This window comes from Diadema setosum, chromosome 5, assembly GCF_964275005.1.
Source record: "Diadema setosum chromosome 5, eeDiaSeto1, whole genome shotgun sequence".
Taxonomy (NCBI): domain Eukaryota; kingdom Metazoa; phylum Echinodermata; class Echinoidea; order Diadematoida; family Diadematidae; genus Diadema; species Diadema setosum.
Genome location: NC_092689.1, coordinates 19,108,853 through 19,180,941, shown reverse-complemented (window position 1 = coordinate 19,180,941; position 72,089 = coordinate 19,108,853). Strand labels below are relative to the sequence as shown.

The 72,089-nt window shown below is 39.4% G+C and overlaps 2 protein-coding genes across 2 annotated transcripts; one reads left to right on the top strand and one right to left on the bottom strand.

The window, feature by feature from the left end:
• The first annotated feature begins 6,304 nt into the window (after positions 1-6,304).
• LOC140229179 (uncharacterized) lies at positions 6,305-10,092 on the top strand. Its single transcript, XM_072309445.1, has 3 exons — positions 6,305-6,602; positions 7,076-7,488; positions 8,272-10,092. The coding sequence occupies exons 1-3, from the start codon at positions 6,344-6,346 to the stop codon at positions 9,790-9,792; spliced, it is 2,193 nt and encodes a 730-aa protein (XP_072165546.1). The 5' UTR covers positions 6,305-6,343; the 3' UTR covers positions 9,793-10,092.
• Positions 10,093-17,888: 7,796 nt separating this feature from the next.
• LOC140228621 (nuclear pore complex protein Nup205-like) lies at positions 17,889-63,780 on the bottom strand. Its single transcript, XM_072308868.1, has 37 exons — positions 63,742-63,780; positions 60,959-61,101; positions 59,820-59,991; positions 58,883-59,190; positions 57,903-58,140; positions 57,066-57,236; positions 55,940-56,052; positions 54,206-54,268; positions 53,613-53,729; positions 52,886-53,026; positions 51,972-52,122; positions 50,545-50,756; positions 49,964-50,146; positions 49,336-49,593; positions 47,989-48,171; positions 46,521-46,768; positions 45,579-45,699; positions 41,595-41,688; positions 40,607-40,768; positions 38,742-38,987; positions 38,097-38,255; positions 35,347-35,454; positions 34,551-34,801; positions 33,942-34,133; positions 32,562-32,835; positions 31,848-32,083; positions 30,271-30,462; positions 29,707-29,822; positions 28,311-28,467; positions 27,625-27,757; positions 26,742-27,044; positions 25,783-25,863; positions 24,592-24,758; positions 23,381-23,501; positions 21,994-22,128; positions 21,148-21,251; positions 17,889-20,550 (listed from the first exon to the last, which is right to left on the bottom strand). Exons 1-37 carry the CDS (start codon positions 63,767-63,769, stop codon positions 20,389-20,391), a joined length of 6,243 nt encoding a protein of 2,080 aa, XP_072164969.1. The 5' UTR covers positions 63,770-63,780; the 3' UTR covers positions 17,889-20,388.
• Between the last annotated feature and the right edge of the window lie 8,309 nt (positions 63,781-72,089).

Sequence of the window (72,089 nt, the reverse complement as noted above, 5' to 3'; positions counted from 1 at the left end):
TATGTACAGTGCACTCCTGTTATAGCAAAATTCTGGTTACAAAGAACTAAAAATTCAGGCCGCAACATTATCTGCTCTATGTCTTTTATTGTTTATTTGTTCAGTTCTGACAAAATTTTGATATAACGAAAGAAAACTGCTGGACTGCGAGGACTTTGTTGTTAACGGGAGTCCACTGTACATGCAGCAATGCAGTCAGTTTGATTGACAGCGATGGCAATGACAAGCAAACATCTTGTGGTGAGGTCAGAGCCCTGTTAAGTGGCTTCTTTCTATTCACATTCAGAGTGGGATGACAGGAATTTGCTGTTCCTCTGGGAGGAACTGTGAATGAGAAGAGAAAGAGAGAGAGAGAGAGACAAGGAGAAGTTGAATTCTTTAAGCAGCCTGACCGTACGGTGCTATCAGCAGTAGATTTGAATGTACCCAGCAGATTTAGTCCAAGTGGCAAAGGGATGTCTGTCCCTGCGTTGAAGGCTCCTATTCATCTGTAATATCTAGAACTCTTTGTGGCTGACCCATATAAAAAACTCTTAAAAGCTATTAATGCCCACAGCAAAATGGTCTTCCTACACAATTATTCTTATATATTAATTTTGTACTGATTTTGTTAACAGTTACAGCATATTTGATGAAAGTTTGCTGTTCATTTTTGCTAGATATATAATATGCAAACTATACATAATCTCTGTTCCTCCGCGATTTGCACAGACAACATGTGTCCGTATTTTGAGTCAAATTGCTCAGCCACTTACCCCACTAGCTCACTGTAAACATTGCCGCGTTACTGTTGTTTGCTTTATGAACCGCAAAACCACTCAAAACTGTGGTGATTCACAGGCTTAGAAAACAATAAGATGATAGAAGTATGCTCCTAGAATCCACATTGTCCTGCTCAGTGACCAATAGGATACTGATTGACCAAAGTGATGGAATAAATTTCTGTTGAAATCTGCTTTTTTTTTTTTGCCATCCATGTATGATAATCTTTCTCCTACTCTTTCTCTTTATTTAGTTTTAAATCAAGGGAGATGTAGATTGCTAGTGTTGTTTACATGTTTAGTAGTTCATGAGATATTATGATATTTTTCACCTGATGGACAGATAAATAGATGGATAGATAGATGGATAGACAGATAGATGTGAATAGATGGATAGATATCTGATGGAATAGATAGATAGATAGATAGATAGATAGATAGATAGATGGATGGATAGATAGATAGATACAGCTATAGATAGATAAATATATAGATAGATGGGAAAGACAAGAAGAGACAGATATAAGAGATAGATGGAGAGAGAAAGAAAGAGATAGATGGATAGACAGAGAGAGAGAGAGAGAGAGAGAGAGAGAGAGAGAGAGAGAGAGATGAAATAGGGAGACCGTAGAGAGAGATAATAAGATTAGTGGGTTTTGCCTCTCATCTCCTGACTACTGGGGAACATTACATGGCTTAGTGCAGTTAAGCCGTCCTCCCTGCAGCAATCATTTCAGATTCAGCAAGACTCATAGGAGCACTAATCTCATTTGGCAGGTGTGTGCCTTCTCCAGAAAACTATACATTACTAATTTTTTTTTTTTTTTGCACTGGGCAGAGAAGGGGTGGGGGTGGGGTAGGGAGTTACAAAGTTTTGATCTGTTTGTGAGCAGAAAAGACTGTCAATGACAAGTGAAGAAGTCTGAAACAACAATTGCAATTGCAACAAAAAAAAAGTAACACCTGTCTCCAATACTCACCAATGGTAGTTTAATCGCAACATTGGGCATACCTTTCCTTTAATCCATATGGATGGATCAGACCTGTACCCCTTCCACTTTATGTGTAGGCACTAATCCCATTAGTCTGAATCAGGGTGACTTAGAGTGTAATTATGATAAAGTTGTTTACACCTGTGCAGATATGTATATGCATGTGATTAGATTCATGAATAGTGTTTGATAAAAAAAGAGGTTTTTTTTCAAAATTCATGATTGCCGTCTTTTTCTTTTCTCTCTGTTGTTAACTGCATATTGATAAGAATGAAAACGATGACACAGCTATTGGATTTCAACTCACCAATGGTAGTTTAATCATAACATTGATGTCCCTGGGCATACCTTTCCTTTAATCCATTTGGATGGATCAGACCTGTACCCCTTCCACTTTATGTGTAGGCACTAATCCCATTAGTCTGAATCAGGGTGACTTAGAGTGTAATTATGATAAAGTTGTTTACACCTGTGCAGATATGTATATGCATGTGATTAGATTCATGAATAGTGTTTGATTAAAAAAAAGAGGTTTCTTGCAAAATTCATGATTGCCATCTCTTTCTTTTCTCTCTGTTGTTAACTGCATATTGATAAGAATGAAAACGATGACACAGCTATTGGATTTCAAGTGCGCATTTTAACAGCTTCCCGTGCAATGCTTCCATGCTGATGACAAGAGGAACAGTTATTTCTTCCTTATCAAATGTGTTAATCTCTGTCTCTACTCTACTTGAATGTGCAAGGAACTAAAATGCAGGGCGGGTCAAGACATAGAAAAGGGAAACAAATGAACAGCAAAAAAAAAAAAACAGACAAAAGCAAACAGACCAACAAAACAAAACTAAACAGAAAGACAAAGCTAGGAGCAATGGAAACAGAAAAATCTACTCATTACCAATATTTTTGCATATCGAAATTCAGTGTTTTTCTATGCATTGTACCAGTGCCTCCAATATGTATTTTCATCCCAGCGAGTACATTGTGCGCATAGGGTGAGACACACCTGGTCTGCTATCATACTTCCCTGGACAAATACCTCAGAAGGGGAATAAGAGTAAGCTGGGGGGGGGGGGGGGGGAGGGGGAGAGACAAGGAGAGGGAGATGTAGGAAAGGGAAGAAAGAAAAAATGATTTAGGATTTGGCATATATTATATATCAAAGCCAGAGCATCTGTTGCACGGGGGACCTGGAATCTAAAGATGTCATCAACAAGGAATAGTTGATGACAAGCTCTCACTAGCAGACTCTCAAGAGTGATACTTTTTTTCTTTCTCCTCTTTCCCCCTCCCTTTCCCCTGCACCCTCCCCCCCCCCCCCCCATCTCTCTTGTTCTTTCCCTTACTCTAGAGAGGCTTTAGGAGGCTTAGGATCCAGGCTTTTAGTTTTTCTCCTGTCATCCTCGTTTTCTGCTCCCTGTCATATTCCCTGCATCTCTCAGATGCTCTCGATGCTTCTCGTCCACAACGTAAAAAGATGCGGTGCCTCGATCAATTCTCAGGCACGGTGAACTCATTCTCATCTTTTAGTCCAGGCTTGGCAGAAGCTTGACTAAATTCTCATTCTCATGAGTACAACTTATTTTTAGTACGCATGGAAGTGACATTGCAATGCATTTGAAAGTTTTGCACATCTGGGTGGAAGTGGCGTTACGATATTTCCATCCCAAAAATGCTGTGCGTGGCTCTCTGACATGGCCAAGTGATTGAAGGAGACTAGTTTTCCTGTATCGATAGAATAACTTGATATAGCATACACCAGTAAGCTAGGGTTGAAATGCATCTCGCCCATCAGCCGCTCCGGGCAAAAGGGAGGCGGAGAATTAGTGGCGCACTTCCCTCATCAACTCGAGAAACACGCCCCTTCTTTAGTGATGCAGCAGTGCTTGAAGGGCTGCCCTGGCGAGATATTTGATGTGATAAAGAGGCTAAATTGTATCACTTTTGGTCAGACTGTTGTTTTCAAATGGGGCAAGTCGGCTTTCCACACGGAGATGTAGAACTAGGGTGGCACAGACCCTCTCAATAGCAAAGTGCCTCTTTCCCTCAGAGCAATTTTCATTTTTCCCCTTTTCTTTCTATCCTCATTGAAAAGCTCATGATGCATTGTATATTAAGGTCACAGCGAGTCAAAGTGAGGATATTAAATTTGAACGTTAGGTTGTTAAAGCCTTCTTCTCATGAAGATACCCCACCCTTGTGTGTTATGCAGTAGCCAGATTTACTCGACTGTTTGCCAGGATTTGTAGTGTGTCAGAGATGTGCATGGCAGAGGTAAAAGATGCCAGAGCCATGATTTCTCTCAAATAAGTGAAGGCAGTGGTCTGGACTGATGGATTGATAAAAATGTTGCCTGCAAAATACTTCCACTTGCTCTGCTACAGGTGGCAATATCCTTGACTCGAAAAGTCAGTTACTGCTAACAGCACATATCACAGGACAGGTTAGTCAACAGTTAACTTAACTTGATGATGCCCCCTGTATATATTCAATAATCACTTCACTAATGGTATGTAGGAAGATTTGAAAAAACAAACAAAAACTGTTTTATTTGTTTTATCATATTTTTTGTTAATGTCACGATACAAAGAGATACAAAAGTACATAGCCTATCTTCAGTTTATATCATGACACAATTCTGCTTTCAATGAATTGTTGAGGGTGCTCCCACAATACCTTAATGCCTGTGAGAAAGTGCAACAACAACAACAAGCACTATTCCAAGAACCTTTTGTTTTCAGCGAATTCTTGATATCGTTGGTCTATTTAGAGCTTAGACGTCACTCCGCCGAGAAGTTTGAGTTCATGTTTTTCACCGCCGTTTACGTTGCTGCAAAATTTGAGGAGAGAGGAGAAGAAGAAGGCACAGGAAATGGCGTACTTAGCGGCTTGATTGCAAAACACAAACAAGTTTGCCGTGGCTTGTGGTAAACAGCTCAGCATTTATGTACGCCATCAGTCCCCTGTAGTATTCAATATGCAGCGGTGTGAAGTGTTAGCGGACTCAAGCACAGCTGAGCGTGGAATCTCTACAGGGCAGAGGTACTTAACTGACCCATGCTCGTATGGCCTTCATTGTAGTCTAACTAATACTTCACACACTCACAATAACTACTGCTGCCTGCCCTGGGGAAAGGGCAAACGTGATTGTAGGGGGTTAGGCTTTGCTCGCCGGCCTGTCAGTATGACTCTCCGCAGATTAATTTAGCAGAACCCGAGCCCTGAAAAAACGTCGGGGATATTGAGCGCTGCGAGCTTGTATCCAGGCAATGAGCCACATGGAGGGACGGGGTAGCGGAGCATGAGCAGACTGCACGCAGGTGCTATTTATAGACATTAATACTTGGCTGTACAATTCCATTACCATGGGAAAATGCTGGGTGATTATATGTGCATGCGTGTCTCTGTATGTATGTGTGTAGGTGTGTCTACTGGTGTGTTTAGGTGTGCATGTGTTTGGTTGTTGGTTGTATAATATTGTGTGGGTGCACATACCTGTTTAAATTTGTGCCTGATTACAAATTATCTCTAAAGTGTACTTGTGTTCACCTGTCTGTATGTCAGTATCCCCCCCCAAAAAAAAAAAAATAGTAGGAAGAAAATAAAGTAATGCCTTTACTATTTCTTCTACATGTATTCACTTCTTCATGGTTTTTCGATATTGTTCTTGCCAATAGACAGTTTGTAGTGTGCAGGAAAATATAGATAGGATTGGTGTATTTACATCTACCTAAGATGTAATTTTTTTTTTTTCAAAATGATAGTGTTAAAGCAGTGCAAATCTAAAATGTGTATCACATCAATCAAATTGATTTTTTTTTCTTTTTTTGGTAATGTGTATAGTTCTGTAGTGTGTCAGCTATGGAACACTGCACAGGGCTTTGCTACTGGGGATGACGTGATAAGTCAAGGCAACATTGTGCTAATTGTCATCAGATTGTTTTTAAAAAAATATCTACTGAACACCCTCATGGAAAGCAATTTGGCGAGTACTTTCAAAGGGACACCAGTCCGAGAACCCCTGATTGTGACTCGGGATGACAAGAGAGGAGGCATAGTAGTTCTAAATGTCACTCAGGTTGTGTGTACATCAATTTTCTTTGTACACCTGTATGTAAGTGCACTGAGTCTGTCAGTAAATCTTACAACCAGTGCACTGCATGCATTACCTGTCGCTTTTCATCAGTGTAGTACTCAAATCAAACTTTTCTTTTTACTTCAATTGGTGAGATGTATTGCAATTTTTTTTTTTTATAAAACATTTTTTACTTAAGAAAATCTGTAGGCCCTATGTAGTGGTTCGACCCTGAATAACTGGGCCTATGCAAATTGTATTCTAGTATGATTATGATCTTTTAAGTCTGATCAATATTTGCTTGTGAATACAAGGCAAGTGTTTGTATTTATGTTGTTGTTTTTCATCACTTTTGTGTAGACCTGTTTGCCATTTCAGGATTTTCTTTACAGCATTTTCTAAGTCATGCCAAACTTTATATATCATCTCTTTTGTTCTATTGCACAGATTCACATGAATGATTGACAGCCGTCAGTGACTAAGCCTATGCCCCAGCACCACACCACTCGGTTACCATGGGCAACAAGCTTCAGTGCGTCCGCCCGTCTCCGGAGAAACCCTCCAGGACTCTGCCCAACCGGTTCAAGGTACACAATGTCAACGAGTCGGGGCAAGTGGTCAAGAAGGGTCAGCTGGAGGTGACCAATGTGGACCTCATCCTGCACGTGGTCAATTCTGAGCCGGTCAAGTGGCCACTTCGTTGCCTCCGTCGCTATGGTTATGATGCCAAAATCTTCTCCTTTGAGAGTGGCAGAAGATGTGCCACTGGACCAGGTAAAGATTATGAAATAGATATTATGTATTCCATTGCAAAGTTTGGTGGAATGAGAAAAGGTAGACAGAGTGTAAAAAAATGGGAAAACAACCCATATTATGTGGGCTAGATTTATATTTCTTTAATTTTAGTTAGAGTGCAAATTTTTCTAAGAATTCAGTTGTTTTTTTTAACAGTAGGAATGCTTTGTAAAATGCTATATTTTTGTTGCCAGATCACCATGTCTTGAAAAGGACTTTCTAGATTACCCATTCCAAGCAGAAATTGGAAAACCTTATACTTGGACAAAAATAAAAAAATTCTTGTTGCTGGAATTGATTAGGGGCTGGAAGAAGTTAACCACCAATTTTCATGAATTAATTTCATGTAGTGTTTCTGATATGACGAACTGTTGCCGTGCATATTTTGAACCACTAGCTTGAATAATAATGTATTAATATCCATGCATTCATTTTTGTTGTTGTTTCTCCAGGGATCTATGCCTTCAAGAGCAAACATTCAAGTCAGATCTTCCAACTCGTACAAGAAAATGCCCAGCGCACCCAGGAAAACGGAGCCACAGCCATCAGTGCCAATGGGACTGGCGCAATGAGACAGCGAAGTCTGAGCAGCGATGCCGCCCCGACGTCCTTCTCACCCACCTCGGCCGGTGCAGTGGTCAGCCGGTCAAGCTCCCATGCATCCGGGATCAACGGTAACCTCTCGGCGCACCCGAGCATGTCCTCGAATGTTTCCTACCCACCAACGAGCCCAAGCCCGCTCTACTTCAACCAGAGCAGCGGTAGCCTTGGCAACGGAAGTCTACGTCTTTCTCCTGTCTCACCCACCATTCAGTATGTGAATGCCAGCGCCTTTGGAGACATTCCAGAGTCTCCTTTAGAGGATGTGAGTATTTTCAGTGAAGAACCTGTTGCTGATATTGAAATGACTGCTAGTACAAAGTTTCATTTAGGTTTAAAATATCATGATCTATGTTTGTTTGTTTTTTTCACTGGCCAATGATGAAAAACATTACAGACATTGCTAGATACTGTATCTTTATATCCACATCTCTCAATCTATTCATCCATATAGCTATCTATCTTTATGTCTATATATTAGCCTATCTATCTGTCTGTCTGTCTACAATGTTTGATAAGTCACTTTGCTGTACCTGTTTCAATAGGATGTTGGCATTTGCACTGCAAGCTTCCCTTCTTTGTCCTCTTCATAACATTTCCAATCATTGCCACATTCTACTTTATTCCTCTCCTCAACCAATTACAATGTACAGTTCAGCCAGCGATCAAATTCCCCCTAGATCACGATCACGGGCGATCAGTGATCGCATACGCGATCATTGATTGTATGCAATTCGGCATACAATCAATTGATTGCGACATATCGCGTTTGCGATCACTGATTGCCCGTGATCGCGATCTAGGGGGAACTTGATCGCTGGCTGAACTGTACAAAACACTCAAAATGCACATCAGCTTATTCTTGCTAACTCATCACAATATTACCCCCAGCTTACTTTGCTCTAGCAATTGTAATAGCAGTAAGAAAACTGACTTTCCATCTGTTTCTACAAGGCATTCTTGAAAATGACATAGCATATAGAAGACCAGGTCTTGTGATTTAGAACATGGATATTTGATGGTGTGCATGTCTTCTTCTTTGATTCAGGTTGCATTCTCAGCCGGAGATGTAACAGAGGAAGTTGGCTCTCACGATGCCAGTCGAGACAGCTTTGGCGATCCTGCGCTGAACTACGCCCGCCTCAAACTTCCCTCTGATGAGGACAAGAACACTGAGGAGGAGGAAGGTAGAGGGAATGCTCACGCCTCCACCAGAGATGATGAGGACAGTAACCATGGTGATGAGGGTGATGGAGATGATGATGGTGATGTCAAGGATGATGGACAAATGGATGTGGAAGAAGAGGATGAAGGGGAGGAAGACCACGGAAGAGGGAGTGACAAGGAGAAAGGAAGCTCCGACAATAGTGAGAATGAGTCGAGTGATCGCGGGAAGGTTGATCTGAAAGACAGCGACGATCAAGTGAAGGAAGGAAAAAAGGAAGATGGAGGAAAGGAGGCATGTGAGGAGGACAGCCAGGGGTCAGGTTCTGTTTTAACCGACAAGGAATCTGATGGACTTGAGCAAGATGGGGATACCTCGGATCACAGCGATACAAATGGGTCTGAAAAAACGCTTTCCGAGGAAAGTGACTCCAATCTCGAAGCAGCCAGAAGAGAACTGTTTGAGGATTCACCACTCATCAGCGATAAGGCAGCTCATGATACGGCAGCAGCTGTAGGAGGACAGAGAGAGGTCAAAGTCAAGCCAAAGGACAGCAAGAAGAAAAGAGGTAAAGTGAGCGATGTTGAGCGGACAGCTTTGCTACAGGATGTTGTGAATGGGAACATCAAGCCAGACAAGCTGAAGGAGCGGAACAGTGAGATGGACTCCAAGTACAATATTCTGATGAGTTATGCAAACCTTACTGAACAGCAGGTCCAAGACGTGCTGCAAAAACTGGAGTCCAATCGCAACGACAACATGTCGCCATGCACTGTGTGTTCAACCTCCTCCAGCAATGCTAGCCAGCGTGTGTCGCCGCTCTCATACTATGCAAATCTGGACACAGCGGGGGAACTCCCACCAAACTGGCAAGCCAACGGCTTCCAGTTTTACCCGGAGCTGCGGACACCTCGCAGCACCTCGAGCAAAGGCAGCAGCACCTCGGAGTTCACCTTTGATGTCAACAGAGGGAGCTGTTCCCCCGTCGACCACAATTATGCCAATCTGGACACCCTTCCCGAGGTGCAGCCGCTGCGCCATAGTCTTTCAAGCAGTGCCAACAGTGGGATGAACGGCTGGATGATCCTCCAGCCGCCACCAAAGGGCAAGATGAACTATATCCAGCTGGACTTCGACGAGAATGACCAGCCGGCGGTGAGCAGTGTCAAACCACTGCGGCGCTCGCTGAGTTCGAGCGCCAGCAGCACCCCGCCCAAGACCCCAGTCTCACCACAGCAGGAGTTCTGCCTGGGCACTTCGGCGTCAAAAGGTGATATCTACGCCAGAATTGATATTGAGAAGACGGTTGCCTTGGCAAACTCACACCGTCAGGTAGATGGGGACACTGACATTTCAACTCGCAGGACTCGACATGACGTGTGGACCAGCAACAAGTCCCGGTAATCCTCTCCTCGCTGGTTGCTGAAGTCCCTGCATTCTCATGTCACAATTTTTACAACTTTTTGCACGTATTCTTGTCAAAAAAGAAAATCAGTATGGAATTCGACACTATACATAATGCAACAGTATGGTTACCATTGATGCAGCAGTACATGTAGAATTAACACATTGAAATATGAAATGACTGTAGTGTGTGTGTGTGAAAAATGCTACCAACTTGTCACTGAGTGCTCTTGCTTGGAAACATCAGGATTGGTCTTGCTTGATTAGATGCATAATCTGTGACAAAAAGAAAATCATTAATTTTCTATTTCTTCAATATTTCATTATGAAAGCAACTGTTTGAAAGTGCACAACAAATCAAAATAAAACTTTGAATTTAATTAATATTGATGCATTTGCTGATGTACACAACCTTATCAAATGAGTTTGCCAGCATGTTTAAACATGAGAATTGTAGGATTAAGAAAGTGCAGTCTTGCTGTATTGAAGCATTCTCATCCCGCAGATCAGTGGATCAAGAACAGTAAATCATTATTGGAAAGAAACCCTTGTTATTTTGAGGTGACTTCAGGTCATCATATGAACATTTCTTTTTACAACTCAAATTGTTTTTTTTTACTCCATCAATGTCCACATAGTCACAGACTGTGTGCTCTTTGGATACCTCTGATTTGAAATATACTTTATATCATCCGTTACACTCTTCCTTTAGTATTAAAAGGTATTTGAACTTCATTCTCAACAGAGAGAAAAACAACTCAAAGAAAGGAAAAAGCCATATTTATTTTATCACATTCCATTAAATGCCATTCGTAGGATCTTGGAGAGCTATTAGTTGTAATTTGATGTGGAAAATTTGAGGTGGAAAAGTTTTGAACTACTAAATGTTTTATAAAGTGTCCTCTGCTTTTTGTATGGTTGATTTATAAAATCACATGACCATTGAATTAGAAAAAAAAAACACTGAGTGAAAAAATTGATGTGGAGTTATCAATATAAAAAATCATGATAGATCACATAAACTTGTCATGAATATGCATAGCATGGTGTAGAATGTCTTATGATGCTGCTGTTTACTATTCCTAATCATAAGGGACCACTGCATGGACCATTATTTGTTTGTCAAGTTGCTCTAATATCAAAGTTGAATGTCCTCTCTATGAAATACTGTATGTACAGGCTATTACTCGAAAGAAACAATTCACCGACTTAACACAACAATTGTACATTCACTGACCTCAATGTTAGAGCTGGCAAGTTGCCACCGCATACCAGAAAACATTGTGCATATGAAGGTAGTGAAAACTATTTAGTGACATAATCATTGTCCTGGTGCATTGATTGGGAAGGTCAGTTTGTAGAGAAGGAAAGCAATCTGTGGTATAGGTATTCATGTCACTCACTGTGCAAACGTCTCACTTTGAGCTCACACTTTCTGCCATGTGTCGGACCTTGCATTGTGTAACTGAGACTTGCAATGAAATTTAATTTCCTACCTGTAGTCCTTGACGGGCCATCTGCGTTTTAGCCGAGCCGAGCATTGCTTCAGGAAAGAAATGATATCATGAATATTCAATGAGAATGGAAAGCTCAGTGCAGGGCCGGATAAAGCCGCCTCATTGCGTGAGATGTGACTTGTTTCCAGTCGACATGGGAATGTGTTTGTGCCATTGGAAGTGTACTATGGGACCAACAAGTTGCTGATGTTTACTCGGCAGTGCAAAGAAGAAAGATCAGCAAGGAAATTTTTTTATTTGCGGGGGGGGGGGGGGGGGGTTGGGGCAATCTTTATTATACAATAACCTTCATGAACAATGTAAGGGCACACCTGAATGTGTGTGCATTTGCATTTCTTGTCTGTACAGGTTGATTTGCACTATACAGTATCTATATTTCTCTGGACATATTACAATGATAACATTTTTGATCCAGACCTGGTATTGCCTCTGCAAGAGCAGTGAATGAATATATCGGGTTACCACTTTCTATGAATCTGAATCATGCGATACAATTCTAGTGACTTGATGTCTATTTTGTATATTATGTCATCGTCTTGTCAGTATGTGGCTATATGTAAGTTTGAAACAAATTTTGTAAGAGCTTGTGGACATGCTGTGTGGTGGGCTGGTACCACCAGGACTTTGTGGAATTAACTTTTTTTGTAACTGATACCTCAAATGTGAAGTTAGCATCCAAAATGGAGAGAAGAGTGGTGTGTGTGTGTGTGTGTGTATGTGTGTGTGTCTTGCCAATCACTGGCTTTTTGTACTCCTATATTCCTCACTGTGTCTGGGTATATGTATCTAGCTATCATCTATTTCAATTTTGGGTATACATCATTCTGAGCTCTTGATATGCAGAATTGTGCTATGTAGTGAGTGATATCTTTACCTATGATAGAAATTTGTAGTGATGTCAGGGTGTGTTGTTTTGCTCTGTTTGGATTTTTCTGATGCGTAATCATGCCAGAAACTGGTAGTAGAACAATGTGTGTAATATGCTTGATTACTTCTTGCTTGGGGAAACATACTATACACACAAGGTTGCTATACAACATATTTTGACAGATTTTTGTTGGTTATAACTAACTCTGTGGACTTGTTCCAGATAAGAAGCAGTGGAATGTGCATTGTGATTTGTGTCTGTGTGTCTTAGGGGGTTCCTCAGTGATAATTGTAGATTTCTACCCTTTATAACAACAACAACAACAACAACAACAAAATTTCTTGACTCCCCCCCCCCCCCCCAAACAGCTTTCATGGAATTGCTCTGGTTTTGCTCATGTGTCCTTCTTTTGCAGTTTAACGTCCTATGCAGTTCACTTAAGTTCCCAGATCATATCCTGTATGGATATACACATATTGCTTTCACTATCAAATTCAAAATTTGCAGTGCAATCATGATCAATTTATTTTCATAAAGATGTCAAAGACATAATCCAAACTTCTGTTATTTGTGCACAGATTTTCTTTATGTGTGTATGTGTTTGAATGGATGCTGTTTGTAATGTTGTTGCACAAACACTCAAGATTAACCTGTTAACTCTTTATGTGCCACGTTCGCACGTCCGACTCAGTCGACGGCGTGCCAACTTCGCATATTCTGCTCAATGAACAAAGCCGCCAAAACCGATCGATAAATCGCTAATCACTGCTAATCCTGCGGCACAATGAAAGCGTTTTTCGTGCTGTTGTTCCTCTCATTACACGGCTTGCATTCTATGTGGTGATTGACTATCAAGTGGTGTTTCCAACTGGATTTTCTTGTACATTCTAAGTTTCTGTCACGGTTTTATGTGCAAAAGTCACGCCTTTACAGTAATGTAGCAACTGGTCATTCGAAAGAGAAATTGGAAATAGATTCGTCATACAATTCATATCGAAACAAAGTTTGGCATTCCTCTTTAACTTTGCCTACTATTATGCCCATCTTAACAGAAATTTGTAGAAGTTATACAAATTGGAAAAACAGAATTCTTTCTCAATGCATGACTACCTTCGTGTCTACGAATAACGTGGCACACAGGGGGTTTCCACCATGGCACATAAAGAGTTAAGGACTAGCTAATTTTGCTATAACATACATTTCCCGTGGACACCCGCCCCGCCCAAGTATACTCACAACTACAATAAAATGTAGTCTTCAATTGGTTAAGATTCTGCAGCATCACCTGGAATACTGAAGGGGATTTTGTTACAAAATAGATCACCACTTGTAACTGTACTGTGCCCTCTAAATGACATGCAGGTGCAATGATGTGATATCTGTGAAAGGTAACAGGCTAAATCCAGAGCAGAGTCATATTTTACAGGTTAAGTGTGTGATATCATTTTTAACAACACGTAGTCATGATAACATTTTATTTAAGATTCTGCCCTGAAGATGTTTTGGTGGTAGGAACTCTTTTTTTTTTTGTCCCTATCGCCCATTGTTTGTTAATCTTGCAATGAGGTAATTGTCTAGTGACTAGGATCATTTTTCACGGCACTAAGTGATTCCTACCCCTTTCATGGACGAGAGCTGACATCGGCAGTTGGCGCAGTTGTTCCCTGATCAATTCAGACAGTGGGTGTGGTACACACCGTATAGAGTGAAGGATTAGTTGTAGTCCAACTCGATTCATTTTAGTCCCACTGAAATAAATTTCATTTCAATTGAAGTTAGTTTTAGTAAAATTTTAATTGATACTAGCAAATTTTGATGGTTTTAGTTCATTTTAAATGCATTATCTTAAGTAAATTTGATTTGATGATGGTAAAATTCAACTTGATTTTAGTGCAGTTGCAATTTATGTTTTAGTCAAGCCTTCATTTTTGTCATCCCACATTCAATTTGTTTTAACCCATCAAGGACAAACTGATTTTGCTATAACATGGATTCCTGATCATAGACCCCTGCCCATGTATACTTCGGACTAGCCTTCATCGGGTTGAATGTCAAACTATGGTTCCCATACCTGCTAGATGTGTTGACATATGCTGTATGTCTTTCCCCGATCAAAGGTTGTTTCATTGTGAAAATTGTAATTTTGACATTCAGCCTAATAATTCATTCCAGTTTTTGTTTTAAGATGATGTGTCAAATCAGAAAGGCTTGTAATTCCAGGTCTGTACTATTGCTAAGTACATCAATAGTGATTTAAGTGTTACTTCATAATATCATAATGTATGAATACTTTATGGCATATTAAACTTGTTGTACCCATGAAGCCTACAGGCAGTACTTTAAATTGATTGCTAGGTTATTTTGTTTCAATGCATTTCTTTGTGTGGGTGTATGTGTGCGCGTGCATTTGTGTATCATGTTTATAATGGCCAGGTTACTGATGTCATACAGGGATCTATCACCATTTGATTTTCTATAGAGACTTGTATATAGATATCTGTATTAGATAACTGATTTATTTATTTATTGTAAAAAACAAACAAACAAATATTAATAGTATGATGATATGCAATGAGGGCCAATCCCATAATTCAATGCAAGAAGTGTTTGCAATTTGATATTTTTAGAGTAGAGCTGAATTGTTGAGCGGAAAGTGATAAGAGAAGAAATGATATTGGTCATCAACCCTCTTAAGTTGCCACAAGAAATAGAAACTGAATGTGTAATTGCCAGCTCTGGATGTGTGTATCATGAATATCTCTTGCTTGTATTTCCTTTACAAATACACTTGTACCAGGTCTTTTCAAAATATTTGCGTAGACATTGAGATTCATGCATGCAAGTTGGATGACATTATTACTTATTATAGTGATGCCTTGGAATGGCACTACTGTAAAAGTGGACATTTTTGCGGTGTTGAAATTCTTGTGCATTTGCCCAACCAGAAACTAGCACGAAAATAAAAGTTAACGCGAATGTTTTTGCTTGCCATGTTTTCCAGTAGCTGATGGCTTGATTCTGCAGAATTAAAAACACATGAAACTCTTCTTACTCGGCCGAGCGTGAAAACTTAGTTGCACAAAAATATCCACTTTTACAGTATTCCCTCTCATACTCTGAAATCTCCATAGACTATGTACAGGACTAGCCAGGTTCACATAGTTGTAAAAGGGTTAACCTATTTTTACACTGACAGGTTTAATCTGTTCTGCATTCTCCCATGTCAGATTTAAGAGTGACAAAAATGAAGAGGTGATGCCTGCAATGATATGTTTTCCTTCAGTTTTAATAATCATGTGTGACAGATTTGAGACTTTAATCCAGTTTTGTGTAGATTCATTTTTCATCACAGAGAAAGAGTATTAAAGTGAAGATATTACAATTAAAGTACATTGCCCATTCTGTTACATTCACCATATGGGAAGCCACCTTTTTTAGAGCAGCTGTGTATTTAGTGGTCACAAAAGAAAATGTTCCTTACTTGCTAAAACCAGTGTGATTAACACTTAGTCTGCAGTGGTCTCTTATTGTGTGTGTTTGCTCCAAGTGACCGGTGTGGAAATGAATGAGCACAAATCAACAAAAATTAACTCCTCGTCATACCTGTGTATATTCAAGATGAGTGTTTTATGAAATTGTTCGGGAAAGTCCCTGATTAATGTAAATGATATTGACATATTGACAGATTAGACATATTATTAGAGACATATTTCTCGTACAGTTTTCCTGGGTAGTGTGCAAATGTTGGATTGCCCAACAGTGGATTTACAACTCCTGAAACTTTCGACTGTTTTAATATCCAACTTGATTTTCCATCCGATTATCCGAATGGTGTCCAATGCTGTCCAACAACTTTTTGTACACTTTATCTCCCTTAAGATTTGCAGTCTTTACATTGGGAGATGTTGGGCCATTTGTAAGGGTTAAACATATTTCTTGTACTTGTATTGGGTGTTATCAAAACTGGGTCTGGTGGATTGATCTTGCTCATACCATGGACCTACAGGTCCATGCTCATACTAATGAGGGCATCAAGATGAAGAAAGGTTGAAGATCTCCAACAGCTGCTCCCTTCCACACACCCCAACCTCTGTGAAAAGCAAGATACAAACTAAATTGATGTAGTGCCCTCGCTCGGTGTGAATTAGCACCTTGAGACCTTCGGAGAATGGACCCATCTCCAGACCTGAATTCCTCCCCTTCGAATGTGAAATTCCATGCATGCATTGTCTCTGGCAAGTTTCTCTAATGTAATCAAGTAAGTGTAGGCTGCTTTAGAATATTGTATTGCACTTGCAGCAACAACTGTACTGTTATACACGTACTGGCATTTCTAGTACAATTTGTAAATGCCAATTGTAGTGTTTATTGTTTAATGGTCGTGTTCTTTACTTTCTTGGTATCAAATTGTAACATGCACTGGACCAAATATCCATTTGCTCTTTCCTGTCATACTATACATTCATTACAAAAAATGTTCTATATATTTCATAACATACTAATTATTGCTCTTGTGTCCTGTAAGGGCATGTGCATTTAAATGTTTATTGTGACGAGTTAATGTTTCATGAACACTTTTCATCACATTTTTGTGTCAGTTGGTACAGGTGTAAGTACTTAGACATCAAGTTGCTTGAGTAATGTCATTTTTACATCTCTACACCAAGGGTGCCAGGGGCATTGTGATTTGTCTTGTATTAAAGAATTGTGATTATTTGTGCATAGATTCACAGTGTACCTGTTACGGGACAGTGATGTGTGTGGTTATAAAAAAAAAAAGAAAAGAAAAAAAAAAAGGAACAAAACAGATGAACAGAATTGTAAATTTTTCCTCACGAGAGTGGCACAGTCAACTTATACGGGGTAAATAAATTGTGGAATTTGTACCAAAGCTAATCTATTTCTGTAGTCAGCATGTTTTTTTTTGTCTACTGATCAATGTCTGGAATTCTGTTTTCTGTCTGCAGGGTGAGTTGCTACTGGAGGAAGATGTTGAGTTGCACAAAGGCGGAATGGAGGTGTGTGAAATACGTAGGTGTGCAGTATTTTAGATTGGCCATTGGATTGCAATGGAGAAAAATAAATTGACGAGAGTGAGAGATAACACTGCCACCAACATGCCTGTAAACAATCTAAACGTGATACACACCCCTAGAGTATTGCTGGACCAAACAGCAATCAACGCTCTTTACAATCATATACAGTTAAAGTGAAGTACATGTATTCAAATCAATTGCTTCCCATGAAAGACATTTGGCATTATCATTTCATGACATTCAAAACCCCAAACAGCTTCACAGTCAGGAAATGAAAAATGGTTTTGGTAGATATCTTTATCTATCTACCAATCTATCTATCTATCTATCTATCTATCGATCAATCGATCGATCTATCTATCTATCTATCTATCTATCTATCTATCTATCTATCTATTTATCTATATTTGTATATATACATTACATAGTTAAAACTTTGAGCAAAGAAAATGGGTTTCCATTGGGAAGCTCAAAGTTTTCACTATTTATCATTTGTTTCTGGTCAGTTTTTCCTTTGTTTTCATTAATATATAAGAGAGAGAGAGAGAGAGAGAGAGATGGGGAGAGAGAAAGGGAGGGAGAGTGTGACAGAATTAGAGGTAGAACACAATCAATTTTGCGAGAGAAAACTTAAAAATGCTGAACAAAAACTCGGCTGAATGCAATGCATTTTTTTTTTCTTATAGACAACTGTATGTGACCATACTGGGTCAGTTTTACATTTTATTCAAGGCACATACATGTATAAACATATGGAATCATTTACAACTTCTGTCAAAAAATGGGAAAAGAAATCCAAAATAATCCATCTCCCACGTTAAGATACGAATGACGCATTACCGTGAGTAAAGCTGAAACACGATTCTCAGTCAAACCTTGGCATTAGGGTAATTTTGTCACAAACATGCCAGCACTAGCTAAGCGATGTGACTCGTATCTCGGTATTTGGCTTCATTGCGAGCATATTACATACAACGCAAAAAATTATTCTTCGCCACAAATATATAGAGAGATCTACAGGTGTCATGAAATCTTGCCATTCTCCAACATTTGATTAGTTTTTCTGCTCTAAGAATATGTGACACAGTCACTCAGATATGTTGAAGTTTAATGGCTGAAAAAAAATTATGTGAAAGAAAAAAAACAATGAAAGTGATCAATACTTTTTTTAATGACACTAGGTCTTAACCCAATTGCCACCCATCTCCCACCCCAACACATAACATAACACCTGACAAACAATACATATACACACAACATTTAACCCTGATGAGCAGCTTGAATTCTGCAAACTGCAATTTTAAAATGCATGGAATTAAATGTCACTGCATCATTGTCTCTGTGTCTTAGCTGGTTTTCACACTCCACATGAGCTGAGTTTGAAATGTATCACTAGAGAGATTCAAGTCATAAACACATTTGATCACGATTCCAATGTAAACCTGTGGCATACATCACAAATCCAAGTTCTCACCCCATTAATTCTTGTTACTAGAGCAGGGTTCTTCATGGTGAAAAACTTTTATCCATGGCATGCCTAGAATAAATGGGGTAACTGAGTATCCTGGACTGTACTCTTCAGCAAGGCAATTCCTCCGAGGGTAATCTACATCTAACAAGGAAAGTGTAGCACAGTGACTGTAAAAGTGGATATTTTCGCGCGACTAATTTTTCCTGCTCAGCCGAAAAAGAAAAGTTTTGCGTGTTTCTAATTGCGCCGAATCAAGACATCACCTACTGGAACACATGGCAAGCAAAAATATTTGTGTGCTTTTATTTTCGCGCTAGTTTCTGGTTGCGTGAAATGTGAGAAAATTTCAACCCTGCAAAAATTTTTACTCTTACAGTATCTTGGTTTGACTCTTATGCACTCTACTTTAATACAAGGAAACATCACATGACACCAACTCTAATTCAGAGAGATGGCTAATTGCACACTTTCATTTCCCAGGTTGCTCCAGAATATTTTCCAACAATCGACTGAATGACATTTCATCAGGAAATATTTAAGTTAAAGAAGGGAATATTATAATGTTGGAAGACCAATGTTTGCACCTTTTTAAACCTTGGAAGACTAGTCCCGAGTATACTGGGCAGGTGTCGGTGGCAAATGCATGTTGTAGCAAAATCAGCCCGTCCTCAAGAGGTTATATCTTCACTCAGCAAATAATAAAAGGGAAACAAAAATTGTACATAACTGATTGTTGCAATTTAGTACTTTAGTGTCCATTATAGGTATGTTGGCACTTTATAGCTACATCATTGTGTGATGAATTATAATTTCTATGAATGGTTTGCCATCCTTTCTGGCACCACCATGAACAACTGTGGTTACTGACTTAATGATTCTTTGTAAGATTAAATCTTTGCTGCTGTGAAAAGCATTAGGCCAGACAAGGGTACTGGTAATAAGTTAGATTTTCACATGGACAAGCAATCTATTACAATACTGTTGTACAGGAATTAACATCAAATAAAGGCTTTCAGATATATGAGTCATTATTTTGATCATTTCATTTCAACCATGAAGAAAAACCCAAATAATATTGGCTCAAAATACTTTCTAGTTAGTGGTATGGTCAGTTTTATGTCTGCTGCTGCATTTTCAAAATGGCTAAACATTACAAAGGAATGTTACGGTTGTATATAGGCAGATATTAATCATGGTTTAAATGGATACAAGTGGAATAAATATGAAATGTCAAACATTCAGAATGCCTTGACATCTTTGACATGGTATCAATATTGGGAACTATTATATCCATCAGAGTATTGAGTTACATACTTGCTGATATTTTTCATTAAGTAGTGCAAACACCAGCAATGATTTTTTGCCTAACATTTCACCAACTAGTAATCTCGACGAAGACTGTACAAACATGACACACACATCTGGCTCTGGGCTTCACTTGAGTCTTCTGAAGACTACAGAATGACAACACTGAATCACATTCTCCTCTGGCAAATTATTATCCACAAATTATCTCGATCTAAGCAGTATTCTTGTGCACACATATGTTGACTAACAGACACTGAACTTAACACAAAACAGAACTAAGCAAGCATCAAACTGAGGCAATAATGTCGATTCGCCGACGCTTGTCAATTGATGAGAAAACCTGCATTAAAGGCAGTCATTTACTGTCTTTGTTTGAGATGCGCACACATCGTCTGATCATCTTGGTGCATCCAGCGTTATCAGGCGCCTGACGCGGCGGGCCAGGGCAGCCACAAACGAGTGTCGAGTCGAGCGCCGCTGGGCCCCAAACAGCGACTCGATCTCCTGAGCCTTCTTCAGTAGGGATTCACTCAGGCACTTGGTGGCGTCCACACGTAACTTTTGGGCAAAAAGACAGTTAAAGCAGAGGAGAAAATATTGGTTTAGCTAGATATGATGTCAACATGTTTTTCCACGAAGCTTTGATATTCCCCTTTTGTTTGTTGTTGTTTTAATCATATTGTGAACAAAGCAGAAAGAAAAGGTCATGTTCTGCTGTTAGAAGGATGCATGCAATTTAGTGAAGGGACTCATATGTCAAACATGCAAATAACTATGTGCTGAAAGCAAACCAATTATGTGCCTCTATAATATAAGCAAGTTTTTAACTTGAAATCATGCCTTGAGCAGCTTTCTTCAGCCTTTCATCAATTTCCTCCAATCAAACAATGATGATGCTGCTGCTTAATATCTTATATGATTAAATTTATTTCAAAATTTTTCCAACATGTGTGGAAATACCTTGGAACAACTACAAAATGTTTCACTGTTTTGTTTTGTTTTTTGTTTTTTAAACCTGATGAAAATTACGTGGAAACTTCAATGGCTTGAGAAAAAGGCTTCAAGCATTGAGTGGTACATACATGTAGTCTAACTCTGACAAAGTTTACCAATAAAGTTAGATGGTAATTGAGTAAGAGAAGAGAGAGTTTTTACCTGCTTGAGATCCTCCTGGGTGATGCCCAGTGCCTCTGGGCTGGTGGCAGGAAAGAGGGACTGCCGGTATAGATCTGACTCATTCAGAGCTGGGCTTGACATGTCTGAATGGAATTATCAAGAATGACCAAATAAGACATATTAGAGTCAACCTACGAACATCAACTTACACAATAAAGGCAAGTGGGAATGTGACTGTGGTGTACCCATCAATAGAGTTACCCTCACAATAACACATGCTATATTTTAGCACATAAATGATATAGTATAACTGTAAGGCATATGGCAGTCCTATGCAAAACTTATTACTAATACCAACATATGGATAATACCAACACGTCTACTGTATGACTCCAAAAGCAGTGGACAATTGAACACCATGACCTTGTTGTTTATGCTATGAAAATATTGTATCTTTGGTAACTTTTGTGCTGCTTTAAAACAAGATTGTTTGTCTCATTCATTCAAAACCCACACTGTGATGAGAAGTATGTTGTCTTAACCTTTTAATAAGCAATCCATAAAAATAACATGGTCTGAATTCATGATGCTGGTTTAAATCTAGACCGTCTTGTATGCAAATTTTTTCTAAGTAAATACATGTTGATGTCAAAGGTACACCTATTTCATGCTTCTTCTTTTTGAAGTCCATGGACTAAATTTAAACCATGGCCTTAATTTAAACAATCTCTGTGAATTTGGGTACCTGTGTTTACATGACAGATTTCTTTGACCTCCCTTGAAACCTGAAGAGCAAAATGAGCAGTCATCCTAGTATTCAGTCCGTAAAATGTGACTAATCTGCATTTATACTACAACATCCCATCAACGGATGTAGAGGCTCACCTGCTAGGTTTCTGGGAGGTTGGCGGAGTGCAAAGGAGGCTGAAAAGGGGGTAGAGCCACCTCTACTTGGCCGACAGTGCAAGAAGTAGTACTCCAGATGACGCCAGACTAAAAACATGTCACACTCGATTGCATCTGATGAACGACTAATTCAGGAATACAACACATTGACAAGATATCCTTTATTTCCCTTTTGTGTCTCATTCAAAAGAGGACCATCAAGACAAAAATGCACAATGCCATTAAGTTCCTTCCAGAAACTGCTGCAAAATACTCTTCCCATGAAGCATTTGCTATGTGCACCAAACATAAATAAATAGCGGGCACTCTAAAGAACTGATACTCTTTCTGGCATACTGATTTGCAATAACATGATTCATAAGCATATCAAATTGACCTATTGATTTACAATCTTATCAACTCTGTCTAATAGAATTAATACAATATTACACACCCCTCATACTCTGTATTCGCAGAAAATTCATCATGTTGATATAAAATTAAATGAAAAAGCTATTTGAAATTCAATTTGTATATTATGAGTAATGGAAGGTTACAGAACTCAACCACTGGCTGCACAAAGCCATTGGCTAAATTTGTGTAATATGAGACGCTGTTCGCATGCAATCGGCATATTTGAAAACTGATGACAACTGTGGGGAAAGTACCACCGAGATAGAATAATAATTTAACACTATTATGAGTAGGGGAGGGAGTGCAGAGTGCTGAATTCTCTAACCTGCCATTACTCTTATTATATTAAATTTCAACTATCTTTCATTTGATTTTCTATTCCATCTCGTAATGTACAGTATGGAAATTCAGCCATTGGCTGCACTTGGCCATCGGCCGACAATAGTCATAATTCATAAAGGAACAGAACAAAAAGTGTTTTCCGTGTTGTAAGGCTGAAGGTAACTGATGATTTAGAATTCACTATCCCATCACTGTCTGTCGGAATGAAGCCCTTTGGACAGTGGGTTTTTCCACCCTGGCATGGTGGAGTATGTCTGCAAAGGGGAGTTTATTCCTCATGTCAGAGGATGTGACCGCTGATCTAGCCATGAAAATCAAAGCTCTGCCCTGATACCAGATGCTTTTGCAATCAGATATGCACTAGAATGAAGATGGCAATAGTGCACAGAATGATCTCTCACATAATGCAAATTCAGCCAAAGGTTAAGTGCTAATTTTTCATACAATGCACTAAAAAATGGAACCATACGGTGTGCTAAAATCCAAATCTGTTCAAACACATCTGGTCTAAAGACACAAGTGTATGGAGAAGAGAAATTAGTTTTGAAATGAAATTCCCAGCATTCACATATTCGCTACAGCCTAGGCATAGTGGCTAATTCAGTGGTGGGCTGGCGATTGTCAAGGATACAAAAGAGAAGAGACAGCTCCTGCACTCTGTTCCTGACCTCATGTGTGAGCTGTCTGGTTGCTAGGTGGAGCCGCTGCTGTGAGGAGAGCTTGGTGCCCGGTCCCGCCCAAAGCTTGGAGAGCTGAGCCAGACAGTGTTAAACACCACAAACCAAGAGTGTCATTTTGCATGTTTGCCCATTCCATGCAGACTGCTTTCATCACAGGAATAACAGGTTTAAGGGTAACTCGAATGAAAACTTCTAACAAACAAGACAGATCTTTTCAGATCCCACAAACTTTGCCTCCGCCTTTTGCTCTTCTTCTTGGACACGTGCTTATCATCAATCGTGTGCAATACATGCCAAACAGTCGAAAGAAACCCCTTATAAAGTAGGACGAACTTCTCAATTTCATGAGAAAATATGTGAGAGATTCAGAACAAACTCTGCCTAGTTTCTTCCCAAGAAATACATTTCTATCAAAAATTGCAATTGTGCAATAAGCTGAAGAATACTTCAGCTCTAGGATACCCCCCCCCCCCCACACACACACACTTACGCCACAAGGAACTATGTACAGAAATATTGAGGAATCTAAATCACCAAAAGTCAATATATCGATTCAGAAGGACCTCCTAATTCCAAGTGAAAAAATATGTGAGAGATTCAGAGCAAAATCTGCCTGGTTTCTTCTCAAGAAATACATGTCTATCAAAGAGTATGCATTAGCTTTAAGAATGCTACAGCTCTAGGATACGGTAAAAGTGGATATTTACATGCTCAGCTGGGTAAGAAGAGTTTCACATGTTTTAATTCCAGGGAATCAAGACACCAACTTCTGGAATGTATGGCAAGCAAAAATATTTGTGTACTTTTATTTTCTCGCTAGTTTCTGGTTGCACAAAATGCACGAAAATTTCAACACTGCAAAAATTTCCACTTTTACAGCAGCTATTTTTCCCCCCACTTAAGCCACATGAAATTATGTACAGAAACATTGAAGAATAAAAATCACAAGTCAATATCAATTGAAATAAAGCAGTGTGTGTCCTTAAGTGCTGGTGATTACAGTAATACATGTATATCCTCACAGTTGCTGTAAACACACCACACACAGAGACGTCACCAAATAAGGTCACTAATAGACACCATCAACAACAACAAAAGACATTCAAGATAACTTTTTATGACTATATCTCAAAAAATATGTATATATTTTTTCCCAACTGACCTCTTTCAGTTCCTCTGCTGGGAGATCTGCCACATTCTGGAGTTTGTGGAGGGACTGCTGATGAGTCTCCATGGCAACAAGGAATTCAGCCGAAGCCTGGCGGAGATGGCGTACAATCAGCCCTAAGCTCGGGGGCCTTGAAAGGTCCCGGGAAGCCATGGAGGAAGCTGGGAAGATAGAAGAGAAGTGGACGAGAACCCTGAAGCTGTGACGAGTATCAGCTTTGATAACAACAATCAGACCTTCTATGGACGAGATTCCAATGACATCAGCAAGCCATGCTGAGGGGCAAAAACTGCGTATGGAGGCCCTCGTACACATGGGCAAGTGTGTAAATGTCACAAAGTACGTCCAGTAACAGGCAGACGGGTATGCGGTGCACATACTGCTCACTAGAGCTATGCACTTATTATACACATGATTTGTTTTTGCCAGACGTCACAGAAACTCGTCTATAGGCAACCCTACTCATTAGCGCTCAGATTAGTAAGAGGACATGATAGCAACAGCAATGCATTTCTGTTTTTTCTCCTGTCCTACGAAGTCACAGCAAGTTTGCATGGTCTCTGTTGCTGATGCCACAACCATGAGGAATATGATCAGAATGGAAGTTAAAGTAAAACAAGGAATATTCGTGTGCAAGACTCGCGAAATCAAAATGCACACGAAAGTTCTGGTCATCACTATATGCATTGAATGCCAGTGGCAGTTCGCGAAAATTTCATGCCGCAAAAAAGGCTGTCGGCTCCAATTCGCGTAAAAAATTCATGCCTCGAATATATCATGTTTTACAGTACATGGATAAAAAATTGTGTTGTCACATGTATAACACAAATGCCACACGATGTCACATCCCATCACTTTGGGTTTGAACATAGGGTACAGACAGCGTGAACTAAGAGGATGAGTTTGAAATATCTTCATCGGATGCCATATTAGACGAGTCCTATTTCGTGCCTGACCAACAGTGCTGACATTACGACTGATAAAGCAGTCTAATTTCGCTATCCCCACTTGATATATTGTTCAGGTTATATTTTCCATAGGAGCAACAAAATGAACTAAACTTAAAAGTAAAGCAATGTCAGGCATGTTAAACTTATCTTGGCCTAACCCACAGTAAAAAGAGCAAAACCAAACCACACAAACACAGACAGAAACACTAAAAACCTTCGAGCGCTGGCTTCCTACCTTCTAATCTTTGATAGTCTCGTGCAACAGCCTCCTGGAGAGATGGTGTGAAGAGAATCTGGCATTCATCAGCAGTGTTTCCTAAAGTGTGAAAAACCAATATTTCGGGAAACATAGATATTGCAATACAACATAGCCTTGGCTAATCATTGTCCATACAAAGTCTGTTCGAACAAAGACTCATGTATACATATTCCCCCCCCCCCCCCCCAAGCGAACAAACTCAGCTAATCACACATAAACTCAGGTTTATAAACTGCTAACTGTATGACACTCCTGACACCACAAATATTTCTTAATCACCCATCCAAAGTATGCCACAGATGCAAAATGTTTTTTGCTCATGCATGTAAGCATTACTGAAGTGGTTATACTGAATAATAATAATAATAATAATAATAAATCATTTATTAAGCGCAGAAACTATGTCTATATATTCTACTGCGCTTCAAGAGCTCTTAAATTCCTATGTTGCACAATGCTGCATGGGAAGTAAAAAAAAAAAAAATAGGCCCATGCTAAAACAAAAAAGTTTTCACTTTTGATTTAAAACTGTCTAAAGTCTGACATTTCCGAATGTCTAGTGGTAATCTATTCCACAACCTACGGGCTGCACAAGAAAATGACTGGAATCATTCATTTTCAGAAAGCACAGGTCACTTTTTTTTTAGTCACTTACCACGTCATCAGATATGAAATAACAAACAACAAATAACTTGTGGGCATGTAAGATGTTGCCATGGTAACTGCAGTATTTTTGAAGTTATAATGATGGCAAAGCTCTGAAGCCCTACAGATGATGTTAGTTAAAGTGAGTTTATATCTGTTCCACACCCCCACGATACGTCCCAAAATGAGGGCTATCACTCGTGTTCTGTGTCTAGTAAATCATGGCATGATATAAGACAGGTAAGGAAACAGAATGACCATGCCCTGCAAGGCAAGACTGTTGCACCAACCTGATCTCACCACGACCGTCCGGCAATAGCCGATGACATGACTGATGATCTCCAACAGCGCTGATCGTCCACTCTGCCCTCTCCCTCCCTCGTCTCCTCCCGCCACTCCTCCCCTGTCCTCCGACTGCCCTGCCCTGCCGTGGTGCCGTAACTCGCTGGTGCCCAGCTCCTTGAGGCACTGGTCCAGGGAGCTGAAGCGGGGCACCAGGGCCACCACCTGCCTGTGGAGACGGGTGAGATGGGTCTGGAGGGGAACGTTAGAGGGACCTGAGAGCTCCAAAAGGGTGGGATCAAAGTAGTCCACTGAGAAATAAACATAATGAAGGACAGAGTAAGCATGATTAACAATTAATCAACCACTACCAGACAATAACACTAAAAAAACATGAGTCATTTCTCAAAAACAACCCTTACTCATACATAAGGAAATTAAATCAATGATCAAACTACAGTACTTAGTGAGGTATAGAGCAGACACAAAGCATAAGGCTGAAGTATAGGGTAGAATAAAATTAACAGCGTATCATCCTTGCAATCAACTATTGGTTCAGCTACAAAAAGGGCATACTGCTAGTGCACTGATCATACAGTGTACAAAATATCATGTTTTGTATGCCTGTGCTTCTTGTTGTTCTATGTAGATAACTGCATACAGTTTTGACCTCTTAAAGTAGCAGCCAGAGGATGACTAGGCCATGATTCCACCATCTTGTGGTTACCAACCTCACTCTTCTACTCCACCTGGACAACATAGTCTTGTTTTCATTGCAACTGATTGACAAATTGCCCTACATCGACGTAAATAATACATCGACGGAAGAATTTCATGAATTTAAATAGTCTTGTTTGGTAAGCAATCGTAATGTCCACCAGTGTACTTTACCTTCTCCCATCACAGAGCACACAACCCCCGTCACCAGTGCCAACTCTTCCAGTGATTCCTTGTGAGGGCGCTGGTGCTGTTCCCTCAGAATGAGTGTGAATGTGTCGGAGTGAGAGACGATGAAGTGGAGGACCTATTCCAAGGTAACCAGACATACTTACACTGATGATACATGCTCATCTCACAAATATAACTCACATATCATCTCACAACTATTACTCGCATAACGCGCCCATGCACTGAAACCTACTTCTATATTTCATTCATCTCCGTATTTCAACAGATTTATTTCACTGACTGAAAGTATCCACTGGCATGTGCACGCCACAATCGTACTCTACTCTGACATCCATATTGAAGTTTGAAGGAAATGCTGAGGGCCATACCCGTTGTGGTGAGACTACCATGTACATGTATATCAGGGTCTTTCACTACTGTGGCAACATAAAGATCATAATTCAAAACTGTGGTTGTACATGGATACAGTCTGAGTCATTTCAGAACTTTTTCTCATAGAGGTCTGCTTCCCATCGCATATATTACCTTTGTTAATTCGACACTTCTGGGTCATAGCAACGAACGAAACCATGCTTCTCACATTGAAAAAAAAGAAGAAATTGTACTCATTGGTTTTGCACATACAAATTTTTGCTTCACTAGGCAGTCCAGCCATTGAAGAGACTCACCTGACTGGTTGCCTCCTTGTGCTGACAGCCTAGGGAGGTGAGGATCGCCATGCTAAGCCGGAGGACAGGGAACAGGAGTTGCCGATAGCGACTCATCACATCAGGCAAGAAGGAGTCGACTGAGACAGCTTCCATACCATCTGTCATGATCGGATGACTGCAGGCCAAAAAGGCATTATTAGAATATGATAAGTATCACAAAATTGCACTTTTATCTTACAAGTTAGGCTCTATTTGTATTTTATCATAACCACAAACGAAAGACAGAAAAAAAAAAATTTCTTTGGTCGCTGGAAAGACTGATCAAAATAAGAGGTATTCAAAGCTGGTTCCATCAATTAAGGAGTGATTTTCATCTACTTCTTACAGAATGTTTAGATAGATGAAATCATTATGTAATTATCAAGCTTTGACGGGACATGAAATGGATAAAATTTAGTATGCCAAGTCACAGGAAATGTTCAGGACTGGTGAATTTACGCCCTTAGTTGCACAGACGTACATGTACATGACAGGCGAGAGAACGTACAATGTAACTGCAGTATCAAAGATCTCTACTTGATATCTTATCTCTGCGGAAAGTTAGGTGCTCTCACTGCTCTGTGCAGAGCTTTAATAGCTGTTGCCAATTCAAAAGCTTTAAGAGTCTTTGTGGAGGTAATAATATGTTGTAGGTGATTTGAATATTCTCTGACATTCTCATATCAGAGAAATTCTGATCATCAGGGGGGTGTTTCATCAACGTTTGTCAGTGCTAAAAGTTGTCATCGCTGACAATCACCATAGTAACAGTCAGTGACCAGAGCATCTCATCCAATCAAAACCGAGGATTTTGCTGAAATTGTCAGCGCTGACACTTGTCAGCGCTGACAAACGTTGATGAAACACCCCCCAGATGCAGAATGGATGAAAATGAAAAAGTCAACAGAAGGACGTCAAGGGAAGCCAGATGTCGCTGTGCAGCTGTGAATACATATCAATACAGCATGTGAAACACACATCACATATTAGGACAAAAACACACACACAGACATATACATCTCAGAGGTTTCCCCAAGCCATTAATCTCCCCTACCATTACTATATCAATATATAACTATTTAGTGCGCTGATGCCACTGTTAAATTGTTCATATAAAGTGCTAACACCTGTGTTATGGTGAAATATATAAACTCTGATTTGTCATGCTTTAGCACAAATTAAACTCCCACCCCTCTTTTTGCAAGCACTGGAATTTCAAATCAATAGTTAGTTCTTAGCGGTGCCATATGCGAACATATACCATTTATGCATTGTCCTTCAAAGTTATCCCACATCACTTATGTCCAGTGTTCCATGCAATACCTTTCATGTAAGGAGGTTTGGACACAGATGTGTGAGGTCATGCAGCACCTACCTGCTTTGATCAGGTCGAAGGTCAAGAAACCTGCACTGTGCTAGTCTTCCCATCAGACCCATTTGGAGAAGGGCTTGGGCTCCTGATACACTCTCTGCTACCCTTATCAGAAGTGACTGGGACAAAACCAAACAAAATGTCAACGCAGTTTTTAATGGCATCTGACAGGACTAGGAAATAAAAAGTCATTCAAAAGCAACGCACTCGAGGCATTCCTGTAATTGTAGTCGTTTTAGGGAAAAGTAGAAGGAATGAATTCAAACAGTGAAGATGTCATGGCTGCTATCATGCACAAACTTGAGATCCTGAATGGGAGTTGTTGTTGTTGTTATTGTTGTTGTCGTCGTCTGAATGGGAATGTATCTGATTCGTTTATCACAGCAACCACCACATGCTTGTGTAGTTAGCTTGACCACAAGTGCAAGAAGTCTAATAAAAAGTAAAACCATATCTGCGCTGTCTACATTAAAAAAAAAAACAAACAAACAAAAAATTGTCAAATAATCCATGCACCAGAATCACATTCCTCCACTGCATCTTGGCAGAGATGACGTGCACACTCACCATGGTAGACTCGTAGATGTAGAGGGCCTTCATGGGTTCAGGGGTTGGCTGCAAGCACTGCTGGAGGGCTGCATCCATGTGTAGGAGGCCCTCCACAAAGTTCCTCAGGTATCCCTTGGCAGCCAGGAAGGTCAGCCAGTGACCCCGGTGGTCAATGGTGTTTACGGCATCAATCACAGAGAGGGCTAAAGTCTGGAATACCATCAGGCAATGGGTGAGTAGGAATATCGAGCAATGTGAAGAAGCTTCAACAGCTTTGATTTACATCTCAAATGGTGATTAAACTCATAATAAACTGCTAGTTGTTTGGAAATCTACTAGTTTATATCATTTTGACACAGTGACCACTCGTATAAACCTAAATGGACGTAGAACAACATTTTCATTTCAAAAGTTGATAGATAGCTTATAAACATTCATGCAGACAAGTTCATGCAACTCATATTCCAGTTGTAGCTCTGATAACTTTAGGCTCTGAACATCTCCTCATTGATTTGTGATATGCGGGAATCTTGCTCCATCCTTTCTGCCCTTTGTTCACTGATTTGAACATTCATATTTGCAGATAAGCTTATAAATGTCGCCACACCAACTTACTTGAGGAGGATAAGGTAATCCTCACATCCTTATCACACAAAAATAGCTTCTGAATAGGTTGTATGCATTGTACCATCTTTAGTGGGTTACTATAACTTACACTGCAGCAAAGATTTTTGTTTTGTTTTGTTTTTGCTTTTGCTTTGGGAAGGACTTTAACTTGATGGTCAAAGAAAAAATTTGCATAGTTACAGTTGAGAACTCAGGCATACAGGGGCTTAGATATGATGTGATTCACATACATACCCACACACAAATATATATGTGACCCTGCATCACAAAACCAACAAAAAAGTCGCCAGACATGGATTTTTAGTTAAGGGCAGATTCTGAAAGAGCAGACCCTAAGCTTTAACATGATGTATAAATCAATTCAAATGGACTCCCTTAACCTATCTAAATACTGGAAAGAATGCACACACTCTGGGAAAATGTGAACTGAGAAAAGAGGCTCTGAAGTACAGGGTCTATTCAAGCGCTTAATCTTTCACCAAGCCGCGCTACCTGTGGAATGGCAGGGACATAACACAGGATGTCAACCACCGGAGCAACAGCAATGAAGGGATTATCAGATTAAGCTGAAATTGAGCATGTCCTATTAACACATTCTGTCCATGATTAATGCCAACTTACAAAGCAGTAGCATTATCCTTTCAAAAGTTATTATACTTGACAGTGAAGAGTGTACAAAGGATTTCAAGAAAAGAAAAGGGGCCTCTAGATACTTACCTGATCATTCTATACTCTCCCCCAAAAAGGGATAGTAGAAAAACTGCTGAAAACACACTTTCCCATTTGTGTTATGATCCCAAACTAAAGAACAATGTAGAAGAGGGATAGCTCTTTCAGAAAATATGAAAAACTCAAGATTGACATAGTTGACCCATTTCACCTGTTTTGAGTCCTCACGCAAAATCAAGGGGTGTGACTTTTTGTTTGTTTTGTGGTGCACAGTCACATATGTACTAATAGCATCCTACCCTGCCAAGCTCATGGCCATCACACGCATCCCTGCACACCAGGTCACAGAAAGCCTCGCCAAACTCCTGAATGATGGCCATGTTGGCCGAGGTCACCCTCTCGTACTCCTCGAGGAGCGCTGAGTTGAGGGCCGGGGCCCCCTGCAGGGTGGGGATTTCCCTGGGCCTCTGAGGGATCTGGAGGTAGTTCAGCAGGGAGCCGTACAGATTGGTCCGCACTCGCTGCTGCACCCCACCTGAACCAGGTAAGAGACATCATTAACGGGTGCATGCTTCACATTTCAAAAGAAAAATCTTTGCTATACATGGATACTATGACAAAAATCAAAGTGGACTTACACACTTTAGACAAGTTTTGGAGAGACTACTTTATGATTTTAATGGTATATCATACTATATTTACATGATTTGAACAGAGAAACTTACGATACACTGATATTTTCAATATATTAGTCTGCAGCAAGAAAATGTATTGGACCAAAGACAGTTTTAATCACTTATTTCCCTTGCTCTATCACTAATTTTTCCAAGAGTGAATAAAGTATGGAACTAAATATCTATAACTGAGGCCTTCAAGGAATTACAAATTTTAAAGAGACTGCTCATGACAATTAAGCCTGACTTTTGCAAAATTCTATTGCTAAATGATTACTAAAGGTTGACAGTAGATAGCTTAACACTACCAAAACAAAAAGAATGAAAAGAGAATATTACTGGTTGACAAAATGAAGGCAATGAGTTCTTTCAGGATGGCTGTGAGGGAAACGACAGGAATCTTGACACCGCTTCCTCCCTGGACCGACGAGGCATCACTCGCCCACGTCTGAATCATAGAGCCGTCCAGCACACGGACGTACTGCGATGACATCAGACTGGAGACCGACTGTGATTGGTCGGACAGAGTGCACTGACGTAGGGTCATGGTCAGTAGGAGGAAGGCACCGGCGGCCTGGGAGGTCAGTTCAGCCACCGAGTCCTCATCGTTCACCTGGGGGTGCAAATATGACAGTCCAGCATGAACCACACAAACAATGTCAAAGGTCAAACGTTCAAAGGTCACTGAAAGTGATCATTACCCTCATCTGACTTATTCCTTCAGCTCTGACAGCCAGGCAACCACCATTGTTAGGTGACAGTGTGACGTAATGCAGAACCTCAACAAGAGAGGCATTATCATCGCCCCCATCATCCAATAACTGTCAATGTCTACCTGTCAGGCAGACTTGAGGAAGTGCTTTGGCATCATAAAACTATTCCCTCTATAGTTTTTGACTTTTTAAATCTGGTGAATAGATTGAACTGAGTTGTCTTCCAAACATGGGGGAACTACCTGAAATATTTTGATACAGATTATATCTGCTCAGTGACTTGAGTTCGGTTATTTCACTTATTTTTTTCTTTAATAAGGGAGTAACACATTGTTATCTACAAGTGTAGTTGATCAATAATACCATAGAGTAAATTCAACTCCAGAAACAATACAAATATAGTGGCCTACTTTACATTTACAATGACAACAATTTCTAACAATTAGAGAAGCATTCTGACAGCACAGACCTCTGCCAAGCAGTTAATTTTCACCACTGATCTTGTTCTTCCAAAGAGATCAGTGATTTCCACCCATACGTATGCATGCTGAAAATCGCTTGATTTTCCGAAATAGAGCCCTTCTGTTACGTCATCAACTTCAAGCTGCGTGGCATGCCTCGCCCTAGTAGAAACTAGAGCACGCGTTTTAGTGCACATATGCAAACCACAAAAGCTTGAACTCCTCAGTTCAGTGACCTACCTGCCAAAATTCTTCACAAAATCCATAAAATTTCCCAGACCACTTACAAAATTTATCATTTGTTCCTTGTGTCGTTCTGAACCTTTCATGTAAGTTTCATCCAAATCTGTTCACAACTTTTTGAGTTATTTTGCACACACTCAAACAGACAAACAAGCCAACGTCAATGAAAGCATAATAAACAATAAACATATCCCAATTTTAGCAAATGCAGCTCTATCGCTTGTAAAATCCTCTTACGACAAGTATAGCCTTCAAGATTACTGTGCAATTACCTAGCCGCTTCTTATTGGGTCACACCTCACCTTTGCTAGGAGCTCTTGGAGAAGCTCTACAGTGACTTTCTGTCTCATTTCCAGGGGCAATGATTCCTGAGGGGAGGACGTCAGCAGAACCTCAAGGACTTGCCTCCAGGCATCGAAAGCGTGACGTTTGGCCGCCATCACTTGACGCACGCTGTTCCTCGTCACAACAGTTCGCAGAATTTCACGGATTTCCTACATGAAGGTAAGCATTAAACACCTCTGAACTTACACAGCATCTGTGCAGGACCAAAGCAAGTCCATGCAGGTATTTTCATGATCTTGTGTACTCAGATTTAGAAAAAAAAAAAAACTTTCCCCTTCTATATCTTGATCAATCTTAACATGAGAGTCAACCTGATTCATCAGTAGAAGACTTTCCAGTCATTCTTTTCATAAAACTTTTGAATTCAATTTAGTCTGGTCATTGCTGGTGAGAGGAAAATGAATACACTAGAATATCATATTTGCACTAAACTTGCTGACTACAACTGATTTAAGGCACTAAGCAAGATATTATATTCTAAGCACAGCAGGCATTCATTACGATCGACCAGTCACTAAAGAAACATTATATTCCAGTCAAAGCATCCTGCATAAATGAGCGCATACCTGCTCGACCCTTGACCTCTGGCCCACAACCGATCCCGAGCTGCCGTGCCGATTGAGCTGGTCCATGAGGATGGAGTGTAGGAGGCGCAGATTGCAGAGCACCACCCCGTACTCATTCTTCTGCTGGCAGTGAACGATGGTCTCCTCCACGCCTGCCGGCTCAAAGGTGTCCAGGCGTAGGGGGGAGGGCACCTCTTGGGAGAAATGGACAGAGTCTAGCAGCTGGAGGATCTTGCGCCTCATCTGGACAACTGACCACAAGGGGGGGGGGGGGGAAGGACAAGAAGCTTATGTCAGGGAGCTGACCAATGTCTGATAGTGCATCACAAGTAAGGATGAAAGCCTGCTGATTGCTTCCTTTTTATAAAAACGGTTACTCGGTACAGCGAGTGAGAGTGTAGCATATTAACAAATTTCCTGTACCTTAGGAATGAGAGATAAAAAAAGTCAGATAAGTCTCTATACGGATATAGATCTTTACTGCTTCTTCTCAACTGCACCAATTTATTCCACAATGACACAATAATGGGCTAATAAAAGTACAAAGTTACACAGAGCTTCATGAAAAGGTTTCAAAATGTTAATTGCAATGTTAACCTAATTGCAATGCCACCTTTAACAAAACAGAGTGATGGTGTTCACATCCAAACATTAAATAGGTCGCTCTGAATAACTGAAAGCCATGTCACATAAAGCATGACCATGATTAGCGCATGGTATCTAGTGATGAGCAGGACACATTTAAAGCTATGAACAGCCGTGGCGTAAATGACAGATAGATCAGATATTATCTTACTTGTGATTCCCGCTTCATTCTGCGAATGCAGCAAGGTTGAACCCAGGGCACTAGCCTCCTCTGCGAATGTCGTTTCTCCAAGTCTGTCGCCCTCTACTGACACATCTCCTAATCATTGTAACAAAAACAGATGGAACCAAATGTCAACTGTTAGGTCCTTTCACACTGGGGGCCTTTCAGGGTTTCATAAACACAGCAAGATGGTGAAACCCCTACTGCTACTTTAATACTTGTCAGTAGCTTTGACAAAATCCCTCTAGCACGCCAATCAAACTTTTAAGCTGAGCGAGAAGCAGCTTTTGTCAAAAACACTCTCATTCTACTAATTGCATGAAGAGCAAGCAGAGGGTCTCTACACAAGACAAGTCAAGACCCAGCTCCAGGGCCTCTAGAAATCTGTTCTATGTTTGTAACTTTCGCCCCTGAATTACTGAATTCCTCTAGAGTCAGCTGGTAGAAAATATCACGACTACTCAACAGAGTGTTGTCCCAAGAAGCTTCACAAGTCGAAGTTAAACACTAACAGCCAATGGGCGAATTGTGCAATGCTATTTGGTCAAAGTGACTAACTGAATAATCTAGGAGGAGTGGTAGGCAGTTTAGGCTCTCTCCTAATTGTGACTAATGACCAAAAAAATCTCAAAATGTCCTCTCCCTCAAGAGCTTTGTTTCAGCTCTCTGGCTATCAACAGCATGAGAGCTGAAATTCAGTGATGCCTGGTAGCTCCATCGACTACTGGAGAAGGCCCAATCATAATTCATATCAACTGAATACCTACTTGGCCCAAAAGTAATACCCCACTAGTCTGTCTTAAGCAATTAAAATGATAGCATTTGCACAGACAATAAGTGCTCGACTGCTACACCCAACTTAGCAAATTTTTCATGAAATGACAATCAAAATTCTGGAAAAAGAAATTATTATAAATTCTTCACTAACTGAACAGTGTGGATGATCTGTGCCCTATGGATAGAAATTCCATAGGTCTTCTGTTCTTTTCTGCTTCAAACTATGGTACAAATGATTTCCATTCTTTGTCTCAGAGTACAGTCAGTCCGCAGCACGTATGCTAATGAGCCGATCCGGTACGATTTATTCAGCACTCTCGTTGACGATCTTTGCGTTCGAAAGGTGTCTCGTCGTGCGAGATTTTGCGAGACTTTGATAGGGCTATGGTTTTCACAGTGTAGCGACTTGTACATACATTCGTCATGGCTACAAGTCACGGTAAATTGTTTTCCAGACTTTGATCTTTATTTTGATACTAAATTTGCCTATAACATCGGATCTTATCATGACTATATAATCAGTTGAATTTGCGTAAATTTTACCTGCTTTTCACGGAAGATTTTGTCATCTAAAGTTCTTCTTTGGTTCCTGACCGGATTAAGAAACTGTTGTTTCTGATTTCGGCTTTTTCGTAGAGAGGAAACTTAGATACTCATCATATATTGGAGTCAAGGAGACGCAAGCATGATTTATACTAGTTTTTCCGTTTTGAAATGTCTGTAAAATTCACTCCTAAGCCAGAAGTATGCTCCGCACAAAGTGTACAGAGGTGCGAAAGAGCTCTCTCATTGGACAGTGCGTGCGTTCAGCGCTTGAACTACACCCGTGCCAAGAAACCGCAAGTGGCATGAAACCGTTATGTAGCAGCGTAATGACGTAATGCAAGCGCTGAGTGCAGGCGCTGTCCAATGAGAGAGCTTACTCTTGAGATTGCACGGTTTCAAGCTGATCAGCACTGACATCGATGAATATTTTACTGGTTCCTGACCGGATTAAGCAACAAATTGTCAAGATATTTACATGGATACAAAGATTAGGAGATGGACTACCAAAGAAAGCATTTTCATTGAGACGCAAGGTGAATTTGGTATTTTTTTGACGTCTTGAAAGTGTACTGCACGAATTACTTTTTTCATCATTTTTCAAGCTCAAATTACGCTATGATATTTTTCATTTACAATAATTTGAGTAACATCTGATGATAGTTTACATATTTTCCTTGAATTTGATACCAAATTTGTGAACATAAGGTGTATTTTTGTAGCCGAAAGCCCAAGGACAAAATCCCCTTACGCAGCTCATTACGTATGCAAGCCTAAAGCGGGCTTGCATACGAGTTGAATAAATACGAGCGAATTATCGCGTGCTGCGGACTGACTGAGTACACTACTGTAATCAAAGAGGCCATATGTTCACTGCTTGACAACCTGAGGTTTTCTTGCACTTTAATCATGACTCTCAAGAATAGCCATTGTACATTACTGAGCACTACACAGTGATAGATAGCTGAAATAATGCCAATGCCAACACTTCCTGGCTGAGGCATAAAAAGGGGAAAACACTTCAACATAAAATGAGCAACTTCATCAGAGTTCTTTAAATGGTGCAGACTCAAAACCTTGAGAGTATTCACAAGGTCAGTTCAGAAGAAGAAAAGTGCGAGAGGACATCGACTGCATACTAAAGCTATAAATGCATACCTGCCAACATTTCAAGATGAAATATCTTACTCATGGATTGCAAAAATCTTATTTTATATGCAAACTGAAGTTAAAAATCTTACTTTCGGTCAAATCTTCAGAAAATACACATGAAAGGTATATCTAAATATTTTTTAAAAATCTGATTTCTCTGACAGAAAATCTGATTTTGCTATTTTTAACGTAAAAAATCTTACTGAATCTGATAAAATCTTACTAGTTGGCAAGTATGTAAATGGGATAACGATGAACTGTCATACCGTCATCATTGACCACAGCTGGTGTGTCCTCCAGGAGGAGCTTCAGTAGCCGCTGGCTGTGGGAGCGTTGACGATTGACCGTGGTCAGTCTCAGCTCTATGGCAACCGCTTTCAGCAGCCACGCCTCCTGGTTGAGGAGGAGCCGCTCATCTGTGTTTTCTAGCAGAGTGAGAACAAACGACAAACGGAAGTATTCAATTTATTGTCACCTTCTGATCATGGCATAGGAGGCAGGTCTAATAAGGGTAAGGTGGTCTCTCAACTTAAATTTGAAAGAGACTTTTTGTGTGTGTGTGTATCATTTCATGAAAAGGCTTGACACAAGATTTTTAGATATATATCTCAACAGCTCTAAACTGAAAGAGAAACAGCAGTTTGTTTGGTCTACAGAGCAGGACATGTAGGGAGTGCTTTTCCTGCAGGCCCTGTGAAAGATGAATTTCAAAAGTAAATCCAGCACTGCCAAACAATAACTTGCCTTCACACTACAGATAGTTTGCCCAGGTGTTTACTTCATGCATTAAACTCAAAGTACCTTTCAACCTTTCAACAGGCACCTTCTCTTCCTTCTTTTTCTTAGTCACAAGAAAATGATATACTGAATGCAACTGGGAAGTATTTTACTTCATTTTGATAGATCCTTACCTCCCGGCCTATTTACAAATGGAGCATGTCGCAGGTGTTTGAAGAAGAAGTCTTGAGTGGTCCTGAGATATCTCATTACGGGGGCACTGGTTTCTCGGTTGGCACACAGTCTGTAGATGAGTTCGTAGGCCAGCTCAGCGAGCTGGGGGGTGTTGTGGATGGCCGAGGGACCGGTGCGTGCAGTGAGACCTCGCTCCAAGACAGCCAGGACAGAGTGAAGACAGGTACGGGGCGAACCGAGCACACCTGTTTGGATCAAGAATGCATTTCCTGTCACTTTGGCATCATGCTGGGTCCTTCAGTGGTCAAAAGACTACAAAAGGTTTCTCAGCTATCTCTGATCATACATAAATCACGAAATACCACAATTCAATAATGGTCAACATGATCAAAATGAATTGACCTGCAAACCCTTCATGTACCTGCACAACTTGCAATGCATTTAGTTACCCCATACCCTGACTTACCTTCTTGTCAATTAGAAAAAGTAGAAATTACGCAGTGCGTAATACATGTCCCCGCCGGAAGTAGCATTTAGTAGCAAAATGTACAATATAGGTAAAAAGATCAAGGTCAAAGGTCAAAGAAGTCAAAGGTCAAAATTCTATGTAGAAGTTTTGAAGCCCTCACCTAGTGCCATCACATACAGCAAACGGAATCGAAATCGGTTAGAAATGGCGAAGGAGTAGCATTTTGTAGCCAATGTACAATATAGGTAAAAAATCAAGGTCAGAGGTGAAAGAAGTCAAAGGTCAAAATTCTGTGTAGAAGTTTTGAAGCCCTCACCTAGTGCCATCACATAAAGCAAACGGAATCGAAATCGGGTTAGAAATGGCGAAGGAGTAGCATTTGGTAGCAAAATGTACAATACAGGTCAAAAATCAAGATCAGAGGTCAAAGAAGTCAAAGGTCAAAATTCTGTGTAGAAGTTTTGAAGCCCTCACCTAGTGCCATCACTTAAAGCAAACGGAATTGAAATCGGGTTACAAATGGCGAAGGAGTAGCATTTTGTAGCAAAATGTACAATATAGGTCAAAAATCAAGGTCAAAGGTCAAAGAAGTCAAAGGTCAAAATTCTGTGTAGAAGTTTTGAAGCCCTCACCTAGTGCCATCACATAAAGCAAACGGAATCAAAATCGGGTTAGAAATGGCGAAGGAGTAGCATTTTGTAGGCAATGTACAATATAGGTCAAAAATCAAGGTCAAAGGTCAAAGGTCAAAATTCTGTGTAGAAGTTTTGAAGCCCTCACCTAGTGCCATCATATAAAGCAAACGGAATCAAAATCGGGTAAGAAATGGCGAAGGAGTAGCATTTTGAAGCAAAATGTACAATATAGGTCAAAAGTCAAGGTCAAAGGTCACAACTGAAATTCTGTATAGAAGTTTCAAAGCTCCCATGTAGTGCTATCATATAAAGCAAACAGAATCAAAATCGGGTCAGAAATGGCGAAGGAGTAGCATTTTGAACATTCTGATCACACACGGACGCACGGACGGACAGACGGACACACACACGTACGGAGCCCGTTTCATAGTCCCCTGCTCGAACTCGTTCGGCGGGGACAAAAACCTCCTGATGAGTACCAATGTCAAGGTCTTACAAAACGGTCACAAAGCTCAAAGAAAAGGTTAAAAGGATTATCATTGGTATCCACTGAAAGTTAATTTCAAAACATCCAAGCAGACTTGCAAATAAAGAATGTAAAAGGGTACGCCTATCTGTGAATGAAGGATAGAAGCTTGTAAAGCGTAGGTCTATTTGAATTCCACAATTTCACATCTTCTTTTGTTTCCCCAAGGCCATGCCATATCAGTATGAAGGCTTACACAAGGTGTGGAACAAGGCATGTGGATGAACACTATACCTGGATCCTGCAGCTCAGTCTTACTGACTGGTTTCCTGAGGTTGAATCCCAGGAGGTAGTGGGCCAGATTGGGTCCTGTCTGAGAGAGGGAGAAGAGCAGCAGTCGCATCACGTAGAGACGGGTCTGGCTGTGAATTCGGCTGTTTTCGTCCGATCCATCATCTGAAAAGGGAAGATGAATTTGTCATTTGACACGTCATCGCTCTTAAAAGGGTATATATGAATAATAACTACATGCATAATCACATACTTAACCCATTGAGGATGGGCTGATTTTGCTACAAATTTGCCCGAGTATACTCAGGACTCATCCTCAACAGGTTAATGAACTACCTTTTAATCATCTTTTGTCTTTTTTTTTTTAAATCTATACTTTCACAGCAACTGTTATTAAGTGTTGAGAAAATAATCTCACAGTTTTTTCGTGACTTCATGCCAAGGTGTTCTTATTCTAAAGTATACAATGACACTTCAAATGATTATGAACATTTATTTCACAGACCTCTTTACACAACCAAACCCTTTCAATTACGTTGAAATATTGATTGGAGCTTATGTGCAGCATTCAACAAGCTAGAATACAATGGATAGAAAAACAAAAAAGCAAGGAGTTTGGGGCACACATCAAAGGAATGGATAGACAGCTCAGAAAGATAAATAGACAAGGAGGATGTAACACCTCCTGTACCAGTTCAGAGCAGGGTTACACAACATTTGCTCCTGTGACAATAGCTCCAGTCCTATTATCTCCAAGGACTTAGGATTAGGGCTAGGGTTGTGAGTTTTAGGTTTAGTTTAAGGTGAGTATTAAGATTAAGGTTAGGGTTTTGTTTGTGGGTAGAATTTATGTTTGGCTTTGAATAGCATGCAGATTTTTTTATGGACCAATTGTCGCAGGAGTAAATGTCATGGAACCACAAGGCAGACCCCTACAAGTAAAAACGTCAACTAAACAGTGACAGATTAGATGTAGGAATCATTTGCATACCAATCTCCTCATTCTGGAAGCCTCCTTGGTCCACGTCCTCCAGATCCTCTACCTCCAGACATTCCACAAAGCCATGAAGGAGATGCCTAGACTCCTGGAAGGGGGAGAATTTCACAGAGGTATGATCGAAACTTGTAAGTCTCAAAAAAAGAGAAATGTCTCCACACATGCCATGGAAACCAGCTGTGACTGCTTCTTCAGTTTACATGTTGTTGTTTTTTTCTCCTTCTTTCAGTAAGGATAACCTGCTCAGTAGCACATGAGCTATCAAGTGTTGTTGTAGAGGAAGCCTCTGTCTTTGTTTATTCATTTATTTATTTATCTATTTATTTTTTTGGTATGTTGGACAAGCTTGAATTTGCACTAAGAAAATTGATAAACTAGCAAATAAATATATTCTACAATAAATATACAATGTGAGCATAGACAGATAGACAAACAATGTGTAATGTCTGAATCCAACCTTAATAAACTTAGGGAGAAATTAAGTTCAGAGGATCAGAGGGAGAAATTAAGTTCAGAGGATTGGTCCACCATATACAGTCAAAGCGACATTGATTTAGCCTTTGAAAATTTTATGAATATTTTAATCGCTAATTATGATTCTTGTGTTCCTCTCCGAAGACCTCACCACTCTAATTATAAAAAAGTGCCACGACAACCATGGGTTACAAAATCTCTTCTCAGGTCCATTAACCGCAAGAATAAATTTTTTCATAAGTATCGTAAAGATCCATCCCCTTTAAACAAATTGAGATATGTTCGTTATCGGAATATATTGACATCCATAATACGTATAGCCAAGCGAAATTATTTTTCCCGACAGTTTGTTAAATATAAATCTGATGTGAAGAGTACGTGGAAGGTGATTAATGAGGCGCTCAAACATAAAAATAATACCAATTCTCCTAAATATATTTCAGTGGACGACCGCCAGATTAACGACCCGGTCATTATGGCGGAATTTTTCAATGAATATTTTGCAACTCTTGGTCCACATCTTGCCAGTAAAATCCCGAAATCATCAATTGAATTCCATAGATACTTAGGTAACAGGAATTTTCAATCAATATTTTTTGAACCTATTGCTGAAGAAGAAATTATAGATATTATTAAGAATTTGAATGATAAAAAAAGTTCAGGATATGATGGAATTACAAATTTTCTTTTAAAAAATGTTTTAAGCGAAATCATTACTCCTCTTACCTACATTTTCAATCAATCCTTATTTAATGGCAAAGTCCCCAATAAGATGAAGGTCGCAAAAGTTGTCCCTATCTTTAAGAAGGGACAGAAAGATTTGGTGAATAATTACCGACCAATTTCTTTGTTGACTTCAATCTCTAAAATTCTTGAAAGGGTGGTTTATACACGATTATTAAAATTTCTCACAAATCATAACATTCTGTCAGATTTTCAGTTTGGTTTTAGAAAACATTACAACACAACCCATGCTTTACTTACTTTTATAGACAAGGTAGCTCATGCTATAGATAGTTTTGAACATACAATTGGAGTTTTTCTTGATTTTTCTAAAGCTTTCGACACGATAGATCACAAAATCTTGTTTTATAAATTGTGTCACTATGGAATCCGCGGGACCCCCTTAGAATGGTTTAAGAGTTATTTAACAGAAAGAAAGCAATTTGTTAATATCAATAGCCATGATTCGCAATTAAAGCCTATTTCATGTGGAGTCCCGCAGGGCTCCCTCTTGGGCCCACTTTTATTTATCTTATACATAAACGATCTTCCAAAATCATCGCAAATTTTGTCATTTATCTGTTTCGCCGATGACACTAGCTTGTTTTTTTCACATCGAGACCCTAATGCATTAATAAATATGATGAATACTGAGCTCAGGTCTGTGCAATCCTGGATTTATGCGAACAAATTATCTTTGAACATAGAAAAAACTCATTATATGGTATTCAGTAATTCCTTGAATGTGGTTCCATATGATATCAAAATAAATGATTTATGTTTAAAGCAGGTTAATAATACAAAGTTTTTAGGGCTTTGGATTGACCAAGAATTATCCTGGAAAACTCATATTAATTTTGTAAGTAAAATTTTGTCTAGAAATATTGGAATCTTGAATAAGCTCAAACATTTCTTTCCTGTTCATATTTTGCAGAGTATATATTCTTGTTTAATATCTCCACACTTTAATTATGGAATTTTGGCGTGGGGAAATGCAATTCACTCATTACTAGATTCCCTTCTCCGTATTCAAAAGCGCGCAATAAGAATCATAAACCACGCCGGATATTTTGCCCATACAAATTGTTTTTTCCATCAAAACAGAATTCTGAAAATTCAAGACCTATTTTATTACAATCTCGGAATTTTCATGTATAAACTAACAACTAATGAATTACCATCTGTTTTTATCCACATGTTCAAAAGGAATCGTTCTATCCACTGTTATCCCACTCGCCAGAGTGACGCCTATCACCTTCACCGTACTCGCACTATTTTTGCAAAGAAAACAATTATATTTACTGGACCCAGATATTGGAATGATCTCCCTCTAGATATCACTTCTTCCTTATCTTTATTCACCTTCAAACGCAAATTAAAACAGTTATTACTTAGTGGATACACACTACCAAGTTTTTAGCAACCCTTTTATGCTCCCAGTCTTTTGTCCTTGTCCGCAGCACCAAGTCATTCAAGTTATTTCATGGTACCGATACATCTTTTAATAATATAGCATTTTTGTTATTCAGCTAACACTGCGAGATTTGTATGCAGTCTGGTTTGTGCGATATCTATGTGGTTCATTAGTTATTACTCATCGATTTTTTGTACTTGTGTAATTTTAGTTGGTCAAGACAAACATATCCGTTCTCCGTGTATTTTATGCCTATGAACTCGGGAACCTACAGTTTTACAAGCTTTAAAGCTTTTATGTAGGCCCCATCATATTTCTTATACTTACTAGTGACATTTTCACACAATATGACCTTGTACATTTGTGTCAAGTATATTTTCTTTTTCTTTTCTTCTACAATCAAAAGACATGATTGTACATATTTTGTATTCTTGTTTTGTTGTCAATAATTTTGTAATGTCATCATTGAGAAATGGAAATATGAAATAAATTTGAACTTTGAACTTTGAATTTGAACTTTGAACATACTAATTTCATTCAGTAAATTGTTTGGAACATTTTATAATGGAACTGCAACATAAACGACATATATAGTAAGCAAATAATCAACGTTGGTGAAGGTGATGGGACAAACTATCACTTCCGAGGCGATCTGGATGTAGCTATCTTTCCGAAGCGCAGCTGAGGAAAGATAGCGTACACATTCAGATCGCCGAGGAAGTGATAGTTTGTCTCATTGCCTGGAACTAAAAGTTGATTATTTGCTTTATATTCCACATCTAGGGTCCTAGAAATTCCCAATTTATTCCACATCTGAAACCGTTTTAGCTGTCTTTAGGTATCCTTAGGGCTTAGGCTACATGTGCGCATAGATGACAAAACAATGAATTTGCTGCGCGCACTGCGCGGCACCAAAGTGAAAGTGCGTTGCACTGTGTACTATCAAGTGACCTAGGTCATATGATAGTCCACAGTACAACGCACTTTTATTTCGCGCGTACTCATCTTGCGTTAGGACTGTGTGGACTGTATGGAGATCAGCAAAACAAAAGGGACTATCAACATAGAGTGTAACGAACTTTTCTTCTCAGGTGATGTGATGGGCAAAACTACACTTCATCACGTGATCAGCTCTGGACCAATCCTATTGCAACATTCTTAGTATGTGGAATATACAAATCATTACTTGCAATATCATTCAGAAAACAATAAGAAACATGAAAGGGCAATGCCCATGTGATAGTGCAGTACTATCTTGAGTCAATGCCCACGAACAGATAGAAAGGTATGTACTGCAGCAATGAAAAGGGTTTCCTGAAAATAGCTAAACAACTCTTCAAGTCACTATGATGAAATAACAGTTTTACCTTGTTGATGGAAAAGAGGTTGACGATTTCAGGCTGGACATTGGATGACCGGACCATCCTGTACAGCACCTTGACAGCAGCCAGGGCATGCTTTGGTAGAGCCACGTTAAAGCTGACAAACCTTCAGATGAAAGAGGTACAACACAATACATAGTACAAACAAGGTTTTGGTAAACTATTGTTGTTTTCTTGACCTGATGTAAGAAGGCTTGATTAACCACATCTGTTCACTATTGTATGTTTGGATGAACACTCAAAATTTAGTGAAAGAACAGGGCAAGTGATAAATCGAAGTTGATCCTGTCTGCCCAGACACATTGTATAACAATACGTGTAAATGCTACAGTCAAGACAATACAAAGACATATTGGAAACATCATAAAAGTGGCTACTATTCAGAAATTCAGATTAGACACTGCATAGCTAGCTACAATTGTTTAGGAAAAAATGATAAAACCACATTAGTGTTAGCGGTCATTGTATACAAGTATTGAAATCTATATCAGCTATCCCTCATGAAGGTGATATGAGAATTATTCCATTTTTGTATAACTAAGAATGGTGTTGCCAGTATGAGGCCCAAAACAAAACAGTGCATTGTGGGAAAATGTTGGAATTAAAGTTCAAACTTCAAGTCTATTATCCACTTCTCATTAAAAAAAAATGAAATAAAATAAAAGTAAGATGTCATCACAGAAATCATAGACATCATAGACAAGATAGACATCAATGTAATATTTTCATCATAAAATTGAAATCCACTGTATGATCCATTCATCACGTAGTAACTTCTTTGATAGTTTTAAGTCATGAAAACGAAAATCATACCTACAGTTTTGTGGCATTGCATGAACTAATCTGACTAAGCACAAAGCGCATACATATGATATGCATTGGTGGGACTACAGTGTGAAGGGGGAGGGGGAGGGCATTGGAACGTACTTGGCCACACGACAAAGGTGGTCAGCCTGCCCTGTCCGGGGGTTGATCCCCATCAGGAACTGGTCCAGTGGAGTCACCATCAGACCAGAACCCTGGTTTCTCAGGAGGTCCAGGAACCCATCTTGCTTCTCCAAGGACAGATCCAGCATCGTCAGACAGGCAAGGACACACTCCTCCATGGCCTCTTTACCAGGGAAAGTTCGGTGCTTGGACAGAAGTTTGGTTGACTGGTCCAGAATACTCAGAATCTGACAACACAAATGATAGGATGAATTTGATTTAAAAATGTCTGCAGGATAAGTGACCATGCATCACAAAACAAAAAACAAAACAAAAATTGCACACCCTGATTTTATGCGAGGACTCAAAAAAGGTGATAAGAGTTGACCAAGTCGATCTTTAATTTTCTTTGCAATTTTTTGAAAGAGCAACTCTTCTACTATTTATTCTAAAGTTTATGATAATAATATGGATGGGAAATTGTGTTGTAGAGTAGTGTGATCAGGTATGTCTCAGAGGCCCCTTTTTATTTCCTCAAAAAACCCTTGTATTTCACACACTCTTTACCTTCAATGCTAAGAACTTTTGAAAGGATGGTGCTACTGCTTTGAAAGGTTGGTATTAGTCATGAAATGTGATAGAGTATGCACAATTTCAGCTTAATGTACTGTATAACAAGGAATGTTTGCGTGCATTTTGATTTCGTGAATTTCGTGAGAGTCAATTTTCGGGAAATTAAAATGCACGCAAAAAAGACTGCTGGCTCCACTTTGTGAAAATGTCATGCTGCAAATATATTGTGTTTTGCAGTAATCATTTCTTCATTGTGATTGTTACAGGGACTTACATCTTGGTTTTTGTCCCATTCATTACACAGGGCACAGATTGGTCAGATTAAACACTTGAATATAACCTAAACTTCAGAGCCTCTTTTCTCTAAAAACACTTTTCCAGAGTGCGTACTTTCTTTTCATTTATTTAGATAGATTATGAAAGACCATTCATATTGAGTTATACTTCATTATAAAACTTAGAGTCTTCTCCTTCAGAATCTGCCCTTAACTTAAAAATCCATGTCTGGCGACTCTTTGGTGGTTTTGTGATGCAGGGTCACATATCTTGTCAGGACATGAAGAGACATTGGTAAGCAGAGGGGTGAAGGTTGAGGTGTGAGTTTTCTTCAATTTGTCGCCCTTTCGGACCTTGAGTATTTATTCCAAGTTCATTGTGTCACTGCCGGCAACCAGCGATAGCCTGGTGGTCGTGTCGCTGCTCAGAAAGCAGTAGGTGACAGTCCCATGGTTCCGTTTTTCCAACATGTTTGTTAACATCATAGATCAGCAGTTGTGATCTTGCAAATTTCATTCATGGAGGGAGACAAATTAAAGAAAACGCACACCTCAACCTTGGAAGTTGTTTTCACGAGCCACATGCAAAATCAAAGGGACTCAGCAGCTCTGCATCTTACCAGCTGGAGCATGGAGCTGTCATTCAGCATGTGGACCAAGAGGTGGTGTCCCGGAGACTTGTTGGCCACAGCTGTCCCACCTCCCTGGAGCTCCACAAGCTGGTCCAGGAAGTCCTCAGGCTGTGGCTCATGCTTGGCCAGGAGTTTGGCCAAGATCTTGGTTACTAGGGCGGCAACCTCCCACTGAGTTGAAAAGTATGCACAGTTCAAGGTTACTCAAAATCAGCAAAGGATCTGAAAGTTTTTTTATTTTTTATACCTCCAACATATCATATCCACACAAACATTCTGCAATGAATTTTTCCCCCTCAAAAATAGATGCTACAGAGACTTTGCAGTGCAGTCATATTTATTTTCCTTCCTAAAATCAAGAACCATTACAAAGGAGACTTTTGCAGCAACTTTCGGAACAGGAATCACACTTAAAGACCTGGTAGCACAGGATGCCATGCAGTGGGATGGCTTGCCTAGCTATTGTAGCATGCATTTGAGAATTCTCGTAATGAGTAGTGTACAGCTTTAGCATTGATTTCTGAGTAACACGCATCCGAAGAATCTTGACTGGAATCACCAGTTACCAATGAGTTTATGCTTTGATGCACATATTAACTGACATGTGCTGTTCATGATTTTATAGTGCATCCCTGTGGACAGCGAATGAAGATCAATTCAATCAGCTACCACCCATGTTTCCCCATGCTACCAGCTCCTTAGGGGAGTATACTGAATTTATAATGTGCCAGCAGTATGAATATCATGACAGACACATTCATCTTTATTCAGTGACCCTGATGGAAGTTGCATTCCATGGCTAGAGAGTTCATTGCCTATATCTGAAATATTTATCCAATGAAGACACAGTGGGGCTAGGCTTTTTATTTTTTCTTATAAAGTCAAATGGAAATCTGTTTATTAGGAGTAAAAACACAAACTTCAAACACCTCATGAACAGATTTTAATTCAATGGGTCCAACATCCAGAGCATGTGCTCTTTATGCTAACAGCAATGATCACTCAATCTCTACGGTATTAAAAGAAAAATACAATCACACAGCACTGAACAAGTACAGGAAATGAATATGCCTGAACAAAGAAGATGCAAATTGAAAGTAGTTAAAAAACCTTTGCATAGTTAAATCTTTGACACCAATACATGGATCAGAATGTATTTTGAGAATCAAACATATCTTACGATCACACTGTATCTCTGTAGAGGAAATGTACTTATATCTGTAAACTATTGTTATGTACGACAGGTTTTGTGGGTCCGTAAGTCTGCATTCAAAATTCACATGTGCCAAGTTTTACCCTGACATGAAAAAGATATAGAAGGGGATGCCTGCTTACTTTTTCTGCTGGGTCTCTGTACGCTCTCGACTGGAACTTTAGGAAGACAGAATCCCTGAGGAATGCCAGGTAGGGGTCAAATCCTGGGGGTCGGTACCCCACTCCAAGCATGATGGGGACCGGGATGTCTGTCAGGGTATCCAGAAGAGTGAGGAAGCCACGGGTCAGGGGGTACTCCTCATTGTTGGACTCGATCTCCTCCAGCTCCAGGAGAATGCCAGCTGGTGGGTTGCCAGCCTGATGGACTGTGGGTATCACCTGGTAAGATTCCGATCAAACATTAACAATCAATCAATCATATCAGTCAACCAGTCAATCAATGCCAGGTGTAATCATTACAAGAAGCAGTCTTTGAAGTCTAGGACCCTACTCCAACAAAAGCGTCAATACCTGATTACAAAAATGATGACCAAATACTTGTAAGAATATTGGAGAGGAAATAAGAAACTGTATGAATATTTGAAATGCCACTGTTATGTTTATTAAATTAATTTGAAACCTCCTTCTTGCCACCATCAGAGTATAGCTCACTTGGCACTTGCCACCACGAGTACTTTGGCACAAAAAAGTCAACAGCTATAAAAAAGAAAAAAAAAAAGAAAAAAAATCGATGAATATCAATCAATACCTGAGACACCTCCAAGGACTGCCAGAGGGTAGCAGCGATCTCTGGAGACTGGGCGAAGACAGCCAGCGTCTTGAGGCACTCTCCCTTCAGGACTGGAGGGATGCTGCAGGTTATGAGACCAAAGAGGAGGACGGCGGGTAACCAGGACTGGTTCTCAACCATGGCAAGCCTTGCCTCTTCATCCTGGGTAAAAGGGAAGGTCAAGCATAGAGAATGATTTGCAACGCTTGTCAAATTAGCAAAGGCTGAAATGCTGGAAGGCTGAGATGGAAGAAAGTAAACTGGGAAAAACAATACATTTATAATAATACTACTACAAATAATAATAATAATATGGTTATCTAAATAGCACTAATTACTTCAAAATAGTTTTATAGTGCTTTAGAAAAACTAGTAGTAGACAGTTACATAAATGACTCGAAATACTTAGCTACGAATATACAAATATTTAAATAAAAAAACACAATAATATCAGTCCTGCAATATTACTGTCATGAACAAATAAATTACTGTTTCTAACACAAATAAGCATAAAGACAGCAGCTACTGGAGTCATTTAATCCCTGTAGAGGAATGCCAACCTTTCTGGCCACTGCTTGCACCAGCTTGAGAACATTGATCAACCCCTCCAGCTCATGTGGAGTGATCCCTTTGGAGCCTAGTCTGTATGCCTGGCCGGTCTGGCCCAATTCCTGGAACGGGGAGGGCAACCTGACCTCCTGCCGGAGGGACGAGTAGTAGCGATTGAGGGAGAGAAAGAAGTGATCCCAAGACACACTGCCCACACTGCCTCCTGCTGAGAGGGAAGACAAAGTCACAGATCACACCTTGGTTACTCATGCTTAAAGGTACCGTTTACCACTAGAAGCAGTGATTTCAAAAATGTTCGAGTTATCATATTTGATGCATATGTGTAGGTGAGTTGTATCACAAAACATCCTACCCTATAAAAATTTTGCAATAAAGCCTAAAATATATAAAGAGATTTTACTATTTTTCTCACTAAACCATAACTGTAGATGGTTTAGTCTAGAAATAATTTCATTATAACTATTGTTCACATTTTGATATTTAACAATACTTACCATTGATTATCCTGATAACTTCATTAGACTGGTTGTTTCTATCCCTCACCCACATTTTACAACTATTTTGAAGGACTAAAGCTGGGTTTTTGTTTCATCTGCAAAAGGTAAATAATGTCTTTAAAGGCAAAACATAGTTCTCAGAAGGGCTCAAAATTCATCTTCCCCCATTCGGAATTTGCTTACAAAACATCAAAACATCAAACAGATCTACCAAGAACCTTGTCTGGCTGATACGATATGCTAGGACAATGACTTGATTTGGAGTATTTTTATATCTAGAGAGTAAAATAATTTCATATCATATGCATACAACTTTTATGCGTGAAGAGCTCTCCCCATTCACAAGTGGGTAGGCAGAACATTTTGAGATGATCGATCATGACTTAGCTATTGTATTTCCTGACAACTGAATGTCATTCACTCTCCTGCCGAAGAACAAAAGATACTGCTATGGTCTGATTTGTGGACTATTGATGATCGATTACAAAACCTTGCCTAGGAACCACAATCAAAAATGTTATCAGATTGCAATATTGTCAGTGTACTAATATTTGGAATTTTTCTTTGTTATCCATGTAAAATCATATTATCACAGTGTTACTTCACACATTTCTTATGTATATGTGTCCATTTTAGAGCAAAAATTAACAGTTTCTGCAGGTGTAAGGAAACTACATTTTACCTTCAACTTTACAACTTCTAAAATGGACCATGCCAAAAATGTGAAGTCAATTCAGCACACTGGAAAACTCTGGGCACAGCAGACAGATGGTCACCACATTAATGTATTTACAGCACCACCACAAGCTTGCATCTTTACAATCACTTTCACTCCTTGAATTGACCAGAATATGCTACAGTATTGGGCCAAGATCAGCATCAAGAACCAGTTAAATTCTGAGATGTACAACCCTACGTACCTGCACCCATTCCGTTGGCCTTGAGCAGGTTGAAGCACTGATGAGCACTCTGTGGACCATTGGATAGGCCAGTCAGTAGGTGGAGGTAGGGGATGTAGAGGGAGGGTGGAAGGAGATCACCTGCCATCCTCACAAACTTGAAGAGACTCACCTGGTGGGAGTCATATAGAGACACATAAAGGACAACAAAATGATTAATAATATAATGAGATATAGTCAAAATACATAATAACATTATAATATAATAATATGATAATATAAAAACATGAGAATAAGATAATATAATAACTCAAACAATACCACGGCTTGAGCTGCTTATAATTTTTCCCACACACATCAATGATAAACACCATGTGGCTGCTGTGTAGGTCCGTGTAGCTGCCTTGATGATCTGTGACTGTCCTTGGACTGCCAAGGATACTTACGGCACCTACACGATCGTTCCGGGCAGCCACACGGACCTTCACTGCAACTACACGGCAGCCACACGGACCATCATGGATTGCTCTGCCAGCAAGGCAGTCCACGGATGACGGCAGATGTTTTTGACCTCCAAAAGCTGCCATGTTGGCCTCCTGGACGTCCCCCCGACCTACATGGACCTCAAGGGACCTCCAAGGGTGCACAAGGCCTCTACACAGATCTCTCCCAGGTCACCCTGGATTAGACCCGGGGTGATCTGGCATGTATATGTGACTGGGGCTTTAGAGGCTCAAACAGGCCACTGAGAAAAATGTCAGTGTCGAGCCCTGACATATGTTTAGATATTCATTGAAATACATACATTTGTATATACACATGTTCACACAAGGCACTCTGATTCCAATCTTTGACACACTCGCATCAACATACAAACACACACTACGTATCTCTCCCTGTCCTCCCACCAACCCGGCTTTGGTGGAAATACTCACTTGTCTCTGGGATTGTTTGTGATAATAGACGCTCAGATATGAGGCACCTCCGATCCCAGGGCTGCCCGTTCTCTCTGGCGGATTCCAGAAGTCTAGAGACAGCTCCAGCTGCAACGGGTCATTCTCATAGAGCACTCCAAGCTAGACAACACGGGAAAGGACATGATATAATCATCCACTTGACGGACATTCTAGATGACAAAAGAATGTACAAGCTATTCAACTAGTTTTGCTTCAACTTTGACTACTGAAAATAGTAGTGAAATCAAGTTGGTCTGTAGTTCATCTCTACATTCAACAACAGAACTGATTTTATGAATTATTTTGAGATATTTCAATTTCAAAACTGTGGTAACATTGTCACTGGATGACAACCAAGTAACCATGAGTGAATGTTGATAATTACTGGGACGCCATCTTGTAAGTATGGAATTTAATACATACTGTGAGCAATACAGATGAGACTGTGTTACCAATAAAATCGGGTTCAAATCCTTTCAAACACTTAAGCATGTATACAAATCTTGTAACTAAAGTGACTTCACTTTTTTTTCTTCAAGTTTATGGTGTGTTACATTCCTCTCAAATCATCAGATGGCTAAATTGTAAATTTGTGGTTCACACTTGAATCTTACGGCAGATATATCACACAGAGGCACAGCCATCAATATCAAAGCTTTTTGATGCTGCTGATGGTTGAGAGTCAATGGGAACATAATGAAAATACCAGATGCATGAAGTCTTCAAAGTGACGAGGAAGGTCAGCTGAAACCTCCAGTCCCTCCCTCTCGTAAGACATGATGAGTCTCCCAGCTTCATCACCACGGTTACGGATCTCCTTCACCTGAGCAGAAATTCAATGAAATGAAGAGACTATTCAAAGCGATCAAAGATCAAAGATATGTCCTCGCTATTAAAGTGCATAGAATGAGATTGATGTACCTTCTATCAATTCTACTAAAATCTACATCAAAACAAAATTGTGCACAGTTTTGATTGCATAAAGAAATTTATATGATTATCTCACACTTGCTGGACAATTGTTAAAATTAATCTGACATTGGTGTGTATTAGAAATAAGTACCTGAATTATGTAAGAATCAACTGTCACATACATTTTTCTAAATTAGATAATCAACAAACTGATGACACATAGACTACTCAAACTTCCAATCATTTACTTCATTCAGCACAACCAATATCCCAGAACTGTTAGTGCTAGTTTATTTCATAAGTCATAAAATAGGGGGGGGGGGAACTCTTGAAATTAAGCAGGTTAATGCTGACTGACATTAGAAAAAAAGTTTTGAATATTCTTACTTTGAGAGGCATTTGGACAATGAAGTCAGTGAGTAAGCCATGGATCCTCCGTACGTAGAATTCCTGTGAGGAGATTGAGAGAAAAATTGTCCTAGCAACGCAATATTAGCATCATCTGGGCATCACATCATATGTGACCCTGCACCTCAAAACAAACAAAAAGTCGCCAAACATGAATTTTTAGTTAAGACCATATTCTGAAAGAGCAGACTTTAAGCTTTAAAATGATGTATAACTCAAATCAAATGGACTCTCCTAGCCTATCTAAATATTGGAAAGAAAGCACAAACTCAGGAAAAGTGTGAACTGAGAAAAGAGGCTCTGAAGTACAATGTCTATTCAAGCGCTTAATCTTTACCAAACCGTGCTGGCTGTGCGGTGAATGGGACAAAAAACAGGAAGTAAACCACCAGACAGAGTAACAGCAATGAAGGGATTATCAGATTAAACTGAAATTAAGCATGCCTCATTAACACATTCTGTCCATAATTAATGCCAACTTTCAAAGCAGTAGCACTATCCTTTCAAAAGTTATTACAGTTGAAAGTGAAGAGTGTGGACAAGGTTTTTCAGAAATGAAAAAGGGATCTTAAAGACACACCTAATCACACTATTCTACCAAAAATGTTCGAGATAAACTGCTAAAAAAAAACACACTTTCCTGCCCGTTTTATGATACCAAATTTTAGCATAATGTAAAAGAAGACCCGCTCTTTCAGAAAATATGAAAAAGTCAAGTTCGGCTAGGTTGACCTATTTCACTTATTTTCAGTCCTCACGCAAAATCAGTGTGTGCGACTTTATGATCGTTTTGAGGTGCACGGTCACATATGATCATAAGCTGTAGAGTCTCTTTGGTCACAAGTTACATTTAGTGGGAATCACATTTAGACACCATGATTGACATTCTTTCAAAGACAAGGTGATCACTTTCTCTAATAGTTTACATTGTTTTAAAAGAATGTTAGCCTAGTTTACATTTTATGGACAGGGAAAGAAATGGGTGGATTTGCAAAATGTAACCTTAATAGTGACTGCATTGAAGAAACAATGGGTAGAAAAATTTCTTGGTAGGATCTGTCACTACAGACAATATATGAGCCCACTGCTTCTAACTTTGAGAGAAAAAAAAAGAGAGTTTAGTTTAACTTTTCTCTAAAAATAAGAATCCAATTACAACCTTACACCTGCAGAAACCAGCCTCATTTCGAAGGGATTGACATTCTGTCCCACCCCTCCAAGCACCGACCCTACACAAATTCAATCCGACTTCAATGTGTGCGAGGGAAATAAAACTAAAAATATGTACTTCAATAAAGAAAACTCAATCAACTCACAACCCCCAAAACCTTGCAGCCACCTCAAATGATGCAGAATATGGATCAACCACCTCAAATGATGCAGAAAATGGATCAACCACCTCAAAAATTCAACGACTTGACCTCAGATGCAATTGGATACCACCCTGTAAATAAATCTCGTTTTAATGTGTTTCTACATGAGTTTAAGTGTGACATAATGTTTACAGAATGAATAAGACAATAAGACAGGTATGAGCAAAATAGATGCACCGCCAACCTCACATTGAAAGTTGAAAGAAGGGCACTGTAGAGCCTCCTCCAAAATGTCCATACTGTCGTAAAGTCAGCCGACAAGGGATCAGGAATTAGACACAGTTGCATGTTAATGAAGACAAAAACAATCTACCAAAGCCACAAAACTTGCAACACTCACATTTTGATGGAAGACCTTGTTGGAGACGACTGATCTGAGGAGGAAGGAGAAGGCGTTGGCCTGCATTGCTCTGTCTACTAAGATCTCATCCTCCTCCACTAGGTCTTGGAATCCTGCCATAAGAAAAAATGGGCGATATTCGTTGAAAAAAATTATGAAAAAAGGCTTGATCTTCGGAAGTTTCGTTAATCAGAAAATTAAATATGGTTCGGCAATTTGACAACGAATAAATAGTTTGCACTAATGAACCTTGGGAATCATGAACCTTATTTCATTTTTGGACTACTGAACCTTCGGAATAACAAACCTCATTTCATTTCCAGATTAACAAACCTATGGAATAGTGAACCTACCGAATAACGATCCATTTCACTTTCAGATTAACAAACCTTCGGAATAATAAACCTTTCAGAGCAACACACCTATTTCATTTTTGGATGCACAAACGTTCAGAATAACAAACCTTTGTAATAACAAACTGTAACCAGACAAAACAGACAACCATGCCCACTTACATAATATATCCAAACTTTGTTACAAAATAGCTTGTCTCCATAATGGCAAATGCTACATATTCTTTTTTCTCCTCATTCAGATGCTATGCAATAACAAGTTTGTAACTCACACATAAATTAAATATGAGCCGTTATGTTAGAATCTAATTAGTTGGAGGGTGAGCTGTTTTTCTTTCTTCCTCCTACACAACATGGAATTGGACAACTGACTAGATTGAAAATGTAAGTGGTATACACACATCTCAGTAACATTGAATGACTAAATGTACATCTATTATGATAGCTACACAGTTACGTCACATAACAAACAACAAAAAGGGTGAGCTTCTTCATTACTTCGATTAAGTGAGTCAATATACAGATTTTGTAGAATATAACTTGATACTTGTGCTTTGATGATCATTAATTCCATCTACCGTATTCTCATACCCAACAATTTGACATATCATAAGGAAGAAGGTCTATTTCCCAAACATCAATCAACACTGTACATTCATCTCTACAAAGTATACAGTGTAGGTGTTCTACGACACAGAATAGATAAACAACAATGCAAATTATTTGTTCTCTGTCTGCTGTTGGTGTTCAATCCAGTATCACTTTCAGCCTACCTGCCAGTTCTGGTATCTGTGCAGCACTGCGTAGCGTCAGAGCCCAAGCCAGCTGCAAGACTCCCTTGATCCCGCCCACTTTCCACTGATCCTCATCCTGGGAGGTCATGAGTCTGTGGATGTCTGGTAGGTACTGGTTGTCAGTCACGATGGGAAGCTTTCTCTCCAGGACTGAAATATTAGTGAATGATTCCGACATGGTAAGCACAAAGACAATCATATGGGTGGTTTTCTAAACTGTTTATTGGATTGTTATCTATTAATGAAAATTCTGCTCACAGCTGTAATAATTTCTCCTTGACTTCATTTTATTCCAAACAAATCTCTTCGTGCAAGGGGTGGGCTTGTCATATAATTTAGCTCTATTTCTGCATTTGTATGTGAACTATGTAAGAATTCTTAAAAAAAAAAAAAATAGTTGAAATTTCTTTGGGCACTGAACAGTCAAGGGGTGCAGTTGATTTAATAGATCTGCTTTATTTACAATGAGAGTCTATCTCATGTTTATGTATGAAATTCAGCCTTGGTCCTTACACTCAGTACATGCTCCTAGAAGGAAAAAATTTGATAGAGATATATCTGGTGACTAAAATACCTGATCATCAGAAAGAGCAGATCAGTGCTTTTGGTACCATATCACATCAATCTACTTTGCCATACAAGCCGTTACAAAAGAAGATGAATTGTGAAATGTTTCAAGCACATTAGAGTCAGTGACTGTATGACTTAGGTACGCCACACCATTTCTCTTTCCACATCCACTCCAACAAATTTAACACTATGATGTTTTCAAAGTGAGTGTTGCTTGGATTCCCAGTCACAAATTTTCAGGCTCACCATCCCTGTCCTCTGGCCGCTGCTCGATGTTGCCGATGTCGATGCTGTAGAGGAAGGCCATGAGCAGTGCAATGGAAGCCTCGTCGAGGGTACCTTCAGCCGTCAGCTCCACCTGTCCCATAAGGTGTTTCGCGAGGAGGATTGTGTCTTTGCGATTCAGCGGTGTCTGGCAGGCGAGGCAGTACAGGCAGTCTGCCAATGACACACGCAGACCCCGAAGAAACTCTTGAACTTGCGACTATCAAGTATGGGAAGGGGAGAAAAACAAATAATTAGATTAAGACTGACAGTGGGAGGTCTCTGCAAAGCACAGCAAAACAAAAAAAAAAAGCAAAAACAAAATCAAGATTATTCACAATTTGACTATTGACAAGTACAAGCTATTCAAAGGAAAAAGAAAAACATTTCTGCAAGGCTTTCAATTGTCAGATGCTTTTTCCAGAAATTGGAAGCCCTTCAGTTCGAGATGAAGTCTCCTTCTATTTCTTTTGTTTCATTTTACTAACAGAGGATAGTGCTTGTTCCTGTTTAGATGCAAAACATAAGTTTCCACATATCTGCAAAAACTGTTGATTTCTGCTCTAAAATGAAGATCTACAGGTACGCAAAAGATATGTGTGACGACATAACACTGTGATAATTCGACTTCAGTTTGGTAATGATAATCGTGCGAAGTATTACCCCAAAATGTACACTAAAAGTATTGCAATCTCAGAGTATTCCCGATCGTGGTTGCTTACGTGATGTTATTGATTACATCAATTTTCATTATTTCACTATTTTGATGTCAAAATGCTCCAAAACAACTCATTATTCTGGCAAATCGCGTCAGCCAGACAAGCTTTTAGGCAGAGCCTTTCGATATATTGCAGGCAAATTCCAAATGGTGAAAGATGAATCAGCCCATCTGAGAATCATATTTTAGCTTTTAAAGGGATAAATGCAAAGATGGGAATTATAATGTGCTACTATGAACTTACATCATGTTTGTGTGTGGAGTCACCTAGGGTCGTCCTCTCTTTGGCCAAGTCATTTATCTCCTTGTTCATGTCCATCTCCTTCAGAAAGTCCAGCACCTTCCTCACTAGGCCCTCTGAAATAAGGTCATTGGTAAAAGAGGTTGCCAGGGTAACCACTTCTGCTTCCAGGTCAAAGGTCCACGTCCGTCCCTGCCTGGCCTGGATCAGGAGCTGGAGAGCGTTGACCAAGCTGCATCGGCCGTCATAGTAAAGCACAACAGCCACTCGACCTCGGGTCAGCCCTGGGAAATGGGGCTGCTGCTGGTCACCTGGTACAGTGGGGAAATTTGGCACAAACATCATTTTGGTTTACATTTTGGTGGTAAATTTTTCCATGAGGCATAGTGACAAGGCATCATGAGGTGTTTTTACATCTTGATCACAACTATCTATTTCAACCTTGTGGCTTTGTTAGTACTGGCTATATCTCCTTAATTTCTATTCCTGCTCAATATTGAATATTGTGTGATGCAATTTTCTGATTTACTTGAAGGACAGGTGAAAAAGAAACATACCATCACATTAAGAACCATTATTTTTACGATGAAAATTCTTCTGGCATCCTGTCATTACACACAGTACTAAATAAATATCCAGCAAGTGTTTGATTTAAAATCTCATACACTTGGTGTGAAAACAAAATCACACCATTAATCACTAGTTTATGAAGCTAGTATGTTTTCCTTGGAAATACAGTCGCTTTCCATACTCTATCAAATCAGTATATACACACAAAACACAAAAACACTCTAACAATCTTCTTGTACTGTTTTGGCTAGTTTGTGGAATTTCTTTCTGTCTTATAATTAAGCATTAAGAGAGTATGTATGTGATGCATATGATTAATAAAGGGCCGAAGAAGATCAGAAAATTGTGCATTATAATGTCGATGACTTACCGGCAAGGAGAAGTTCAACCGCAGCATATTCATTTAAGTCAAACAGGTCGCTCACAATGAGAGATTCCTTGATGAGTTGCCTGGGCAGGAGACGACTCGTGGCCTGACCCAATACCACGATGCCCTCCACATCTGCCTTCTTGACCTGTTCTCTGTGTTGGGCATTCTTGGCCTGAAGGGAACAATTGGAACATGAGCTCTCACCCATCAAGTTTTTTGGGAAATTCACTGGTCATCCTTAAATTGGCACCCCTGAATTTGTGATTGTGTATCTCATTACTGAACCTATAGTTAAAATGATCAAATCTGTAACAAAAGAAATGAAATGTTTTAAATATTACCAATTCCATGGAGAAACAGGAACTTCATAATCTTAAAAAAATGTGTTGCCAACTTAAACATTGGTTACCATGCATTTAGCAATTTATGAAGCTTTGAAAATTATTGCAACTGAAACAGACAATGTTTACATTGTACACATGACGACAAAAGGCCCATCTGAAAGCAAATGCTGTGATTCTACCTTATGAATCACTAACAAAGAGTAGAACAAACTGAGAACAAATTCATTTCAATGAACCCCAAAATGGATTTTTGGAAACTCATGATTACATGATAAGCACTATCTACGCAGTAAGACAAAACTATAGGCTCTGTGAGAAATGTTTTATAGCTAGTGATGTTGCCAGAAGATTATACATCTCAGATTGAAAGCCTTTTTTTTTTTATCATGGAGGAAGATTTTATCAGATAAAAACAGATGAAAGATAAGTAGGAGTTACTACAAATAAGCCTAGCATAATATGAACTGGTATTTAAGCTTCAATGTATGATTACTGAAGTTACATGATTGTCATTGATTCTTTCCTGTACCTCTATGCCAATGTCTATTTCCACATGTTAGCAGAAATCATGCAGAATACAGATACAACTGCATTTTGACAGGTTTGGAAACTTTGTTACTGTGACAATTCACTCACTCCAAAGTAGGAAAAGAATGGAAATTCATTTTAAAAATTAGAAAGTACTGTAAAAAAAAAAAAAAAAAAAAAAAAAAAAATCCAAGAAGACCTGATCCGCATGTACGTTGAAAAGGGAAAGAACCCCAAGATTGGATGTAACAACAGTCTTGGCCATACCGGATTCTTCAGGAGAGACACAAGATCTGGCTTGTGTTTTCGGAGGACAGCCTCAAGCTCCTGGTAGGGGTCTGGGCAGCGTTTTGAGACGACCAACGAGATGGTGTGATATAACTCCTTGTATGGTCCCCATAATCTAGAACCTGCAAAACAGAGAGAATCAGTAGTAGACATATCATATGTGACTGTGCATCACAAAACCACCACAAAGTCTCACCCCTTGATTTTATGTGAGGACTCAAAGAGGGTGAAAAGGGTCAACCAAGTCAATTTTAAGTTTTTCAAGTTTTCTGAAAGAGCTGTTCTTCTTCAACATTATTTTTAAATTTGGGCTCATAAAATGAATGGAAAAGTGTGTTTTCAGCAGTTTTTCTACCTTTTTTGGTTTTTGTTGTTTAGAGTAGTGTGATCAGGTACACTTGTATGTCTTAGAGGCCCATTTTCATTTCTTGAAAATTCTTTGCAGACTTTGGCATTAATCATGGACAGAATGTGTTAATAGAGCGTGCTTAATTTCAGTTTAATCTGATAATCCCCTTATTGTTGTTGCTCTGGTGGTTTATGTCCTGTGTTTTGTCCTGTTTATCGCACAGCTAGCATGGCTTAGTAAAGATGAGACGCTTGAATAGACCCTGTACTTCAGAGCCTCTTTTCTCAGTTCACACTTTTCCAGAGTGTGAGCTTTCTTTCCAATATTCAGATAGGTTAGGAGAGTCCATTTGAATCGAGTTATAGATCTACATCAATTTAAAGCTTAAAAGTCTGCTCTTATAGAATCTTTTTAATCAAAAATCCAAGTCTGGCAACTTTTTGTTGGTTTTGTGATGCAGAGTCACATATATATGGTTTGCGCGATGGGAACCAGGAAGCCTGGGGAGCTAAATATAGCACAACATTAGACCTGATGCTAAGCCTGCAAGATCTCGAACAGAGCTAGTAATATCAGGTACACTTGCATGTCAGCCACAAATTTAGCAGCAGCGCCCCAGGGTTAGGACAAAGGGGAGCTGTGCACTACATACTTAACATAGGCTCCATGTATCGTACATGTACATATTACGTACACAGCTCCCCCGCCCCTCGTCCTGCAAGTATATTCCCTGCGTTCTGGCCAGTGTGTATGTGTGGTTACCAAGACTAGAGCCAATACCCATGTCCATGATTATACTAAAATGTGTTTATTATGGCAGCATATACAGTTGTACAATGCAGGCCTACTGAGCCACACAAGTTTGTCTTTACCATCCAGCCACACGTGCGTGACTGTGTATCCTACCTTAGTCCAGGTGGGTTGGAATTAGAATGCAAGTGGCAGTCACTGTCACTATAGTGTCAGCGTGGGCAGCAGGTCCATGCTGCATACTGTCAGTATTAACCAGTAACACTAACAGTCACATCAACAACAACATCATACAAATTATGTACAGTACAGTAGGCTCTAACACGTTAGTGATCTAACTGTTACATTGTAATGTTCACGTCACCACCATCATTGACCATCTTATATTCATAAACCAAAAAGTCACCTAACGTTAGACATAGACTCTGCCAATTGTCTACACTAGCATTAGCCCCGGAGACCCGCCGCTCTGCGGCGGGGTCCTGGCGGCTACCCCGCAGTTTCGTTCAAGTGAGAATCACGATCAACTCCCTATTGCCACATATACGGCAACTTCACAAATAAACCATGGCTAAATGTCCATAATAAACACAGTGACAATATAAAATGAAATATACACTACCCCATTGCCTTGGTCCTTCTCACCAATTTATCTGGAAACTGCATAATTTTCCACATTTTTTAGGAGTAGGCGGTCTGCCCTAGTGGAGAGCTTTGCTGCTATTTTGAACGTGTATATCCATCAGTACGCATCTACGCATGCGTAAACAATGACGTCAACGTTACGGACGCAAAAGGATATGAATAATGCATCATCGCACGGTGAATATGCATCATGTAGCGAGTAATACAGCTGTCAATGCACTGCACTGAATGCATTGTGTGCGCATGTGCAAGTGATTGTGAGTTTTAGTGAGCATCGGTGAGCTGAAGATATTTGCCTTATAAGACAGCATTTTCTGCATCTTAAGCAATGAAATGCATCAAACAGTCGCCGATGTGAATCATTTAGGTTTAGTCGACCCATGTAAGTATTCCCAGTAGACACTAGTTTTTGTTGAAAAATTAAGGAAATACAGCGCCGGAACGGCACCCGTTTGGTACAACATTAAAATATCGATGCCAAAACGGCGCAGCCCCAACACTGTACGTTGTACGTTGGGGCTGCTGGTCGCAGTTACACTAGCATAGGCCTACATGAACATGATGAATGTACACGTAAAGTTAGTCTTTCTTCCATTCTAGACAACTTCATTTTCTTTAAATGGTCTCCACTTCATCAAACGTTCTCATCGGTTTTTTTTTTTCTCCTCATGCTACAGCGTACAGGTGTGAGGTATCATGGATGGTCGTCAATACACGTTAGGACTCAAGACACGGTTCCCCTCATCCCTCAAGACACATGCGTGTAGCGTATGGACAGTGTCCACTGACACTGACTGTGCTGAGCTGTGGCCTGTGGCTACATAGGTCTAGTGTACAAATGGTGTGTATTCTCTCGGAATACCACTGTACCACATAGGAAATGCACATTCAGCCCGCCATACTCGATCGTCAGCATTTGAATTAAATGCTGTTGTAAGTGTTATTCTCTCTCAAACATTGTAATTTCCGACTCATCACGCTCCACAAAACGACACCATTTCAATCACTCACTGCTCACCTAAATTAACCGCCATGTGTTCCGCCATTTTCCTTTGACTTCCCACGACTGACGTCGCATAGCGCCAGCTATTGGTTAGACAAAACCAACCTTTTGGTAATTCCCCCAGTGTCACTAGCGTCTACTCGGATACATTGTGTTGTAATATCATAGAGCTGTATGATTTTACATCTACTGTATGTATAATATGGACTTTCCAACGAATATTGTACGTTTATCCGATCTGCATGAGACGTTTCAATTTAACTTCACGGAGGAATACGATTATTTCAACAGTTTAGTAGAGAAGTGTTTCAGTGTTCGAACCGATGTTCTCAAAGAAAAAGTTGTATTTTCTATTTATGAAATACAAGGATTCTAAAGTAATGAGTATAATACTGTACAGTATGTAATATCTAGGTCAAAACCACATCTAAAACTGAACAGCGCTACCGAAATTTTGTTGTTGTTGTTGTTGTTGTTGTTGTAAGAGCTAAATAGGAACCAGTGATTTACTTTCTTGAATATAAAACTATGAATATCCGTACACAGTTACTAAAGGGTGCTACTTCTGTGCTGGAAAAAAAAAAAAAAAAAGTTTTGTGCGAAAGGAGAACTTGTCCTCGAAGGGGAAGTGGGTATAGACTTTTATACCCCATCCCCCTCCACACTCATCCTGTCATATGATTTTGAACGACAAAATGATAGTAACTCAAATCACATGTCCCGTTCAGACGAGCTTTGACAAAACGAATCTAGATAAAGGATTAAAGCCTTGATTCCTTTATTTTACGAGTTTATTTGAATGTAGTTTTTTTTTTTGTATACCTGTTGGATATCATTTTCAAAATCTGCAAGAGGCAGGTCCAGGTCTTACTAAAGGCACATCTACAAAATATTTACAATATTAATTGATGTTATACAGTTACACGTAGGATTGGGGGGGGGGCTGTTAGAAAGGTGGGGGAGGGAAACAGCCGAAAACGGGTACTTTTTGTATAATGACAAAATTGAACTGACGAGCAACTAAACAACAACAACAACAACAACAACAACAACAACAACAACAACAACAACAACAACAACAACAACAACAAATCAAGAAAAATAAAGAGATAGCATATATTTAAAGTAAAAAAGAATATGCATGTATTTTATCAATATTCCTTGGTGGCAACATGGGTGCGTTCACATGCCTACATACAATAGTAAAAAAAAAAAAAAAAAAAATGATAACTTTACTATAAGCTGTGTGCCCTGAATGACCCACACGTTGTCACCATCTTTACTCCTTTCATCAGATCTGTGTTACATGTTTTTACATGTAACATTACAATATGTCCTTTTGTAATGTTCACAATAGTTTTTGTTTTATGTTTGTAATCTTTATCATAATATGCATTTTCTTTAGGGCCCCGTTTTATCAATAGATAAAATCAATTTTGAATTTCCTTACCACACAGGCTGCCATAGACTTACAGTTAAAATCAACTTCATAATCAATTTTAACCTTTCATAAAACAGGGCCTATAGTAAATGAATAATGATAATAGTAATAATAATAATGATGATGATGATAATAATAACAATAATAATCATAATGATAATTATAACAATAATGATAATGGTGATAATAATAATAATAATAATAATAATAATAATAACAAAAGCTGTAACAATAACTTCAAGAATAAGGTTGAAGAAATGCATCAATAATACACACACGTGTAGTCATATGATAAAGGGTCTACAGCCAATGTGTTAACAGCAAGCAATCGTATTGTAAACCAAATTCTGGAATAACGATTCAAGATTCAAGATTCAAGATTCAACTTTATTTTCACTTCCATCAAATGAACAAAGAAATTATATACATTGCATATGTACAGGATATTTGTAATACTTGCAGACAAGGTACATATGAAAATGAAAAAACGATGGAAACTTCGTCTACTCTTCCACAATAATTCTTAACTGGCGAGAGGATACTTCATAATTCAATTTACGACTAATGGCAAGGGAAAAAAGACTAGCGATATCAATCACCAAAGGTTTTTTTTTGTTTTTTTTTGTTTTGTTTTGTTTTTTTTTTAAAGAAAGATTCTAGATATCAATCAACTTATTTCAAGCTATATATAGAATGAAAATACGTAATGCAATATTATTATTTTCGGCGTCATATACGGTGCCCTAAGGACACTTGTCCACAAGATTAATAAATACCCTCCATTCCTTCACTCTTAAAACATCCGGGTCAGAACTGACCCGGAACTGGGTCCGTTGGGGTCACACACCGTTCCGGGTCAGAAATGACAAGGAATGGGGTCAGATATGACCCATTCAGAGTCATGAATTGGGTGAGGGCGACCCCACTCGGGGTCTTCATGACAAAATTCCAAGTCATTTTTGACCCGGAACGGTGTGTGACCCCAACGGACCCAGTTCCTGGTCAGTTCTGACTCGGAGTTTTTTTTAGAGTGTTGCATCTATACGAAGAAGTGCGAATCAATGGAACAAACAACATCCATTACAGGAAAATAATTTTGTGCGATTGATATTTATGATTATCGTACAGTAACTTTCGTGAACACGGAATCATTGAAATCATAATTACGAACCGGGCCAATACAAGCGCTTCAAAGATCTATCTTTGAGCTTGAAATGCAAAATTACTTTTATTTGGTACAGTTCTGTTTCTCCTGTGTTATTTTATTGGCTATACAGTTTATTCGTTTTAGACTCAACAAGTTTGTGTCCCAACACTGTCATCTCATGACTGTGTCGAATAGTTCTACAGCACCAACAAGTTTCCGACAGCTTTGCATCATTTCATTTTTTTTTTCTTAATCAATTTGGTGATCATAAGAGGGAGTTATGATTACCCTGAAAAGAAGGTAAATCTATTTTCTTTTAGAAGAAGAAAACGAAAAGTCAGAGTAAACGTCTGAGGGAATGGCAGGCGGTTCTGAACAAGAGCAAGAAGAAGAAGAACAACAACAACAAATAATAATAATATGTAAAACTTGAATGATAGTGAGGTCATCTATACTGTCGTTTAGGATCCGGAGCTGGGAGGCAGTTATCACTCTGTATCCACGTAACCATGACTGCGCTTGCATTCTTGCATTTTGTTTTTGTTTTTGTTTTTATCATCATTCTCTTCATGTCACTGTGAATGTGAATATAGTTATGACTAGAAAGTCTTACAACAATATACTAGTACATCATTTGAATTTCTTTCTGTAACCACACACTACTATAGTATTCTATTTATTTTCATACTCAAGACTAAGCTGAAGAATTCCCCTTTAAGTTTCAGTAAAGAGTAATAATAAATCTTCGTCCGTGTGTATCCGATGGCTAATGACTATTATCAACCACTTCCAATCTTTGCGATTTATCTGTCTATCTACCTTAAAAAAGATGGAACAAAACGGGAGAGATTTCCGCATAATAGTGTAGAAATCGCAAAAGAATGAGTAAGAGCGGTCGTGCGTGGGTATATCCTGACGTTTAATTACAGGTCACCAGAGACTTTGAGGTAGGTTTGAGTCTGAGGTAGGTTGGTAATATTTCTCATACCTCTTTAAGGAGTTGCTTAATTTGGTTGCCATGGTGATAGCCCCGGTCGCATCCTTTGAATGGAAATGCGTCAATCCGCCATGTGATATGGTATCTTCCGGAGAGAAGATGGCAAGGTCTTGGCAGAAAGAGAGGAAGAGAGAGAGAGAGAGAGAGAGAGAGAGAGAGAGAGAGAGAGAGAGAGATGGGGGTGGGGGTGGGGGGGGGGAGAAAGTAGTGTTCAACTGTAGTGCTTTATAGAATAAGAAAGAGGGAGACAGGGAAAGACTGACATTTAAATGGCGTTATCAGCTCCACAAAGAAACCATCTTATTTTAAACACGGTTATGTTTTCTTGCTTATTTTCTTGTTTGCATTACAAGGCGAGTTATAACTTCGCAACGAAAAAAAAAATCAGCAGAATACCTTTAAAATGTGTCTGTTTTTTTTTTTTTGTGGTAATATTGTTTGTCGCGTACCACATGATTATGTAGATTGTTGTAAGATCGTTTCTTCTGCAAAATTCCTTCTTGAGTGGTGATTTATCCTAAGCTTGTGAAGTGCATGCTCTTACATTTCTCATATTTTCTTACACTTTTCTTCGATTTACCAATATACAGTGTACTGCTCTATCTTCATGCTTGATTTACTTGTGTAAAATCCATTTTCGTTGGTTGCATACCTGCATGTGTGTTATTATGCATGAGTAAAAAGGATGCTCAACATTGAAAAAAACATTTTGTGAAGCTTTATAATAAACCTTTCTCTTTTGAAACAGGGTTTTCACCCCTTTTTTTCTCCCGAAAAATTAATTAAACTTTCATATCCACGATCAAACAAGTCTATCGCTCTGCTACTTTGTTCGAAGTATGTAGGTTGGTTATCCTGTGTGTTGCATACATGTGAATGGATAGCAAATTATAAGATTATGTGGGAGTAAACATAATAGTGTGTTGGTGGTGGTGTTGGCTTCCGTCGTACTCCGTGTAAGATTATTTATTGACATCGCTTGAATTTAATATCTTGTACAAAGATCAAAACAACCTAAATAATCAACAACAACAAAAAAAAATACCGCCTGATGATAAAAATGAACATTAATACATAATTTTAATTCAAACACACAAATCTTTCCTAAAGTTCTTGATTTTGTTCGTATTGCTATCTGTTCTCCAATAACGCGCAAAGAATTTGTCACAAAGGGCACATATCTCGTCGCTTTCGTGTGTGTTGGGCGTATGTACATGAGAAAAGAAGGTCATGAATTTCCTTTCACTGAAGATATATAGAATCTCAGGCAGGGCGGATGTCTCCCTCTAAAATTGGGGGAGTGACTGTACATCTGTCAGCATGCATTACGCGTATGATAAAATCGGGTCAAGACAGGGGCATCACAGGATTTCAAACGTCACGCCAACCAGGTTCGCTCTCAGAACACACCATTTCAGCCCTTTATCCCGCGTGCTGTATCTCTTCTAGGGTGTATACCCCGCTGATTTGAGATCAGTGGTATACCCCCTGTTTTAGGTTTAGCCCCCTCTGCGAACGCTCTATCATCACCATCTAGCCATCAAAGGGTCTAAAAATACCAAATGCGCAATCCCTTGAAATAACTTATAATGTACAATTTTTGAAGAGCCACTGTATGACACGTTTGCTCCATTTATGATTTACTTACTTCCTCGCAGGATACATCCCGTTGAAAGGAAGAAGGGTATAATTCGAAGCTGGATACATAAATCTCTTGCAGTAACTGCCATACAGAAAACATCACAATCGTAATTCGCGGCGATCGAAGTTCATGGAGGTGGTATAATGGATGACACACAAACATGTGAACATACGAACATAATAATGGACGAAATACGAACGCAAGTCAGACCATGAATCGATGATGGACTTTTTTTTTTTTTTTTAAATGAAGTGTGTATCATTGAACGTAAGGTATGTGAATATAAATTCCAGAGATTTAGATTCCTACACATTAATGGTTTATTCCCCGCTGTGAAATAACTACACATGCATAGGCCCTATATCATTAGTGTTTGTTTTCATTTGTACAGTATAGCTATAAAAATGATCATTGTATCATGTAATTATTTTTATCATTTTGTTTTCTGCATTATTTCATTTACATTTACATTGGGTTTTTTTTTCCTCTGGAACGAATTTGAACAGTCCCCGGACTGTTATAGCGTCATTATAATGATTGTATACCGTGCACACACACACACACACACACACACACACACACACACACACACACACACACACACACACACACACACACACACACACACACGCACTAAAAACAACAAATAAAGGAATCGAAAAGTGTGGTACGTTCAACAACTCGTTTACAAATTTGCTGCAAGTGGTCATCTGTACAGAATTCGTTTGACGTCGCGTTCGTCTTAATTTCATAAAAAGGTATAGATATCCCACTTTTGCACGGAATACGATTTATGTTTATCTATTCTTCCTCAAATCATCATTCCCTTGGAATCTCCCTCTTTCCACCTCATATTTTCAATCTTTCTTTCCTTCTTTCTCTGCCCTTCCCCACAAAACGCATTCACAGACACAGACACAGACACAGACACACACGCACACACGCACACACACACACACACACACACACACACACACACACACACACAAGAGACATTTAATGGCACATGCACACATGATTACACATTACACGGAGCGGCGGTTTCGACAGGAAAAGGAGATAAACGAATAATTATCAAGCCCTGCCTCGGCTTGCAAAGACTTAAACGGTGGATTACACCGACTCCCGGAGTTATGTAGCAGTTGCGAAGCCCGTATAGAGGAAATGATAGCTGAGTGAGAGGAAGGCTATTTGGGCAGATAGTAGAAACACCTCATTCCTCGGGCTCGAACCACTCATATCTGTGCATAGTGAATCTCTGTTGGTGGTATATATAAGTTTATGTCCGTGCCCACATGAGGCCCAATTACAAGTAGCAGGTGCCGCGATGGATGTGGTTGGTGCCTGTCATTAAACGCCAAGCAGCATGGACTCTATACCTTATCATGGACACGTATAACAAGATAATGTCACCGATTGCAACGAAACTGTCGAGACACTTTTCACTTTATGTTTGATGTGCATGACACATCAAACATAAAGTGACATTTTGAAAGATAAACTATAGGGATGATGTTAATTCATGGGCAAGGCGTGGACGGTTCGTGTCATTGAAGGAATTTCCTGTTGTTATCACTTTATTTCTCATTTGATTACATTAGATTTTGTCCTGGAATGTTACGTATGTACACGGATATATGAAATTAAAAGTGCCATCCCGCTCAGATACTCATCTCTTTATGAAACGCAGAGTACGAAATCTCATGCAATAAGCAAAATACTAGTAGACAGTGCTATGCACTACACAAGGTGTGTTATGATTTATATCCCTTTGCAGCACACTATGATACAAATCCGCGAGAAATTTTTGACATGATAGTGCAGGTGATTACTAGTAGCAGGTGACAACTCATCCAAATGACACTGTTGTTATCAATCTGTACACTATTTAAGCTGGACTTTTAACGTAAAAGCTCATCCCACTTGTTGTTGTTTTTATTTCCGTCTTCAGATAAGAATAATATACACAATTTGCAAGAAAAATACATTTATACGGTATAAAAAAAAACACCCGGGGGATTGTCCATTCAGCAATATTTGTAAAATACGACTGTTTTTCCACAGGGTCCTATAAATAGATATCTCTAAGAGACATCCCACTTAGAGATATCTAAGTCATAATGTCAGCTTATAATATTCTAAATGATACTTGCCACCTTTTACCAAGGAAGGGCAGGCATATTCAATACACACATTGACTTTTCTCGCCAATATAATTTTTTTTTTCTTGTTTGCTGCAGTTTCACTGCGAGTACAGCATTCAAGTGGTGTTCTGTGATTAACTGTGATAAAGTTATGAAGTTTCGTTCATAACAAAAAAAAAAAAAGATGCCACCCGATTTCATTGTGCTGTTATCATTTTTTCAGTGGAAATGAGACAAATAAATCAGGCATAAATGACAGTTTGGAATGTATTCATAAATGTACGAAACTGCAATCCTCTATCAAAGATGGAGTTACCTTTATTTCTAAGCACAGTTCACAAATCAAAGGTAATGATTATCATTCTACACGGGACGACTAAGAAGACTTGAACGTATCTCCACTTGTGATGGACACGGACGTTTCAAATCATTATTATACATTATTTTGTTTGTGATCTGATTACATAACACAGTGTTGAATTTCCAGGGACTTATTGTAACAAGAACTAAGCATTAAAAAAGTAATCTTTGTGAGGATTTTGCAACATGAAAACATCAAAACGACACACCACCCCCCCCCCCCCAAAAAAAAAAATGCGTACAGCGAGACAGGAACGCTGGCAAAAACTTTTCCACTCAATTCGAAAATAGTTACATGACCGTCCACAATACCATAATTGGTCACTGAAGATCTGATGTGGGGGGGGGGGGGTGGAACTGGAGGTTAGGTCACTACTTTTGCCCATCAGAGGATGTTTGTGATAGAGGGCGGGCTTTGTAGTCACCTTCCACTGATTGCCACGCCTCCCCCTGAACCAAAAGGAGGAGCATTTAAATCATCTCCCTTATATGGTAGAGTTATGGAAGCAATACAAAACAAAACAAAGCAAGACTAACAAAAAACACACACTGAATACTTTACGTCTGTTCGGTAACGTGGTACTGTGAGCGTGTGCAAGTGCGTGGGAAGGGGGAGCTTTTTTTTTTTTTTT

Excerpts from the sequence above, each read along its gene's own strand:
- LOC140229179 (XM_072309445.1), top strand. The coding sequence starts at position 6,344 with ATGGGCAACAAGCTTCAGTGCGTCCGCCCGTCTCCGGAGAAACCCTCC. Across the intron at positions 6,603-7,075 it reads AAGATGTGCCACTGGACCAG|GGATCTATGCCTTCAAGAGC; the intron begins GTAAAGATTATG and ends TTGTTTCTCCAG. Across the intron at positions 7,489-8,271 it reads CAGAGTCTCCTTTAGAGGAT|GTTGCATTCTCAGCCGGAGA; the intron begins GTGAGTATTTTC and ends TCTTTGATTCAG.
- LOC140228621 (XM_072308868.1), bottom strand. The coding sequence starts at position 63,769 with ATGGCGGAACACATGGCGGTTAATTTAG. Across the intron at positions 32,836-33,941 it reads TCCAAGAGCTCCTAGCAAAG|GTGAACGATGAGGACTCGGT; the intron begins GTGAGGTGTGAC and ends TTGCACCCCCAG. Across the intron at positions 25,864-26,741 it reads GACGGTCGTGGTGAGATCAG|GAAACACTGCTGATGAATGC; the intron begins GTTGGTGCAACA and ends TTCACACTTTAG.